We start from the raw sequence: 72,089 nt of genomic DNA, 5'->3' as shown, positions 1-72,089 counted from the left end.
TTATCCACTTTCTCCACATCACTCATGATTTTATATACCTGTATCATATACCCCCTTAGTCTCCTCTTTTCCAAGCTGAAGAGGCCTAGCCTCTTTAATCTTTCCTCATATGGGACCCTCTCCAAACCCCTAATCATTTTAGTTGCCCTTTTCTGAACCTTTTCTAGTGCTAGAATATCTTTTTTGAGGTGAGGAGACCACATCCGTACACAGTATTCGAGATGTGCGTGTACCATGGATTTATATAAGGGCAATAATATATTCTCAGTCTTATTCTCTATCCTCTCTTTAATGATTCCTAACATCCTGTTTGCTTTTTTGACCACCTCTGCGCACTGCGTGGACATCTTCAGAGAACAATCCATGATGACACCAAGATCATTTTCCTGACTCGTTGTAGCTAAATTAGCCCCCATCATATTGTATGTATAGTTGGGGTTATTTTTTCCAATGTGCATTACTTTACATTTATCCACATTAAATTTCATTTGCCATTTGGTTGCCCAATCACTTAGCTTTGTGAGATCTTTTTGAAGTTCTTCACAATCTGCTTTGGTCTTAACTATCTTGAGTAGTTTTAGTATCATCTGCAAACTTTGCCACCTCACTGTTTACCCCTTTCTCCAGATCATTTATGAATAAATTGAATAGAATTGGTCCTAGGACTGACCCTTGGGGAACACCACTAGTTACCCCTCTCCATTCTGAGAATTTACCATTAATTCCTACCCTTTGTTCCCTGTCTTTTAACCAGTTCTCAGTCCATGAAAGGACCTTCCCTTTTATCCCATGACAGCTTAATTTACATAAGAGCCTTTGGTGAGGGACCTTGTCAAAGGCTTTCTGGAAATCTAAGTACACTATGTCCACCGGATCCCCCTTGTCCACACGTTTGTTGACCCCTTCAAAGAACTCTAATAGATTAGTAAGACACAATTTCCCTTTACAGAAACCATGTTGACTATTGCTCAACAATTTATGTTTGTCTATGTGTCTGACAATTTTATTCTTAACTATTGTTTCGACTATGACTTTGATGAAGTTAATCCTGATTCTCAGTCTGGTTACTGAGAGGAGATTTAGGCCCCCTGGAATTTCTCACTCTATCCAGAATATATACAGAGAGCGAGGTGGCATGGGCTTGCTGTACAAGTCTTTTTTCGGATATGAACATGGGATGGCTGCATCACTGCCAGCAGGGAGTTATTCAGAGTTTCCCAAACAAGTGGCAATACAAAATTTAAAGCATGACATCCTCTTTATGTAACTTACTGGGTTTGGTGTTTGTCCCTCTCTTTATGGTCTCCGTCCACTCTTCTCCTGGGCATTATGTTGATTACCGTTGACATAATGATGTGGTTGCTATGGGCAAAGCTTAGAGATGGCCACAAATGCTGGGATTCACTTTGTAAGGCACTGGCTCCACTCTGAGGGAAACTCTTTGATCCTACACAGGTGTTGTAAGCTGGTATCTAATAAAAACTCCTAGTATTTCTCTAGCCCTCTTCATCTGAGGATCTCAAAGGGCCTGCAGACCCCAAGAATATGGGCAGAAGTAACATGATCTTCATTTTACAGCTGGGGAAACAGACATGCAGAGAGATTAAGACCCAGATCCTCAAAGGTTTTTAAGCACCTAACTCCCACTGGTTTCAATTGACACATATTTTGTGCATATATGTGTGTGTGTGTATGTATGGGAGAGTCATGCTTTGTGTGGTCATGACTTTATATGCAAACCCTCAAAAGTCTTAGGCCCCAGTACTGCAAGTTACTTCAGGCAGGCAGAGCCCTGTGCTCTTACAGAGCCCAGCTGAGTTCAGAGGGGAGCTGCACAGGAATATACCCACGCAGTGTAGCTGGCAGGATCAGGGCGTTATAAAAATCACATCTGTGACAAATCTGTGGCCTGATGTATGCATGTAGTTGAAGAGGCTCTTTGTGATGAAGGTGCAGCATCAAAGCACTGATTGCTTTTATTGCTATCGACTTCTCGGCTGCAAAAAGAGCAATGAAACCAAATGAAAGGCTTGGAAAGAAGCATGGGGTGGACAATAAATGTGGCAGGACTGTTCTCCATTTGGCTTTGGAGGGAACCCAAACAATCCATATGAAATGTACATGTGGACAGCTATGTACCAGCTGCATTGGGGCACACCCAAGCATGTTCAGGAAAGATAGGCTGTCACAGAATCAGGCTTAGCCCAAGGCTGTGCCACTCAACCATGTTGTGATGTTCCTCGCCAAACCTTTGTTTCAAGAGTGCAGCAGATGACAGTTCTGTCCAAGTTTTTTAAAACAAATTGTGAATTCGCTGCTCATGACATGGAGAGGCTAGCAGCACTAGGCTGCATCAGCAAGTGTTGTGCTGATTTCACCCACATTCACACGGGCATCTCTGAGTGGGCCAGAGCTTGTGACAGTTTCATGATGAGGATAAATGGCTACTGGGGGCTAAGACAAGTCGTACCAGACTCCCTGTAATATGAGAGCTAAGTCAGACTCTGAACACAGGCCTCCAAAGATAAAAGTCCTGTACATAAATTACTGAGCCCACTAACCAATATCAACAAGTACTTCTGAAACTGAATCAAATTCGGTGTTGCCTGTTCTCCTGTTTTCATTGTGAGTCTCCTGATATTTGGTGTGTTTTCTTAAAACACCATGACATGACATGGAGAGGCTAGCAGCACTAGGCTGCATCAGCAAGACCCCTGGTCTTCGAGTCACGTGAATATATGAGACTCTAGCTTATTTTTTTAAGCAAGGATTCTTCTAGCCCTCATCGATGAAGCTAAAAGCTTCACTTGAGTTACGTTAGAGCCTCAAAAAACAGATGGTAAATAAAAAACCCAAATATTTATTATTTTTTAAAAATCTCATGACTTTGGGGGTCATGAATCATGAATTTTGAATTCTTGGCATTGGTGACACTGCAAACATTAGAGGCAAATACACTTCTTCTTACTGGGGTATGGATGAAGTGTAAGCAGCAAATTTGGTATCTTAATCAGGCCAGCTGAAATCCAAGGTAATGCTAACTGCAGAATTAATTACAAGTAGAAGAGTGTGATTGGAATGGTAAGTGTCTGAGAGGGAAGGTAAAGCCAAAACTCCAACTGGAAACAAGGCAGACCAGCCTTTCTGCCTGAAAGTTATACATGCACTGCTGCGCCAGACAGATGAACCCCTGGGAACTGTCCCATCTAGCAGATGATTATTGTGTCCTGCAGGACTCATACTGAATAGCACGCCTTGCCCATGTGCTCTGTTAGCAGTGTCTCGGTCAGTCAGATGTTGTCAGTGGGGCTTATGCAGAATCTGTTGGACCTTGTCATTCCAAAGCCAACATCTTCCACGATCTCTGTCGCAACTACAGGAGCCTGCAGGACTCTCTGTACCAACCAGCTGTCTTCAGAGAAACTTCAGCAATCAGTTTGTTCAATGTCTGTACATCAGGAAAAGTCTTTGGGCCACCAATGCCTGTAATATCAATAGACGTAACCAAAGGTATGTCTCCACTGCAAATCAAGGTGTAACTGCAGGCAGCACGGGTAGGTGTACCCTCGTTAGCGTTCATCTAGCTAGTGTGGGTAACAGTAACAGTGAAGAAGCCCTGACACAGGTTTCAGTGTGGGTAGCTGCCCCAGGACTAGGCCACCAGGGACCTGGGTACCTACTTGGGTTCCTTGCCAACACTGAAGCCTTTGCTGCCATTTCTACACCAATATTGTAAAGCATGCTAGCTAGAAGAAAGCTAGTCCAGGTCTGCCTATCCATGCTGCAATCGGACCTTAATACCCAAAAACTAAGGAAAGGGCAAACCATTTGGTGAAAATTAGAACCCAAGCTTAGTCCAAACCACATTTAGAAGCACAAGAAAGCTTGGTTCAGGTTAGTCCCCTGCCCCATTCTCTGCAGATAGTGCTGGTTAGAATTTTTTTGAATTTCAAAATGTTGACAACATTTCCAAATTTGGCCAAAAAGAAAGGGGGAGTGGGAATGTCATCAATACTTTCCCATTTTCCCTCCTGCTTTTTAGCCAACTGTAGGACTGGTCAAAATGTGTTCCATTTTGAATTTCATTGATCTTTTAAATAAAAAAAATGTCAGGGTAAATGCTTATCTTTGCATTTACTGGTGCGAAGGGAGCTGCAGAACTACTGTTACATGAAACAGGCTTACTGGAGGTGAACCATCCAAGGTCCTCACACCACCCAGCCTAATCTCTGTGAATTCTCTCCTTCCCAACCTTGTTCCTTTAGGGGCTTATGTTGCTGAATCATTTTCTTGGAAGCAACCCAGTTTGACAGATTTAGATGTTACCAGTGGCTGATGGTTTGTGTTGTGCAGTTGCATGCTCTCTCTCTTTGGGGGGAGCACAGTGCTTGATACACTAAAAGTTTCTAGTCTCCCGACCATAGAGCTATTTTAGTGTCAGGTCATGGAGCAATTTGCTTCTCTGTTCAGCCGTGCAATCCATTATTCTTGGCTTTTGGCTAAGGGATTCTTCCAAGAAAGAAAGGAGAGAGCAAAGCACAATAATTACAAAGGCTATTAAGGAAGGGTGGACTGAATACTAAATCTATTAATAGCAGAAACATTGGTGTTATTTGGCCAGTAAAATATTGCCTGAGAGTCATCTTGGGTGAGTGACGGGACTTCCCTATTGCAGTGCAGTCTGATGTATCGCTCAGGCCCCAGAGCCAGTCAGCCAGGAGAAGAAGTGTAAGGAAAGGATGGGGCAGGTGACTTAAGGATCTGTAATGAGGCAAAAGAGATTCACCTGCCCTGCTTTCAGACACATAGAATCATAGAACTATAGGACTGGAAGGGACCTCGAGAAGTCATCTAGTGCAGTCCCCAGCACTCATGGCTGGACCATCCCTGACAGGTGTTTGTCTAACCTGCTTTTAAAAATTTCTAATGATGAGGATTCCACAACCTCCCCAGGCAATTTATTCCAGTGCTTAACCACCCTAACAGTTAGGAAGTTTTTCCTAATGTCCAGCCTAAACCTCTCTTGCTGCAATTTAAGCCCATTGCTTCTTGTCCTATCCTTCGAGGTTAACGAGACCAATATTTCTCCTTCCTCCTTGTAACAACCTTTTATGTATTTAAAACTGTTATGATGTCCCTTCTCAGTCTTCTCTTCTCCAGACTAAACAAACCCAGTTTTTTTCAGTCTTCCCTCACAGATCATGTTTTCTAGACCTTTTATCATTTTTGTTGCTTTCCTCTGGATTTTCTCCAATTTGTCCACATCTTTTCTGAAATGTGGCACCACGAGCTAGACACGATACTCTAGCTGAGGTCTAAGCAGCACAGAATAGAGCTGCAGAATTACTTTTTGTGTCTTGCTTACAACACTTGGGGCATGGGAGGAGGGTGTGAACTTGAAGCAGACTCAATATGTTTTGGGACTCAAGACAAAGCTCAGCAGAAGAAGGGGATTAAAGGAGAGAGATATAGAAAAGGAACTTGGCCCATGAGGAGGCAGAGAGAGTTACTGTTGGGATTCCCTCCGAGACCTTTTCTACTCAGCTTATCCAGAATACCTTGTCCAGTTCTGGGAGAATACTTCATCCAGTTCACTGGGATCCAAAACACTCAGTTCAACTCCAGATTTCATCAGTCAGGTTCCTTTATTTGGCATACAGCAAAGCTATGCGAGTTGATTAGACTCAAGTTTAGGGGGTGGGAATAGGACATACCAAAATCCAAAATTACACAGACAACTTCTTCCTTTATATACATTTACACTTTACATTGTATTAGTGCTAATCATACAATTTTTAACTGGCTTGGTTACTTTGCAGGAACCAGTCTCTCTCTGACTGCTCTGTCCATGTGATGTTCACACGAAATATGATCTTTACATTCCACATTTATCTTGTCAGTAGTCTCAAGCATCAAGGTGTTGCTGCTCATTTTAGCGAGCACAAAGATCTTGACTCCGGCATACTGTTTGTCAAGCCCCTATTTACAACGTAGCCTTCCATTCACCTTCCCAGTTATGCCCACTAAGAAAAGAGGCCTGTTATTTATGTCAAGCCAGGCCTGCAGATACAGTGCAGGGAGGTAGCATGACGGAGTGCAAAAGCTAGGGACTGTCTAGCCTCACCCACCAGCCATCTCTGTTAGTTTTCCCACATCTTCTTCCTTGGCAAATCACATCAGTCATTGCCAATTTCCACATGCCCCATCTCTCTCCTGTGATAACCCGCAGGGAGAGAGCCCTGAGATGTGTTTTCCATTTGAATGGAGACTAAATTATGGCAGGATCTTAAGAAATAATGGAGACGCCACGGTTCCCAACAGACCTGCTCCTTTTTACTTTAACATAATACATCCTTCACTGCTAGACCCCTCATCCCTCCTCTGCTCAAGAACAAACTGAAGTATGCAGGAAACTAACGTACACGCTTTGCTCCCCGGTGACTTTATTACTCGTTGCTTTGTTCCTGCACCTGCTTCCTTGCGATATGAACTAGCTCTGCCCGAGATCACTAGTTAATGCTAGTTTTCTAGGTTCCAAAACTTATCTCTTAGCTTTTTAACCCTTTCATCCATGTAAATAAAAATCACTTTCTGCAATTGCTCCAGCCCATTCAGATTTTAAAAGAATCCGTTAGGGCTTTAATATAAAACTTTTGTTGGATTATTATATTTTGCACTTCTGGAGCGTCTTCTATCTCAAGATCTCAGACCACTTTCCCTGTGAGGCACAGTCTGGCCCCATATTATTTCCCCAGCATTACACAAGAGGTCTTGGAACCTTGAGGTGAAATTCTGGCCCTGCTGAAACCTACAACAGAATTCCTTTTGACTCCAGTGGAGCCAAGATTTCACACCAGATCTTTCAACTCCTGGTCCTGAGCTACAATGACAAGACCAACCTTCTTCCCCTTTCTTTCCTTTCCTTCTCCCTCCCCATTCTTGGGTCTGCATCTGCCCCTTTCAGATTGTCCCCCCTCCCCTTTTATTTACATCTTAAGAAACAAATAATTAATGTAATGAACTAAAATAAAGAAAATAATATATTAATTAATTACAGTAACTCCTCACTTAACATTGTAGTTATGTTCCTGAAAAATGCTACTTTAAGCAAAACGGTGTTAAGTGAATCCAATTTCCCCATAAGAATTAATGTAAGTGGCAGGGTTAGGTTCCACAGAATTTTTTTTCGTCAGACATAAGAATATATATATATATACACACATATACACAGTCTAAGTTTTAAACAATTTAATATTGTACACAGCAATGATGACTGTGAAGCTTTGGTTAAGGTGGTGAAGTCGGAGGGTGGAAGAGGGTGGGATATTTCCCAGGAAATGCCTTACTGCTAAATGATAAACTAGCATTTGGCTGAGCCCTCGAGGGTTAACACACTGTTGTTAATGTAGCCTCACACACTACAAGGCAGCACAAATGGAGGGAGGAGAGACAGCATGGCAGAGAGAGACAGAGACGCACACTGTGTGTGAGAAAGAGAGAGAGAGAGATGTGCATTGCCCCTTTAAGTGCACTGACCCCCTCTAAGTACATTGTCTTTTTAAGTAGATCAGCAAGTTGAGGCAGCAGCTGCTGCCAGCAAGCTCCCTCCATCCTGAGCCCTGTTGTGTCCCCCTCTCCTCTGTGGAGATGGCCCAATGTGGTAAAAGAGCGGGGGGAGGGGAGAACACCCTGACATTAGGACCCCTCTCCCCCCCATTTCCTCCGCCTTGCCTAGCAAGCAGGAGGCTCCCAGGAGCAGCTCCAAGGCAGAGGGCAGGAGCAGCACATGGCAGTGAGGGGAGGAACAGCTGAACTGCCCGGCAGTTGATAACCTGCTGGTTGGCTGCTGCACAGGGGACTTAGGGGAGCTGATAAGGGGACTGCCAGTCCACCCCGGTTCCAAGCCCCTACCAGCTAGTTCCAACAGGCTGCTATTTCTGCAAGCAGTGGACAAAGCAGGCAGCTGCCAAACAGTATTATACGGGAGCATCGTGCAACTTTAATCGAGCATGTTCCCCAATTGATCAGCAACGTAACAACGAAACAATGTTAACCGGGACGACTTTAAGTGAGGAGTTACTGTACTAGATTTTCTTTTGAAAAAACCAAAAGCTTCCAGCAAGGATCTTTCCCACTACTGTTTCTACACTATGCTGAGTGGGCACTTTTGGAGCTCTGCCTGGGCACCTACTCACACACTATTTCAGAGTCCCAAGGGCCGGTCCTATAAACCATTGAGCACGTCTTGTTAATCACTGATCCCAATGCTCATTGACTTCAGTGGGAGCTGAGGGTGCTCAGGAATCACTTGCCACTTTGCAGGTTTGGGCTCCAGTCAAATGCATTTCAGTTTCAGGAAGGTCTCTTCCTATGAGGCTGTCTGTGCCTGTTCCATTACCTCCTGCTAAGTGTTTTGTTGGAATTAGATTGCTTCCCTATTCTATTCTCTTCCCATCTCCATGGAGCCAAACCACACTTCTCGCCCTACCAATTAGCCCTGTTACTACGAAATGGCTCCTAGGAAAAGACTAAAAGCGTTTCCTACATACTGCATCCAAAATTTCCTACTTGAAATTACATACCACTTATCCTTCCAATATGTTGCAACTTGAGGAAGAAAACAACCCACACATTGAAAAATCACTGTCAGATGCCTGCACTGTTACATCATTATTTTCTGTCAGCCAGACTAACTAGTCACTGTCATGTCTCTGGAGGATGTCCCTTGAAGATTTGATTTAATAGGAGTGCAATTTGTCTCATAGGTCAGCAAAATACATTCAGAGTGACCGACAATCTCATGTTCAGAGGGAGCTTCAGAACTTACACAGAATGTGCAATTTCACATTTAATAAAGAAGATAAATGCTCAGCCAAAGCCATCAGCAGAGTACCATGGTGATTCCTTTAAAGGGACAGTGTTATGGTAAAAATACTGGGTCCCTACTGCCTCCCACCACGAGTGATCATTTACACATGTGTTAAGTGGGTGTGGAACCGCTGCCCAGTCAGCATCCTGCACTGACTCACTCACACCGATGGTAGCATATTACATGCACTTTGTATAGGTGTCAGTGATGCGTTCATACACCAATCCCCTTCTTTACACACTAGTACAGTTTCCACACAGAGAGCAGTGATTCTTCAACCATATGTGCTAACGAAAGTCTGTCTGTGTGGGAACTGCTCTGCACTGAAAAGTTACATTGACATGCTATGTCAGGGGTGTGGGGAAAAACTCACACCCCTGACAGACATACCTGTGCTGACATAACCCACAGTGGAGACTCAGCCACAAGGGCTTCCACTGACACAGCTAACCTGGTTCGGGGAGGTGCTGTTCCTATACCTGACAGAATGGGTTTTTGGTTGTATAGGTGATTTTACTGCTAGCAGAACTATATCTTTTCTTGAAAACTTTCATGGACAGGTATTCTATATTAACTTGATGTCCTGTCTGACGCCTTCCCTGATAAACGATGTAGCAAGTGAGTAATGTTTATGCTGTATCTAGCTACAGACTTGACTATCAAAATAATAGCTAAGGACCTGATCCCATAAAGGCACTGTCACAGATCCACAGGGCATGCTAGGCCTCTGACCCTTATACAGTTTCTCTGGGTGTATACTAGGGTGACCATTTGTTACACTCACTTGTCTGAGAGTTTGGCAGCAATTAGGCGGAGAGCCATTCAGTCGCAGACGGTCTTCTGTGGTGTTTAGGTGGCAGGTAATAAACCTTGCCGCCAAAGACAGAAGCACCCACCGCCGAAATACCGCTGAAGACTGCGACTGAAGGATTCTCTGCTGAATTGCCGCTGAAGACCAGGAAACAAAATATCAGGACAAATGGTGTCCCGAACGTACTCTGGTCGGGATGCGGGACAAACTCTTCAAAATCTGGGCAGTCCCGATTTTATCGGGATGTCTGTTCACCCTAGTGTGTACCCCAGTAGTGCCTCCATTTGTTGCAGGAGGGAGCCACGTGACTCCACTACTCCAAGACAGGACCCTGGCTTCTGCACCTCTGTTTCTCACCATGGCTCCTTCAGTGAGCTCAAAAGAGCTTGAATTTCTGTTGGAAACTTTGTCCATGTGGGCACAGACCTTGACTTTTATTTTTCCAGATGGTGCTCCATCCTCACTCTGTCCCAAAGCCCTTCCCCCACTCCACTCCTACCCCTGAGGCCCCGCCCTCAGTCTGCCTCTTCTGACCCTGCTCTGCTCCCTCCCTTGGCCTGCTGCTCATTGCTGTCCACCCTTCCCCGAGCATCTCCCGCAGCCTGCCAAACAGCTACGGCTAGTGCATGCTGAGCACCCCCTATTTTTTCCCTGTAGGTGCTCAAGCCCTGGAGCACTCAGAGAGTTGGTGCCTATGCCTGTGGGAGTTCTGCAGCCAGCTGATGTGTGCGGAGACACAGGGCAACCTTTTAAAAACAAGACAGCAGTTATTGGTCAAGCGGAATACAGTATTTTGGGGTCCTTAGATTACAGAGGAACAGCAGAGTTTACAGCTATGCGGTGCTGACAGCCCACCCTGCGTCTGGTTCAAAACATCCAGGAGTCCATCTCTCCCTCTGCAATGTGCAGCAGTGCTTAGCACAATGTCCTGACACCTCATTCTTTGTGTCAAGCTCTAGTCAAGCTAGTGTCAAATACTCTGCCCCTTGATTACCTGTCATTAAAAGTTAATATCCAATCTTTGGTTTTCCATTGTATCTCCAAGGTAACACCATTCATGTGTTGTATGCCATGTTGGTCCCAGGATATTAGACATACTAAGTGGATGAGGTTTTATCTTTTATTGGACCAACTTCAGCTGGTGACAGAGATAAGCTTTCACGCTACACAGAGCTCTTCTTCTGGTCTGGGAAAGGAACTCCCAGTATCACAGCAAAATGCGAAGTGGAACAGATTGTTCAGCATGAGTAGTTAGCATGTACTGTAAGGGACAGTGACAGGGTGGACTAGGTCTGGAGGCCTTGCGGCCCTGCCACACCCTGCCCCAGAAAAGGATAGTAAAGAGGTCCCCCGAGCTGCCTAGAGTGGCTGTGTGGCAAACAGCCAGCTGGGGTCCAGCAGGCTAGTATAAGAAGAGTTGCTGGGCCAGAGTGAGTTCAGTTCCTTGCTGGAGCTGGAAGAACGTGGATGGTATGCCTGGCTGGCTGAGGGAGCTACAGGAGCCTGCACAGAGCAGTGCTGGCCTAGGCCAGGAGAAACACAACTGAGTTCCAGGCTGACTGCTGGGACTCAACCAGGACAAGGCACCAAGGTAAGGGCAAATAATGAACTGGGGCTATGGGGAAGGGTCCCAGGGAGTTGTAGCAGCAACACCAATTATTTTAAAGTGCTGTGGTGGATGGCTGCTATCTATAGGGTCCCAGGGATGGGACCCAGAGTAGAGGGCGGGCCTGGGTGCCCCCACCAACCACTGGGAAAGTGTTCCGGACTTTTATACACCCTGGAAGGGGAACAGAACTCTTTTAGTGGCCCAGCTGAAGAACTGGGTCCAGAAAGACCCAGAGAAGAAAAGAGTCTTCAGAGAGGGAGCCCTGGGGGATGTGCCCCACCAGGGCCAGGACTGCTTGAAAAGCGGGGACAATTTGAGAGATCCCAGAAGGGGCTGACACTGTTGAAACCAGGGTACTGTGATAGGCTCTGCTGGACTGACTGAGGAGAGAGTCCAGAGATAGGGCTGCAGATCAAGAGACATTACTGAGGGCTTTGAGATAGGCCTGGTTGAACTTATATCCCAGAAGGGGTTTGACTTTTATTTCACAAACAGACTATGTGAGATTTGGTCAGAGGGCTGGGTCAGCAAAGACTCACCACAAACTGAGCAAGAGAGTGCAGGCACATGCTCTGAGACAGGCGGCACTAGTGAGATGGTGGGTGTGCCCGATTACAGGGACCATTCAAAGTATAAGTGGCCTGTTAACCCCTCTGCAGTCAAAGGACCAAAAGAGGGGGTGATTAGTTTAAAAATTATTGTAACTATTGTCCCGCAAATAGTTTAATTTTAACAAATCGAAAATGTTCCGATGAAATAATTTTTCACTGGAAAATTCCTGACTGGTTCTAATCATAACTGTACTTATAGATAATTGATAAAACATCAGTTTTACTTCTGCAACCCTTGTGAACCTTGATTACACTTGTTTTTTGTTTGTTTGTGTGTTTTTTACAATTTGTATATGTGATATTAGTTACTATGCCAGACAATGAAGGGTAAGGTATTATCTCTGTGACATATTAATGTAACTGTGGAATGTACCATGTCACATTTGATATGCAGATTGCATGGTTTTGAGATTTCTGTATCATAATGCTTTATTTTCAACGACGTGTCTAATAAATGGAACAATATCAAGTAAAACCCCCACAAAACTGGATCAAATCAAAGAGATAGAGCAGTGCATGAAATTCTGTCCCCCATTTCCACTTCCAGTTTCCATTTGCATAGTCATCTCAGACCTAAAGACTACTCTGTGCATAAGAGAGTTACGCTGGTCATTTTATGTAGCATAGTGACAACTAAACAAAATTGGCTAAATATAAAATTAGCAAAAAATAACACACCAGCATCGGTTAGCAGCCCTGCAGTAAACACACACCGGCCCCACAAGCAGCCCCGCTATAACGTGTGCGCAACAGAAGAAATAAACTAAGGAAACAGATTTCAGTGCAAACTTTGAAGGCCTTTATTGTAAATAGCCAGTGAAACATTTATGTTAAAAATTATGAAAAAATACCTTGTCAGTATGCTCTTAAGTCAGCTAGAATATTTCTTCCCCTAGATAGCATAGTTATCCATTTTGTTATGGCTTTCCTACCCAAGATCCTATAAGAAATATCCCCAGCTGTTCAATAAATAATAATGTTATAGAATTTAAAATAAGAAACTGGATTATTAAAGTTACAAATCTTTGTGGTCTTTATATGTTTAATAAAACATTTATCTATTAATAATAGATACTGTTTCTACTCTACTCATGCTTTAAATGAAAAAAAAAATGACCAGTGGAAAGTCACCAATATTTCTTTATCCTCCCAAGCCAAGGCTGACAAAAATGCCGTTACGTTGACAAATGGTTCATCATTTACAAAGGTTTGAAATTTTTAACAGTTCTACGTAAATTGAAGACTCAGTGTTTAGCCTCGAAGGCGTGCAACAGGAAAAAGTAATCCGGAGCGTCCGTGGAGATAAATGTTATAACTCCATAGCCCTTTGCGCATAGTTAATGGAACAGTTTGGCTCGTACAAAACACAATGCACACATCAATACAACATTAAACTTTAATGTACATTATACCAGGAGACCTCCGTGCAGTTGTACCTTTAATGTTTGTTAGCTGAAGTGATCCTAATGGAATAATAATGTATTATGAAGAGGGTGACAATTTCTAAATGGCAGAATAAAAAAAAAATAGATGTAAAAAAAAACATCTCAGGAAAGTGATGAGAATGAAGCTGCCAGAAAAATTCACAGCATTATTCCTGCGAGATATGGAAAGCTTACAGATCCCTCCAAACTGTGGCAGCTCTTTGTTGATCTTTTGGGGCCAAATTTTCAGCAGGCCTCTGTTTTCACACATGCAGACTTGGCAAGAGCATTGTACTGAACACAGAAAATCCCATATTTCTGACCACAAATAAGCAATTGCATGTGCCACTTGGGCTAAGTCCTGATTGCCCCATTCTTAGTTTTTGCTCATTAGTTAATCAGGCAATACTCCTTTTGACTTCAATGAGAATTTTGCCTAAGAAGGACCTCAGCATTTGGCCAGTGTAAGTATCACCACAAAGAGGTATTTGGGGAACACTTGCTCACATTGCCTGTGCAAAAATGAGGTTTGGCATATTCATACTGATGCATTTGCAAATATGGAGTGTGCCATTAATAATAAATACTAGGGGTAGTCAATAGGCAGACCGGAGGGAAAACCAAACCGTCAGATGCTTTTGAATGGACCCACAAATCTTTTTATATACTTATTATTATTTACTTATTATTTTTTATTATTTTCTCTAGACTCTGGACATTCACTATACCTTGACCAAGAAATATGGACCTTGAAAAAAAAAACTGACTCCCTCATACTACCACTTAGCACTTATATACCATAGAACTCTTCATTCACAGAACTCACCATAAGCAGCTCCATTGCCCCCCATCAGTGGAATAACTTGAGGCACACACTTTCACAAGGCAATGGAATAAGTCAGTATGGGAGTTAGGAATTGGACCAAGATGTCCTGAGTCCCAGTCCAATGCCTTGTCCATTGGACCATGTTTAAGGCCCAGTGAAAATGTAGTGCATAGATTAAATTGTAAATTAATTATCACTTTACATGAATCTAACTGTAATAAGTATTAGTTTTAACTCAACGAATGCAGTGGTACTTTACAAAAGTCTGCTGTGCAAAGATCCAGTACTGTAGTGCAGTGGACTTACTGGGAAGATGCATTGCAGCTTCTGGTTCTTCAGCCATCATCCTGAAATCCCATTCTTTATGGGCATGTAGATGTGATGGTTAATGATCCATCTTCTGGGGCTTTCTTATGACAAAAGTCACCACCTACACAGACGTACTGAACAGGGACAGTTCATCATGCCAGCCAGCTTGGCTGGAGATATCAATGACATGAAGTCATGTTCTTCTAGATTTGTTCTGCTTCCCTTCTTCTAAGGATTATGATAAGAGTTGGTCAACATTTTTTTGACACAGACTAGCTTTGTGACCAAAACAAAAATGTTCACAGGAAATTTTCAGTGTGATCAACATTTTCTGTTTTTTTTTCCTTCAGCAAGAAAACAGAAATAAAAAATTTTTGATAACAATTTTCTTTAAAAAATTCAATTTGGGTTTTGTTGAAAACTGAATTTTTTACTGAAAACACTTTTCAAATCCTGAATTTATTTTCAGTTTTCCATTCTGTTTTTTTGTTTGTAAACCAGAAAAGTATTTTGGGAGATTTATTTATATATATAAACAAAAAAAACCCCTGAAAAATAATTTGGCATCTTCTTACCAGCTCTAGCGGGGATGTTTACAGGTTCTCTGGGTCGCTCCAGGCTGTGTTAGAAATGGAAAGCACAAGCTGACTTGTGGTAGGAACGGATATGCGTGGCCATATGAGTGATGCAAGCAGGACACTTTCTTCCTATTTGCTCTAGTTGCCTAGCAGTTCAGAGAGAATAAAAAGCAGAGATTCACAGAAAGGTGGATAAAAGGTACCCAGCATAGACACTGACTCCATGGATGCTCCAGGGCTGGAGCACCCATGGGAAAAAAATTAGCAGGTGCTTAGCACCCGCCAGCAGCCAGTTCTCCCCTACTCCACTAACTCCTGCTGATCCAGGAGAGGACAAAGTAAAGCTGGCCAACCTGGGGGCACCACCATCAACTGAAACAATGGAACCTCAAGAATGATTATATACAAGAAACCCACACATCACCACACATACCTCCACAGATCTAGCAACCTATCCAGACACACCAAATAAATGGCTGCACTTAAACCCTCTCTTTCGTTCTCTGCTTCCACAGCTGTTATCTACAGCCAGGCACTCAGCTACACAGAATTTGCTCTGAAGAGAAAGTCTGGAACACACATCTAAACACTCTTAAAACCACCTTCACTAAACAAGGACACTCCACCAAAGAAGTAGATCACATCAAGGAAAGGGCCTCCCAAATACCCTGGGAAAACCTGCTTCGATACAGGAGAAAGAAACCCACTGATCAAACACCTACCACGCTGCATTAGAACTTATTAAACTATTACAACCCAAACTCTATAGGACTATGTCCTGAAAGTTATTGTTCCTGTCTCCCCTCTTCTAGCCTTCAAACAACCCCCAAACCTCGCCAAGTTGATCATCAGAAGCAAGCTCCCTCACCAACTCAAAGCAGCACCAGACCCTGCCAGAACAACAGATGGAAAACCTGCAGATGCATCTCCACTGCTACAATGATCAATACCCCAACAACACACCGTTCAAGATTTGTGGGTCCTACACATACCTATCTCAACATGTGGTGTATCTCATGCAGTGCACTAAATGTCCCAGTAACAACAATGTAGGTGAAACCAGACAATCACTCTGCTCTCGAATGAACTCACCCACAGAAAAAAGATAAAAGACAAAGATCATTATCTCCCGTCAGCAAACACTTTTCACAAAGCGATCTCACTCCATATCTGATCTTTCAATACTTATTCTCAAGGAACCTCTCTTACAGGTACACATAGGGGCATGTTTCCAAGCACATTTTCTTGTGTTGCCTGTTACTTAGTAAAACTGGAGAAAGAGTTAAGTGGGTACATTATAGGTCATAAATGTTGTTGTATCAATAGATTCATCAATTTTAAGGCCAACTGGGAACACTGTGATTATCTAGTCTGACCTCCTGTGTAACAGAGGGCATAGAACTTCCCCGACATAATTCCTGTCCAAAGTAGAGCAGATCTTTTAGTAACACGTCCAGTCTTCATTTAAAAATTACCAGTGATAGAGAATCCACCAAGACCCTTAGTAAGTTGTCCCAGTGGATAATTACCCTCACTGTTGACTATTTACATCTTATTTCCAGTTTGAATTTGTTTAGCTTAAAGGACCCTGAACTTTTTAGAGACATGAGAGGGAGAGAGAGGTGCAGGCACGGAGATGATTCTTTTACTGTTTTGTTTATTGTTTCTCTACTGGTACCCAATGCCTCAGCAGGTTTTGTTGCAGCTGCTTGACAAAGACATCTATTTCTAGCCAAAATATTAGATCCATTCTTTTTGCTTTGAGTGGATAGAAAATAAATCTTTAATTTTGCTCTTAATTGATGGTTTTAGAGGAGATTGAGGTGATTAGAATGTACAGGAACAGCCCTTGTTTGCTGATATGGTGGCAGGGTGGCCCAGGTGTGGATATGGCAGGATAGACTATCCCTATAGATGCATTGCTGCTTATTCTTTACTTTCCAGGCCTCCTGGATCCCGAAGGGAGGAAGGGTCTCAGTGGATAATGAATGCAATGAGACAATGTTCTTGGCCTCTCAGGTTGGTATGCCAGTATGGACACATGAGGATGGAATTCGGGGTATGTCTACACTTCGAGATAGAGGTGTGATTCCCAGCTCAAGTAGACATACTTGCGCTTGCTCTAATCTAGCTAGCATGTTAAAAATAGAGTATTGTCATGGCATATGTACATAGGATCTTGAATGGGCAAATACTTGGTGTGGCTAGCCCCCTTTCTGAGCTCATGCTGGAGCAGCTACATTCTATTTTTGGCACAGTAACTCAGTGAAAGCTAGTGAAAGTATCTCTGCTCAAATGGGAATCACACCCCAGATGTACCCTCAGTTCTTTCCACTCCTCTAGGACTCTTATAACTGCTCTGGGAACCCTCTTGGTGGCGCCGTGTGTAACATGCCATATTTAAGCTAACCTGAGCCATTCCTGGCAGAGCATTAAAGGATCTTGTGATAAACACATTTGGTGTGTATGAGCAAGGTCTGTGACCAGTGCATATCTGGTCCAGAAATACAGGACATGGTGTCAGGAGTAAACTAAGAACAGAAGCAGAAGGAAAATTCCAAGAAAGTTTGCATACAGGAGGAATAAAACAACAAATGTTGCAGGATCTCCTCCTCACGCCACTTTTCAATATCCCAGAGATCTTCAGCATTGAGAAATACTCAGAATGGACAGACTGGAAACAAGATTTTGCATTGCCATCAAGTTCCACAAAGAAACTTGAGCTATACAGGTATCTTCTTTAATTTATGCTGCTGGGAAGCAAGCAGAGCACATCTTTAAATCCTTTGACTTTACTGAAGATAGTCACAAAGATGGCTAGGAAAGGGTTCTGCCTATGTTTGATGCATACTTCATACTTCAGAGAAATGTGGTTTATGAAAGAGCATGTTTTCACCAGAGAATCCAAGAACTAGAGGAAAATGTTGAATGTTTTATAAAAGCTCTGCATACATTGGCTGAAAATTATGATTTGAGGGAATGCAAAACATGAGAATATCAGAAACAGGCTGGTTATTGGTGGACAGATAAAACCTTTGCACAGCAGCTATCATTGAAGACAGATTCAGACTATGTCTGCACTGGCAATTGAACGACAAAACTTTTGCCTATCAGAGGTGTTAACCACCCCACCCCCCAAAAAAGACAAAATTTTTGCCGCGACAACTGCCGGTATGAACAGCGCGTTGTCAGCAGGAGCGCTCTCCTGCCGACATCACAAAAGCCACTCATTCGGGGTGGAAAATTTTGTCAGCAGGAGAGCTGACAAACAGCAGCTATACTGCGCGACTTTTAGCGGCACGGCTGTAGTGGCACAGCCAGGTCACTAAAAGCTGTGTAGTATAGATATAACCTTAATCTTAGCCACAGCTATACAGGAAGCAAAGCAGCCTGAGCTGGTGACTCAGCAAAACCTAGAGCAACTTGAAAAACCTGAAAGTAGCTTAGAAACTGTAAGCAGACACTTGAGTGTTACAAGTCATTATCGTTAAACCCCGGAGGCAAGGAGAGAGAACTCCCAGGCTAAGAGAGACAAATTCCAGCCTATATGCACAAGGAGTGGAAAAAGTCATAATCGAAGAGATGATATGTGTCCAGCCAGAGGCACACGATGTAATAAATGCATGAAATATGGACATTTTGCAACTGTTGACTGCACCAAAGCAGTCAGGGAATTGACTCGTGTTATAGAGCCATTGTTCCCGGGTTCTATCACTTGTGATGACCTAGAGCCTGCCTGGAGAGAGAAAGCGAAGATTCATGATCAGGCTAGAGACTTAGGAGCTGACATCACAGTCATCTCCGAAGGGACAATCACCATCAGCCCCTCCCACACCTGACACAGCTCTCACTAGCCCTGAAGAGATTCTGAACTGCACCAAAGAAACAATTTACAAAGGCAAAAGCTTTGGATTCAGAGCAGATGGGATCAAAAGATGGCCAACAACTTCTCAGTCACATTGTGTCAGTCATCATGAGCCTAGCGAGACTGGTGTAAGAACTCAATGGCGTACTTAATGTAAATATAGTACAGTACAAATCAACTTAAGAGATCACATTGAACCATACAGTGTAGAAACACGTCCACCAGGTAGACCTTGGAAGAGACTAGGTGCAGATTGATGCAAATTCACAAGACATCATTTCCTCATTGTCGTGGATTACTTTTTCAGGTTTATAGAAATAATGTACTTGAAAGACATAACATATCACAGTGTTACTGAGAAACCGAAGTGCACTTGTGCTTATTTCAGTGTTTCAGAACAACCAGTGACAGACAACAGGCCACAATTCATGGCAGCAGAATTTGTCATTCTGATGAAATAGCAGCTGACATTACCCACAAACGAATGGAGAGGCTGAGAGTGCTGTACAGACAGCCAAAAAAATCCTACACCAGGAAGATCCATTCGTTGCTTTTCTGAGTTACAGATCAACACCAACAGTAGGTGCTGGACTAAATCTAGCACCTACAACTCCTGATGGGAAGACAATTCAGAACTACTATTCCAACTTTAGAAAAGAACCAATTTCCAAAGTGGTCACACATTAAGAGAGTAGCCAAATCAGATAAAAAAGCTAAAAGAGCTTAGGAACGCATTTACCGTAGATGTCACTCAGCTAGAGAACTGCTGGGAATAGAACCTGGTGACCATGTTTGCATCAAACTGGATGGAGAAAAAGGATGGACACCTCCAGCTGTTGTAAAGAAATAGAATCAGTGCTCAGATCATATGTGTATATATGATCAAGACCAACAGTGGAGAGTTTAACAGAAGCTGTCAACATCTACACTTTGTTCCTCTGAAAGAACAATCAACGGAGCAGACTTTACAGATGGCAGATGCAGAATGAGAAAACTCAAGGGTTCTAAACCAACTGCAGCCAGTCATGCAATTAACGGACAGACGCATGACCAAGTCATTACATATTAGGGCCATGTAATTAGGAAACCAGTATAATTCCACATTTAACAGACTGATACCAACTGAACTTCATAGACAGTGTGAGAGTATAAATGTATTGAAAATGGTAGGAATATAGAACTTAAACAGGAGAAGGAACAGAATGTTAAACTGCATTATATTGTTCAGCCATAAGGTGGCACTGTGTGCAAAATACCTTATTTGAGCTAACCTCAGCCATACTTGCAGAGTATTAAAGAATCTTATGAGTAACCAAGCTGGTGTGTGTAAGCAAGCTGTGTGACCAGTCCAGCTCTGGTGCAGAAGTACATGCCAAAGAGTGAATGGGACTTACCTACTTTGTCTCCTGCACCCATCTGTAGCATTGCTGGCAGCAGGTCCAGAGCAAGGCGGAAACTATTACTAAATGCTGGGTGTTTGTTTTCCATTTACACCTAGTCAGCAAAGCTGGCTTGTCTAAAGGTACGTCGTCATTCTAGAGACTACACCGGCATAGCTATGTTGCCGTAACTATGTTGGCATAACCCCATAGAGTAGGTACAGCCTATGGTGATGGAAGGGCTTTTCTATCGGTGTAGGATCACCACCTCCCCAAGCGATGGTAGCATTCTTCCATTGGCACAGATGCTTCTACACGGGGCATTCGGTTGGCATAGCTAGGTCTGTACAGTGTGGATTTTTCACATCCCTGACTGACATAGCAACACCGACCTGACTTTAAAGTGTGTACTGGGCCTAAGGAGCACAGAGTCATTCAGAGAGAGCAGGAGTTGGTTTAGCAAACAGCCACTTCCCATCACTTGCAGCTGTTGTGCAGAAGCAAGCCAAGCTGGAAATCAGCAGCTACCAGGAGACTGATGTCACAAGCATGGGCCACATTTTAATAGAGAGACTGTCTCATGGACACTTACCCTGTCATTTACAATCAAACCAGGCCTGAGGTAGCAGATCCAGCAGATAAAGCCTTGAACTTGAAGGGTATGGTTGTGTTTATTTCAAATAAAAGGTGGTTTACAGGGTGCTTATACATAGGGAAGCATGCTGTGGCTCACCGGCCTAGCAACATTCTGGAGAAGGCCATGGGGAGGGGTGTGAGCTCAGCATGTGGACTGGAGCACAATGAGCATGTGATAAACAAACCCATATATGGGTTTGTTTAACTCTGATTGGTTAAAGGTTCATGTTATGTAAGTTGTTATATAACTTGTTATATAAGCACCATGTGCTATAAAGTAGCGAGGGGAGGGGCTCCTTGCTGGAGGGACTCTGCTTGATTCTTTGTACCAGGGGCTCTCTTTGTGCACATGTTGAATAAAGCTTTATTGAATTGAATTGAATCGCATTGGATCGAAGTCCCATGATTTCTACCCAGCATCAGACTCACTGGGAACCACCAAATTCCAACAGTTTCTTGGCGCAGCGAGCAGGGTTTGAAATATCCTTCAGGAGCACGACCTACAATCAAATTAGAGGGTGAGATTGTTCATTTTTTATTTGGTTGTGTGTCTCTGACCTGACTGGTGACTCTCATACCTTTTGTAGTAAGCAAGTCTAGGTGCTGGGGAATTCAGGGGGGTTATTGCAGTCTTAAGGCATTGCACTTAGTGTGGGGGCTGGCCAAGCTGTAAGTTCCTCTGACTAAGTGCTGTTGAAGAGGGAAATCATAGAGGCTATAAGGACCAACAGTTAGTGTAGGGGCAGGTATAGCCATAAGTACCTCTAGCTGATGTGTTGGCAGGCCCAGATCTCCTAATTGGAATTTGTTGCAATCTTAAGGCATTGTACTTAGTGTGAGGGCTGGCCAAGCTGTAAATTCCTCTGACTAAGTGCTGTTGAAGTGGGAAATCGTAGAGGCTATAAGGACCAACAGTTAGTGTAGGGGCAGGTATAGCCATAAGTACCTCTAGCTGATGTGTTGGCAGGCCCAGATCTCCTAATTGGAATTTGTTGCAATCTTAAGGCATTGTACTTAGTGTGAGGGCTGGCCAAGCTGTAAATTCCTCTGACTAAGTGCTGTTGAAGTGGGAAATCGTAGAGGCTATAAGGACCAACAGTTAGTGTAGGGGCAGGTGTAGCCATAAGTACCTCTAGCTGATGTGTTGGCAGGCCCAGATCTCCTAACTGGACATTGTAATTGTGCAGATCAAATAAATTGGAGAAAGTATTAATCTGCTGATTGAGCATTTCAGTCTGGTGTGTTTTATTGGAATAAATTGTTAGTCTGTAAACAGAATTGTAGTTATAAATTTGAAAAGATGAAGGGATATAATGATCCACAATATGAAGAGTATATGGTTAGTGCTTTTATAACTATTGTAGTTGTAAGTTTATTAGCTTTCTTGTGGAGATATTTTGGCTGTATGATTAAAATAAAGGATGACCGCCTCCCATTACAGGCGGGCAACATTGATTTTGTGCATAAACCACAATATTTATCTGAGGAAGATGATGTCCTCAGTGTAGATGTAAGGTTGCTGGCTGTGAAATCTGTCCTGTCTCAGTATGACAAGGCATTGAAACAAGGATATCCAACACATGATGATTATCCAACTAAACATCCCTATTATGTTGCTTGTTGGTGTACAAGGTTAAAAAACGGCAAAGAGAAGGATGAAATGGCTGGTATGTTTTTAATTGTTGATTATGAACAGCTGGTTAGAAAGAGTAATATGATAAAAGGAAGGGTAGAAGAGTTAGAAGCAGAGGTAGAAAGACTGCAAGGAGAAACAAAAAAGCACAGAGAAGCAGACTTGCAGGGAAAGAGATCTTGTCCCTCAGCACCTTTGGACCCTACATATGGAACATGGGGCTATCAGTCTAGTGTCATGGCTCCAGTGAGAGTGCATACTGTCCCTAATCCTAATCAAGGGGAAGGGAACCCTGCTATTGTTAGTCGTCTAGAGCATACTCCTATAAGCCCATCTGATTTGCGGAGCATATTAAAAGAATTGCCATCTTTGCAGCTTAATAACCCAAACCTACCCTTCTGGGGGAAGGTACAGGAGTGCATGGTAGTGGGAGGCTTATATGCTTTTAATGATCACGTAGTGTTTTCAGCCTTGAACATTAGCAATCGCTTTTGGTCTTATCCTGTGCGCAGTCAATTTTGGTTTGCATTCACCGTTAAAAGGAAGCAATATACCTTTACTCGCCTAAACCAGGGTTTTCATAACTCACCTAATTTGTTTCATAGAGTGTTAGCTGATGTTCTGGCAAAGCTGCCAGACATGACTTTTTGTGTTGTACAGTATGTTGATGATCTTCTTGTCTCCTCACCAGATGGCCAAACGCACATGAAAGACTTAGAAGTGATCCTGCAGCACTTGGCAGACAGTGGGGTAAAATGTAATGCTAAAAAGGCTCAGATCGCAAAGGAGGAAGTATCATACCTGGGGTATCTAATATCCAAAGGGGAAAAGTGTTTAACTGTTGACCTCATTGAGGCTATTAATGCATGCCCACAACCAATTACGTTCAGGGGAGTTAGGAAAGAGTTGGGGCTATTCAATTTCTGCCAAACTCAAATCCCAAGTTATTCAAGGATTGTCCAGCCCCTTAATAATCTCCTAAAGGGTGCTGGTGGACCACATAATGCAATTAAGTGGATATTTGAATGTGAACAGTCATTTACCACATTGAAACAGAGGCTAAGTACTGCCCCAGGGTTGGGACTTCCTAATACATTAATGCCTTTTACATTGTACACGCATGTCAGTGAGGGACATATGGCAGCAGTGTTAACACAAAAACATGGGGATAAACAGCACCCAGTAGCTTCTAAACTAGATGCTGTCGCTCAAGCAATGCCACCGTGCCTCCAGGCAGTGGAAGGAGCTTCTATGGCCCTAAATCAGGCCTTACCACTTATTGGTGCACAGGATGTAAATATTGTTGTGCCTCACGCTGTCCTTGCTATTTTATCAGGAAAGAAATCTTCGGCAGTCCATGTGGCAAGATGGACTCGATGGGAAATGAGTTTGCTAATGCCTTCAGTACATCTGCAACGAGCATCATCGCTAAACCCTGCCACCCTCATTCCTAGCCCAGATGAGGGACACCCGCATCATGGTTGCCTTAAGGTAGAGCCCATGGACCTTCCATTGGTAAAAGAAACTAAAATACCTCATGCCCCTTGCCTATACGTGGATGGTTCTTCCTTCTATGTCAACGGCAAGCGACACACAAGATGGGCTGTTTGTACTCAAGATGGGCAGCTGGTGGCGCATGGCAGTTTACCTGGAGCATCGGCCCAAGTAGCAGAACTACAAGCATTAATTGCAGCATGTGAAGCTGCGGAAGGTCATGCTATAAACATATATACTGATTCTAGATACGCGTTTGGGGTTGTACATGATTACCTTAACTTGTGGGTAAATCGAGGATTCCTGACAAGTACAGGATCCCCAATACAAAATGGAGGGATAGTGCAGAAACTTCATGCAGCCATGCAGAAACCTACTGAAGTAGCAGTAATAAAAGTAAAAGCCCACACAAAAGGGACAGATCCTCATAGCAAGGGGAACCGAAGGGCAGAAGAACGAGCTAAACAAGCAGCAGTGGAAAGTAAAGAGACCCAATTAATTGCTGCAACACAGCCTCTCATAAAAACCCCAAACTTTTTTGAATTACAGGACATTCATCACGCTGCACCGAGGGCAGAGAAGTGGTTAAGGGGGCAAACTGTGTGATGATAACACTTGGAGAGGTCCAGGGAACACATTAGTGTTACCAAATGTGCTAATGGGAACTATGATACTAGTGTATCACATGTTGGGACATGATGGAGCACGGAGGGTGATTCACCGTATGTCAAACACCTGGTGGCACCCTAAGCTTAATGCAAACGTGCATGATTATGTGAGAAGGTGTGTAACGTGTGCTCAGTGTAATTCTGCTCCCACAGTGAAAGTGAGAATGCGACATCAGCCAAGACCAACACAGCCCTTCGAGCAGTTACCAATAGATTTCATTGGTCCCCTGCCAAAGTGCAGAGGGAAAGAATATGTTCTGGTGATCATGGATCACTTTACTAAATGGGTAGAAGCTTTCCCAGTGGCCAAGGCCACTACAGCTGATGTAGCTAAAATATTAATGTAATTACCTGGGGAGGAGTCACTGGATCAGTTGTAAATGCCATCACTCAAATCTAATACTAGGGACTGGGTTAAAATTTGTTAGTAGCAGAAATGACAGTTTACTGTGGTAAGAGTGGGGTTCACATCTAATCAAGTTAGATATTACCTTAACTCAGCAACAGTTGGTCAGGTCCTCACTGCTGTACTCAGCCATCTATTAAGAACTTCTGAAATGTATGAGCAAGCATTGGTCTAGGCATGTGGAAAAATTGTGTTATCATCCTGGCATGGTAACATCCTGGTGTTCAACATGAAAGTTGCAGCCCTGCTAGGAGACTCACTCGTGCCACAAGTGCCATGTTGGGTGATAGCTGTGGTTCTTGAGAACTGAACGTCTTCACCTTGAATGGTGGCAGAGGAGTGGTCCCTATCGATAACAGGGGTATGTTGAGATGGTCATTGCATCCTTGAAGGGATGTTAATTCCTGAACTGGAGGCTCAGCCAGGGCACCCACTTCCTTTCGCATGTCACAGACACCTGTGTAACATAAGGGCCGGAGATAACTACATGGCTTTCCCACGGGACCAATGTTCCATCCTAGGAGGATGGGTTTTGTGTATGGGAAACCTGAAGTCAGGACAAGCCTTATCTCAAATGTTGGGACCTGACTTAATAATGCATGTAATGTAAGTTAATGGATGATATAGCAGTGAGGAAGGACTCCAATATTTGGTGTGAATGTAAGTGGTTAACTTTGGCAGGCAAGCCTTGCTTAAATATCTAGTTCTTCCTATTGTGTTAAGCCTTTTAAAACAAATATTGAAAGAAGTGGTAGGGCAGTTACACTGATTCAGTGAATAAAAGGGTTTGCCATAGTAAAAACAAAAACAAATGGAAATGGATTTGAGTTGTGTTCTCGCAATGGCATAAGGACTTATTATTTTATTGTAAATATTACGTATTAGTTTATTTGTTCCTAAAATTATAGTTAAGTGTTAATAAAGCTAATTATTGCTCTTAATAAATACAAGGAAGTGGTGTTAGTGGGGTCTAAGAATTGTTCTTAGCCCCAAAACCAAATGGGGGAGCTGAAGGGTATGGTTGTGTTTATTTCAAATAAAATGTGGTTTACAGGGTGCTTATGCATAGGGAAGCATGCTGTGGCTCACCGGCCTAGCAACATTCTGGAGAAGGCCATGGGGAGGGGTGTGAGCTCAGCATGTGGACTGGAGCACAATGAGCATGTGATAAACAAACCCATGTATGGGTTTGTTTAACTCTGATTGGTTAAAGGTTCATGTTATGTAAGTTGTTATATAACTTGTTATATAAGCACCATGTGCTATAAAGTAGCGAGGGGAGGGGCTCCTTGCTGGAGGGACTCTGCTTGATTCTTTGTACCAGGGGCTCTCTTTGTGCACATGTTGAATAAAGCTTTATTGAATTGAATTGAATCGCATTGTATCGAAGTCCCATGATTTCTACCCAGCATCAGACTCACTGGGAACCACCAAATCCCAACAAACTGGGAATCAGGAGAGCTGGGAATCAGTTCTGGCTCTGCCACTGGCTGGCTGGGTGACCTAGGGCCAGTCACTGCCCCTCTCTCTGCCTCTGATTCACCTTACACCCTTTATCCATCATCTCTATTTAGATTGTAATGTCAATTCTTTCACACACTGTGTGTATATGGCACTGAGCACTGCAGCGCCTTGGTTTCACCTGGGTCCTTTAGCCATTATGGGAATAAAAATGCAGATCATGATAATAACTACAGCCTGTGTTGCCATGGAGAAGTAATATTAGGTGAATATTCCTTGTATTATTAGCTGTCTTTTCATGCAATTTAGCAGCTGGGAATAAGGAGGAGGTGTCAGCACCACGTAACGAGCCAGTTCTCAGTAAGCGACCAGCAAGAAACTCTGCCCTAGAGGATCCAACTCACCATTCCTTACTGATGTAAAGAGAAGCATCAATAGTTACGATGGATGGCAGCCTTTGCCTTTGAATCTAGGAGGAGACTCAAATCAATTGGAGGGGGAGCATCACATTTTCCATGAAGGTGAGGTTTATGCAAATGTTTTCATTGGCCGTGCAGTTAGAACAAAACCCTCCGACATGGACACTTTCCAAAGACTTTGGCTAATTTCGGTTTAAGTTGACTAGCAACACTGATTCATTCCCGGTGTAATTCCATTGGAGTCAGTAGTGTGACACTGGAGACTAACCTGGCCCAACACATTTAAGCAGATCCTCTCTAAGCTTATTAAACTGTGCTAGAAGTGGAGATGGGCAAAGGAGGCAGTGTTGGGGTTTGGCCCTGCATTAAGGGTAGGCTAGGGCTGGTGGTGAGTTTGATCAGAGCAAGGGTTTACAGTTTAAATTCAAGAGCAGTGACATATTGTAAGCTGCTCCCACCAGCTTTCAGCTCCTAAGATTATACAATACCAGCTCTGGGTGAGGTGATTTATGCACAGGTGTGACAATGAGATCCCTATTTTGAAGAGCTCCCAGTCACATATTGATGTCAGTAAGGTTTTCTAAGCCCCTGGGAGCCAGGCATTGAGATGATCTATGCTGAGTGTGGTCTGTTTGATACATCAGAAGGGGAAAGGGTGGGATCCATGCCCCTGCAGCTGTCAGTCACGGAGCTGCCTAGGGGAGAGAGAACTTGTGTAACCCATTTTCGTTTTCCTAATGCGTCTTCTCACTCCTCTCTGCTGAGGCCATGGTGAGAGGGGTCATTCCCTCCCTCAGTCTGCAGTAAATCCCATGTAGCTCTAGCAGGGGCACGCAAGAGGCATGGGGGACAGTTTCCATAATGCTGATTCTGACTTGTGGGTCCTGCTGAGTGCTCTCTCCTCCCAATTGCCAGCTGCAGCTGCAGGGAGTCATCTTTAGCATGATTCTCCCTGGCCAGGCCTGTCAGGGGGAGGTGACACCATTTTCAGGCCACCTGACCCATTTAGCCTGCAAAGAGCCCCACTCCCCATGTGATGGTAAGGAAGACACTGCACATGTTCAGTTCCTCTCTTCCCCCATTGTCTTTCCCAGGCTTCTCTTGGTTTCATGTGGGTAACGGAGCTACTCCAGCCCTGGAAGGGGGTTTACTGTAGGACCTGCAGGTGCTTGCTCAGCATTCAGCACCTCTCAGAACCGGCTCTTCATATCCATATACTTAAGGGACCAAATCTCAAGGTCCATTTTTTACTCAGTCCTTTTTCAAGTCAAACTCCCAGTGAATTCTGAGAAAACGGAGAAAGGACCTCAGGACTTGATCTAAGATCAAGCCTGATCTAAATCAAAGACTGAATTCTGATCTGAGTCACCCATAACAACTGTGCTCCTCTGGGTCAATGCACCTGAGAGCTGGACACAAAGCATTCTTTGATCCGAACTTCCAGAGGAGATCAGGTGAACCCAGAATCTAGCTGTTCTAGGAAATGTGCCAAGATAGATTAGATGGATAGATTAGATAGATAGATTAGATAGACAGATATATTAGATTTCTGCTGAACTTCAGGTGGCTTCCATATAAAAAAAATGTATACTCAGCAATTCACAAGTGAAAAGCAGCTCACAAATGGAAAATCTATTTTTCTGTCCATCTATCCTCATATGTATCCCATCTATATATATCTATCTTTCTATCTATGGCATTAAATCTAAGGTACCATTCATCACAGTATCTAAGTGCTGCTTGTGCTTGTGCTATTGGTATTGCTCAAGTAATGGTATCTCCTAAGCAAAAGTTAGTGATAGCTCAGGAAAAGCCCAACTGGGATATGTATGTGTAGTTAACCAAAATCTGAGGCTTCCTCCCAGGCCAAAATTCTCTAGCACCATCCCCTACAATCTCACTCCATCCCTCCTTCAAGACGCTGCCTGTGGATTGGTAGGAAGCAGAGCCTTCTGGGTGGTAATAGACGGAGACACTGCAAGGTTATACGTCAAAGGGGAAATGAAGAGCTGGGTCTGGAGATGAGCCTGAGGAATGGTGGTGGTCATCTGTTTGTGTGGCTTTGGACTGTAAGGTCTCCAAGGCAGAGAGACTGTATCCAATTCTACGTTTGTGCAATACCTAGTACAATGGAATCATAACTTATGTTGGGGCTTTTAATTAATAATTGATATTAGACATGATCACATACAAAGGCAGTGCGTGACTCTTGTGTTTGGGGAGGCTGAGTGCGAGCACTGGAAGCTCCCTAGAAATGGTTGTGGGGCCCTGCCCCCGCTCAGCTTCCTTCCCCCGAGGCCCTGCCTGTGCTCCACTCCTGCTCTGCCCTGAGGCCCCAGTCCCACTCAGCCTCTTCCCCCAAGGCCCTGCCCCCATTCTGTCTTTTCCCTCCAGGTCCTCTTGGCCCACCACTTGCACCTCTCCACCCCCCCCCCGAGTCCCCACTGCTCACTCCTTTCTGCCCCCTCCTGCTTTAAGGGCAAGCAATGGGCAGAGTGAGAGCAGAGAGGGGCGAGTGGTGGGCTCAGGGGCTATGGGGAAGAGGAGCAGCACTGGCGGGACCACGAGGGAAGAGGCTGAGTGGGGGCAAGGCCTTAGGGCAGAGCAAGAGCAGAGCCACGGTCCAGGAGCCGGTGACCCTCCCTCCCCCACCGTGCTTATCGGGTGCTTTCAGCAGCAGCACTTCAAAGAGGGCCGGCTGGTGCGCCTCCAATGGAGGTGTGCCACATCCTGCATTTCTTGCCCCATTTGGGGAGGCTTAGCCTTCCCAGTCTCTTCTATCCCCCGCCCATGATCATGTACCCTCTTCCAGATGAGCTCAAATTGCCTCCCCTGGCCGTGGGAAGCTCCAGTTCAGAGCTGGTTTCGAGTATCTCCAGGCCTTGGGCCTATTCTCTAATCAACAGTAATGTGAAGAATATGGCTGGGTAATTCAGACTCAGTTGGGAGACCTTTAGCATGATAGCATGGTTTTCTAGATCAAAAGCCGAAGCAGCTCTCTAATCAGAGGCCACCTCACACAAGCTTTAAATAACTTAGTCCAAATGCTCAACATAATAAAGCTAAGCGGCTGCAACTCTCCTGGCCTCATGTTGAGAGGCAGCCGAGATGTGATTACACTGCTGAGCCTCCTGCTGTGGTAGGATCACAATGACAGCTGGGAAATGGCTCATGAAAAATTATATTTTTAATACATTAAAGCTGAAATTACCACAGCATCAGAAGACGACATGCGGAGTGGGGAGGGGGCTGGCTGGCTGGCTGATGGGCTGTTGCAGTGCACACAGGGATGAAAGGCTAGTGAAAATTAGTTCAAATCCTGCCCAGATCACAAATGAAATGAATTTGGCTAGCTCTGGACATACTGTAGGTGGATCCTTTAGCACCTTAATCATCCAGTGGCCCCACTGATTGTTTGGCAGGCTTCCTGCTTCTGATATATTTTAAAAAATGCTGTTAGTTGTTGTGTCTTTAGCTAGTTATTGTTCAAATTCTTTCTTGGTCTGCCTAGTTATGCTTTTACATTTGATTTGCCAGAGTTTGTTACTTTCTATTTTTCTCAGTAGGATTTGACTTCCATTTTTTAAAGGGTTCCTTTTTGCCTCCAATCACCCCTTTTACTCTGCTTTTTAGCCATGTGGCATTTGTTTTAGTTTTCTGTGTTTTTTTTTTTTTAAATTGGGGATATATTAAGTCTGAGCCTCTATCACGGTGTTTTTAAATAGTCTTCATGAGACTTGCGGGCATTTCACTCTTGTGACTGTTCCTTTTAATTTCCATTTAACTAGCTTCCTCATTTTTGTATAGTTCACCTTTTTGAAGTAAAATGCTACTGTGGTGCGTTTCCTTGGTATCGCCCCCACCCCCACACAAGGAGGTTAAATGTAATTACAATATGGTCACTATTACCAAGTGGTTCCATTATATTCACCTCTTGGACCAGATCCTGAGCACTACTTAGGACTAAATCAAGAATTGCTTCTCCCCTTGTGGGTTCCAGGACTTGCGCTCCAAGAAGCAGTCATTAATGGTGTCTAGAAATGTTATCTCTGCATCCTGTCCTGAGGTGACATGTACCCAGTCAACATGGGGATAGTTGAAATAGTTACATGCTCTTGCATAGCAAACCCCCTTCTGTTTCCACTGTCTTCAACAGCCATAGGAACAAGGGCGTGAACAGCTGGCCATTGTCTGGACTGCTCTGTTTCATTGCAGGGGAGAACCACGAGGGTACATACCCCAGAAATCTGGCTGCTGGCCACTTAGAACAGGTCAGGTAAAGCACCAATGCACCAGATGTTCCTGGATTTCTATGTCCAGCTGCTGATCCATCTGTGGAACATGCCATATGTCAGTTGTTTGCACAGAGTCATTACGCAAGGTGGAGCTCAGTTGAGGAAGTCCATAGCACAGTGAAGAAGCCTTCACATCCTCTGCCCTTGCCTCCTCTTGCTCTATCAAGCCCATCATTGGTGTGTCAATGTGGCTGAATGTAGATCAGAAAATCCACACTGTCCATAAAATCCTGGACTATCATTTTGAGGGCAATTATCTGAGTTTCCCATACAGGTCAGCTGCACTTCTCTTCATGCCGAATGGCTGCATTATACAGCCAGCTGTTAGGTAAATTGGTATTTCGGTCCTGGCCCATCATTAACTCAGAATTCTAGGAAGCAAACTATGCCCAACAATGGAATCAATAAGCTTCCCAGTGCATGTCCTTTGCTTTGTTAACAAAATCATCACATAAGCAATTGTTGAAATCTGTTCTCAGATATTGCTCCTACAAAATCAGTTGCGCATTGTTCAATGAAATTAGCACAATGTAGCCTGTCGTGTATTTCCAGCCATCCCCTTTCCACTCCCCTGAGCAGCCACAGGCCCTATGTTAAGTCATGCCTTTCACTGAGCTAGCAATGCCTGGGGGGAAACCTGAAAGGAGCAATGGGGAGCAGGTATGGGAAATGTATAGGGCAGTGGTTCTCAAACTTTAACAACTCAAGAACCTCCATTTTGATTTAAATTTTTTCACAGACTCCCAAGCTCCCCGCGCTTCCCAGTCCCTGCCCCCATTCCACCCCTTCCCCAAGGCCCTACCACTGCCCTGCTTCTTCCCGCCCGCACTCCACTCCTGCCCCTCCTCTTGCCTGCCTCTTTCCAACCCCTCCCCGAGCGTGCCCCATCCTCACTCCTCTCCCTCCTTCCCAGCACCTCCTGCATGCTGCTGAACAGCTGTTCCATGGTATGCAGGAGGCATTGGGAAGGAGGAGGAGGATTTGATGGAGGGAGAGGAAGAAGTTGATCAGCGGGGCTGAGGGATCCCCAGAGTACCATCAAGCAGGCTAGGCAGAGCTAACACCAACTAGTCTGGGAGGTCACCCAGAAGCACAGCATAAGTTTGAAGTACACACAGTAGTATAGAGCCAGTATTCATAACTTAAACTACAAAAATGGTACACACATATAGATACCATAATTATAACCAGCAAACCATAACCTTGTCTTAGACACCTCATTTGACCCCCTTTATACAAGATTTGGTGCCATCACAGGACTTCGGTCGCAACCATGTTCTATATGGTCCCAGATTATGTCAATAACGTCACACTGTATCTCGGGAGAGCTATTTCCTGCTTAGATAGAAAAGCTTCCTTTGTTTTCATTCTTTTTCTGAATGCTGCCCCAGAGGGGAGTTTTCTTCTTTCACTCATGACTGCTCTTCTGTGCCAGCTATAGTGACTCTCTACATTCAGCTGAAGGGGACAAATAAGCTGGCTGGTAGCAGGACCTGAGTGAGGGCAGATATCAGTATCTTAAGGGCCTAACTGGATCCTACTACTTCAGCTGACTGCCTGTTCTCCTCAAGTGGGTTCAGGGAAGCAGTAGGAAACAGGAAGCTCCCTGAGAAGCTGGTGTTAATCAGTCCAGGCTCCTGGAGGTGCTAGGAGGTACATAAGAGGCTCGTCCTCCTCTCTCTCCCTGCAGCTCCTGCTGCTTTTGCTTATTCCCTCTCACCTTTTCTCCTGCCTGCCTGTTATGTCTCTTGTGTCCTCATTCCTCCAGCACAGCACTCCATCATCTTTGTGCATCTAGAGCAGAGAGAATACATATGCACCAGCAGACACAATTTTCTACACTCTGGGTCCTAGTGGCGCTCCCCCCGCCCCCCAGTCTGGCACATAAGGTGCCCACCTCAGTTCACCTCATGGTAAGGCCAGCCCTGGACAGTGGCAGCTCCAGGCACCAGCACACCAAGCACATGCCTGGGGAGGTAAGCTACGGGGGGCGCCCTGCCGGTCCCTGTGAGGGCGGCAGTCAGGTTGCCTTCAGCGGCGCGCCTATGGGAGGTCCGCCAGTCCCATGGATTCGGCGGCAATTTGGTGGCAGGTACGCCGATGCCACGGGACTGGTGACCTCCTGCAAGCATGCCACCGAATCCATGGGACCAGGGACCTCCAACAGGCAAACCACTGAAGGCAGCCTGCCTGCTGTGCTTGGGGTGGCAACAAAGCTAGAGACGCCCGGCCCTGGATCCCTGCCACTGCAGGTTTGTCCCTTGCAGTGCAGCAAAACACACCCAGCACTCCTAGTGCAGTGAGCCAGGTGATGTAGGTCTGGCCTATGCACAGTTTTTGTATCAGGATATCTGTGCCAGTTAGGGGCGTGATTGTTTTTTGAAATACTTATACCAGTAGCACCCCTAATGTGGATGCAATAATCCTGGTATAAATGTGCCATACATTGGTAGAGCTTATTTCCTTCTTGTATGTAAATATGCTATACCTGTACAAGACCTTTCATACGAGTTTAACTGCGTCCACATTGGGGGGATTGTAAATGCTTTAACAGCACCAGTATCGACCAGTCCTCTGTAGGTCTTTTCCATCTCCAATTTCTAGGAGGCCAATCCTGAAGTCCTTACTCAGCGGAGAAACTCCCATTACCTGTAAAAGGGATTTTGAGGCTGTTTGGGATCTGAGCCTACGATTCTGGTTCACTCCCTGCTGCATTTGCTACCACTGATAAATACACATAAGGAACCTCTCATCAGCTATTAGAATAACTCAACAGGTGATGATTGCTGCTGGGATGGATTAAAAAGGCCAACCACAGTGAGACGCAATAAAACTACTGCTGCTCCCCACAAGCTGCTGACAGGACAGAGAGGGTACCTCCCTTTTTGTGCTTGAGCTGTGTTTCACTATTTTTCATCGCTTGGCTCCCCCCGGCCCACTGCCTGTCAACACATGTTAAAGGAGGAGGAAAATCAGACCAAAGTCAATTGCCATGTTTCCTCTCCTGCAATGCCAATTGGTTATACACACTTCCCCCCTGAGCCAAGCATCAGCCATCTCTCCTGGTGCTTGGTGAAGTGCTGACACATGGAAGCTGCAGTTAAAAATAAAGTTATGTTTTCTAATAGTGCAAATATATAGATAAAAGCCCACCAACTGGAGTTAAAATGACTTGGCAGGCTAGATCGGTGTTCGCGTGTCAGGTGATTTATTGGATACACTGGGTTTTCGTGCTGCACTGAGAGCTCAATACACTAACGTGTGCTATTTATCCACAGAACAGGTACAGCAAGAGCAACAGAGCTGCAGGTTTCTCCCATGCTGTCCACCGTCAGTGTGCCACAACACTGCTCTAGTGGGACCCTTCTTCAGGGAAATATTGTGCTGGGGTCTCCATGTCCATCTAGTCGCTGGTCTCATTGCTGAGACAGGTGGACAGCATTACTAATTACTGCCAATGATGTGTTGCGGACACTAGAAACTGGACTGAAACCACCAAGGTTTCATCTCACGAAGGTAAAAGGGGGCTGGTATAGCAAGTGGACATTGTATGGGCACTGGGTATATAGCAATTGCAAAAAAAATAAAAGGAATGTTCAGTTTGCAAGGGAAGCACTCAAAAGTTAGGAAACACCAGACTTAAGGTTGCCCTTGTGTGTATGCATTAGGATACAGTTTTTAATTACATGCTCACATACTATTTTTTTCCACAGGCCCCCTGCCTCATTTGCAGGGTGGCTGGGACTCGCCGATTGTGAGCAGCTATTCAGTATTGTTTTATTCTCAGTGTGTGGCCTAATTTACTGCACATTTGTCAAGACTATAAGCAGCTGAAAACGGGGTCTTTTGATGGAAAGTGTTAAACAACCTTAACATTAGGTGGTGCTTTCTGCTTCCCCTATGCTATATAAATATATATGAATATAAGAAAACTTTGTTTTCAGCCATTACCATTCTGGACTGGACTTAAAGGGTACCTCCCTTTTTCTGCTCAAACTGTGCATATCACTGTCTTTTATCACTTGGCTCTCACTGGCTCTCTCAGGAGACGAGAGGTTTTGTATCACATTACCATTTCTTGAAGCCAGCTAGTCCCCCTTCTTGCAGTGGTTGTGCCATCTTCTAAAACACTGCTGCAGAGAGCATTGCTGTGTTGGTGTTGAGATATTTTCTGGGAAGGGGCAAAACCAGCTGGTTTTGCATGATCAAACCTAGAAGTGGTTTGGGTCCATGTCCCATTCTAGTTAAAGCCCTAAAGTTTGGGGGCAGAGGTAAGGAAATTGGATGGAGTGAAATATTCACCCTAAACCCATCACAATGGAACTTTGGGTTCATTCATGAAATTCAATCCCTGCTCAAGAGTGTTTGGAGAGCATGTGCTGAGGTTTATCACAGCCAGCTCTTAAGCTGGTGACTCTCCATCTCCCAGGTGGCTTCCCTTAATCTTCTCCCATAGCTATTTCTTCCCCAGCAAACAAACCTCAAACCTCTCTGAAGATAAGGTAAGAGGGCATCTGAGTTAAGAGGATGTAGGTCCAGGCAGGTGCGGTGGAACTGGGGGAGCAGTGGGGGGCTAGCACACTTGCAATCAGAAAAGGGTCAGAGACTAGAGTGGGACCCTCAGGGGCTGCAGCAGCTTCTGTGTTACCAGAGATCAGATAGGAGCTACCGGGACCCCTCCTCCCAGCACAGAGATGGCTCCCCCACCCCACCTGAACTGGGTCTCAGTAGCTCCCATCACTCTCCCTTCTAGCCCTCTACTCCCCCATTCACAGCAAATTTCTACCCCCACCCCCCATGACTATGGGCTTAGTTTGGAAGAGGTGGCACTTGGAAAGGCTATCTATGGGGTTCCCCTTTAGAGTCAAGCTCAAACCTCCATATAAAACTGCAGGAGTGGGTACCAAACTGCAGGATTAAATTAATGAGCTCAGTCCTACAGGGTGGCACAGCCTGGTTCTGTTTAACATAGAGATGGGCATACCTGCCAATGGTTAGCTTAACAGAGCCTCAAAGTTTTTGTTTGAGCTGATTCATTCAAATCAGTCCTATTTAATTTGACCCATCTCTCCAGCATTCAGAGAAGTGAATCTCACTTTGTCTACACTTAAAATGTAGTATTGCTACAACCCTCAGAGGTGTGAACAATCCACACCTGTGATCACCACAGCTGTGCCAACCTAACGCCCAGAGTGGACACAGCTAGGTCAATGGAAGAATGCTTCTATCATCCCAGCTACCATCATTCAGGAGTTGGTGTTTCTACAGTGACAGAAAAACCCCTTCCAGCGGTGTAGGCTGTGTCTACACTACAGAGTTATACTGGTATAGCTATACCATTGTAGCTATGTTGCTATAGTCTCCATAGGGTAGATATGGCCTGTCTGTAGGAGGTGCTTGTTCCACTCCCTACAGAACAATGCCAGTGTCTCTGACAGTCTTTGAGTGCTAGATTTTCAAATGAGTCAGGCATATACGTGCATGTTCAAAATATAAATGCAACTGCATGGCTAGTTTGCATGAGTGATTAAGTCAAGTCAGATAGCGGCTAAAGCAAATAGACAACGAGGCTCATTTTCTCTAAGTAGCTCCTTGAATTGTGCACATAACTGGAGAAAGTGTGCATGCAAGTTAGGCAATTGTGTATGAGTTTTCATACCCTACTCATTTGAAAATCTAGCTTTGAGCCTTGACTTTTCATAGATCAGGACCTAAATGGCACCCAGAAAATATGCTCACTTATGCGCACAAACAAGGAACTACACATACATCCACATGCTTGTGAATGTGAATATGCAGATATTCATGTTATGTGTGTACAATTAACTATATGTATGCATGCACATAGTTTGCAGCTGCATCTTATTTTTTTAAATTAGCCTATTGCATTTACTGAATTTTCAGAGGCAGTACAGCACAAGGAAGGGAGAAGAAAGAAGTCATAACTGGTGAATAAAATACGTTCTCCTTATATTGACAGGAGTCTGCAAGCAAGAGGATGCATGTCCATAAAGAATCATCTGCATAAAGGCCCCTTGGTGTGCAAACTTTACAAGAGCTGACATGAATGTGTATCTGAGTTAGAGACCTGTCAGTCAAGCTTTCAGCTGCTACATAATGGGATGGACAGGCTGAGGCTTTCTTCCAGTTGAGCGAACTGGAATGCACATACTGGTGTGTTAACCATTAGTGGGATCTCTGTCTGAAGAAACCAGTGAAGACATCACCCAGGAGTATTGTGACAGGCTATTTAATCTGACAGAGAACAAGAAGCTCATCCTTGTGACAGGCGCTTACTCAAACTGCTCCAATTCAGGACATTTAGGGGCTTTTGCTAACAAAAGTCACTGCTCCCTTTGCATTTCCAATACTGTCATGACTGAGATGATGCTCCACGGGCATGAGGGACACTAACCAGCGCCTTTGGCTCTACTGCTGCCTAGAAGACTGTACAAAAGTTTTGAGGGTGGTAAACTGGTATGGAGGGAGTCCTTTCTATGGGTTAGGCTGGCAAACAGAGGACTAGAACTCCTGGGTTCTGTCCCTGGCTTTAACATTATTGCTCATTTTACTTTTGGCTGCCTGAGTTTCTCCATCTGTAGATTGGGGATGAGAACATTTAGATACCTCAGAAGGTCTTGTGAAACTTAATCAACGTTGATAACGTGCCTTGGATAAAAGGAGTTGGAAACAATCATTATTTTTTTTTATTTTATTTTTTTTATTACACCCTCTTCAACATACAAAAATATCACAGTGTATCTCCTCTCTTTGTCCAGCAGCATGCCCCAGGAAGGGGTGGTCTTTTTGCAGGCCATTCCTGGAGAAACCTTTGCCAGAGGCATGGTGATCAAGAATGCCCATTCCTATCAGTAGACCGGGCCCAACAGGAATGAAGGAAACTACGTCCATTCTGCATACCACTTGAGCTGACCATTATTGTTATTATTTATATTTCTTCTGGAGACCCGGAATAAGGATCAGAGCCCCATTGTGCTAGGCGCTGTACAAATGAGTACTCAAAAGATTGTTCCTACCCCAGAGAGCAAGAACAAGGGAGTGAGGGAGCTTTTACCAAGACAGACAAGTAGAAATATTTATGAGTAAGAACTCTTGATATCAGAGTGCTGCAGCAGTGAATTATTTTAGAACTCACTACCTCAAGGGGTTTGGACTTCCTTGCCTTGCAGTCAGCTAAAGATGCTGATGTGAATTTGGTAGGAATTAAACATATTCTCTCAACTACTGACATTTCACTTGAACTGCCTTAAGTAGGATTTCTTCTCCCCCACCCCGCCCCAACTTCCTCAGGCTGCATGGTTTGTGATGGAACAGGAAAAAAACCAACAGAAGGTTCCAATCAAACTTGCTAACGTAGCTGTCAGTTGGCTGTCGCCCTGGCAAAAGCTTTGTTGATGCATATTGAAATGTCTCCATGAGTGATCAAATGTTTTCCTGTATTGCCATGGAAATAAAAAGGAAGCTGGATTTCAACAAGACAGAATCTTGCATCTCTTTGTCTGATTGTCATCATCATGATGACACAGTATTAACATTCTCCACTGAAAATGAATGACACATTTCCAGCGCTATCCTGTCTAGCGCCTGAGGTAGAAAGGCATGAACTATTCCCTTAGCCCTGCACCTCTTCACTTGCATAAAGCTTGAATAATGAGCTTCGGTACCACAGTGTTGCCAGCTCTCACAAGTTTCCCAAGATATCTGGTGGTTTTCGTGCATCCTCACCTCTTGTAGTTACGTTATTTTGTGAGAATGACAATCTTCATTTAAAAATAAAATACATTTCCAGCCTTTTGTGGTTGCAGAGAAAAGCAAATAAAATAAAATGTAGGGTTGTTTTTTTTATTTTTAAATCTTACAAATTTTTTTGGAGATGGACTCATGGTGTTTGAATGTTTGAGGTTGGTATGACTGCAAATAGCAATTACTTCCTTCTTGCACTGAGCACTCCAATTAAATTCACCCTGGGCCAAGGGCCAGCACAAAGTCTGTGAACTCAAGATAGTATTCAAATAAGTGGTGCTTAAGTGTTGCATAGACCTCATGATGGCCCTCTGCACAGGGGTGAATTTCACCATCTGTAGACATTTTATTCTCTTGACCATTCTTACCCCACTCATGATATGTATTTTCCATCTGCTCTTGTTATTTGACTTTTCTGATCTACCTGTGCTGTTTAAGATTTTCTCCTTCTTATCACTTCAGCCTTCGCTTATCCTTGATGACAAACATTGAGTGATAATGCAGGAGTGGGGATTTCTTATGGGAGAATCTATTAGAAGACGCTGTTTTCAGCCGTATGGTTCCCCCAACAACGTCACACTCCAAGCAGACACTGCAGGGGTTTGTGCAGTAGCTACAGTCTATGACGTGGTTTACCTTGTATTCATCTCAAAAAAAGGAATCTGTAATATTGCCAACGGTTCCTCTTATCTGGCAAAAATACCAAAGCACAAAGAAAACAGAAAAGTCCTCTCCAAAGCCATCTTGCAATTGTTTATGGTTTCAGAGCAAATTACAGTGGTTAGATAAATAACCTGCACAGAACATGAATTCTTATAAATATTCCAAGTACAATCAGCTGCCTCTCAGCAAGGCTGTTTGTGCTATTTTACCCTTGGTATAAAGCTGCTGTTCTTTGAAACCTGGTTTCTTTTGAAGTCTATTATATCTACCACATAACCGCTCTTTCCCCTTTTTATCTTGCACCTGTGCTGTTTCATTCCAATTCTGTCTCGTCTGAGAATGCCTTTATGGGAGTAGGCATATTGCACTAACAATAGGGCGTGTGTATGTGTATGACGAAAAGCCATTGGCAGGAAGATGATACGGAATATGCTACAGAGAATGGTATTGCAAGTGTGTCACAATATATGCTTGTGGTAATACATTTCCTGTGATCTATACAGAGGCAGAATGCAGAGAGAGAGAGAGGAGTCAAGATGGCATTGAATACCCAAAGAGCTGGGATATGAATTCACAAGCTGCCTATTGTGCTCCTGTAAAATGTTTGCGTTCCTTGTTCGTTTAAAATCATGCAACCCAGCCTAAAATACAAAGATTTCATATACAGAACGAATGACAGCAGAACTTCACAACCAGGCCGGATTGTGACAGACCCTTGCATGGGGGAGAGTGCAAAGGACATTGTGATGGGGTGTTCATCCCACATCAGCAGGAGCGGCGCCAGGGTTTCTGACGCCCTAGGCGGTTGGCCATTTCGCCCCCCCCACAGGGCCCCGGTGGACCTACCACAGTAATGCCAGTGGATGGTCCGCTGCTGGAAAGGCTCTGGTGGAGCTGCCACAGTGATGCTGGCAGGTGGTCAGCTAGTCTAAAGGCTCCGGTGGACCTGCCGCAGGCATGCCTGCGGCAGGTCCACCGGAGCCTTTAGACCAGCGCACCGTCCGCTGAAATGACTGCGGCAGCTCCACCGGAGCCTTTCCAGCAGCGGACCTCCGCCGGCATAACTGCGTTAAGTCCACCGGACCCGCGTGCCGCCTCCCCCGGCAAAATAGCGCCCCCAAAAAATTCTGGCGCCCTAGGTCATTGCCTAGGTCGCCTAAATGGTAGCGCCGGCCCTGCACATCAGCCTGGAAAGGGTTAATGGGGCTGAGAAGGGGTGAATTAACCAGCTAGGCCACAGCTGAGGAGAATTAGGTGGCCTAAGTAATCCCCTGAATGATAACGTCACCCAGCTGAGAAGCAACAGGCAGGGCTAGGATAAAGCCAGGAGGCTGGCAACAGAAAGGGGCTGCAGGGAAGTAGGCTGTTGTCACTCCCTGGGAGTAAGGAGGGGTGTTTGAGGCTACAGGGTTTAGAAATCTGTAGTGACTTCTTGGGAGGAGGGAGTTTGAGTTGGTACGCCGTGGGGCAGAAGCTATATGAAGGAGTCCAGAGAAAGAGCAACAGGGTCCAAGGGAAAGCCCAGTTGCCATGTAGAGGGTCCTTGGACTGGAACCTGGAGTAGAGGGTGAATCTGGGTTCCCCTACCAGCCACTGGGGATGTGGCACCATTTGAGCAGTGCAGAAGAAGATTGCTTGAGATCGTTGGTATGGAAAGACTTTGATACCCTAGAAGGGGAAGACTATAGTGACCTGGCCAGAGGGCCAAGCCGCGAACACAGAGCATCCCGAGTTTCAGGGAGTGTTAAAGAGACAGCAAGGTGTGCAGCACACAGCAGAAGGGAGTGTCAGGCCTGAGTGGAGCTAATCCCCAAGCCTGGCCACAAGGATGAGCCCCTACCCATGAGTAAGGTATCCTGTGACAGACATGCACAAGCAGAGTCCCTGAGCTAGTGAAGTGTACAGAACTGCTCCCTCCATTCTCCTCAGTGGTCCATCACTAACAACTTTAAAATCAAAACTGGATGTTTGTTTCTAAAAAGATCTTCTCTATGAATTATTTTGGGGAAGTTCTCTGGCCTGTGTTATACAGGAGGTCAGACTAGTTAATCACAATGTTACCTTCTGGCCCTAGAATCTATGAATCTATAAATTTTCTCATATAACAATCTCAGGATTGAGGGTTATGTGCTGAGTTCCTACTAGAATGTTTAGTAGCATGATTCAGAGGTGGGTGAGTTCGAGTTTGATATCCTTATTCTTTGTCACTGCCAAAGGTGAGTAAAGAAACAAGCCATCAGATTAGGGAAGAACAAAGACATGCATTTGTTGACAGCCATATCAGAATTGTTGACAAAGTATTTCTAGTTCTAACAATTAATATGACACTTTGTCAACACAAGGCTCTAGGTACCTTACTGATTTAAGCTCAGTAAATCCAGATGCCGAATCTACTGAGTAGTCAATAATTAAACTACACTAATTATTAGAAAGAATTTACACTAGGACTTCTACCACATATCTATCTACTTAATGGAAATGAGGACTTATTATGTATATGAAATTCCACTAAGGAATGTCTATAGTGGTGCACAGGCCACCCTTTTAGTATAAAAGTATCTTGCAAATGATATATTTCATGTTTTCAGCCCCAGATTTGAAAGTTTGTCCCTGGCCACGCACTTGTTCAAAACACTTGACTGAGGAGCAAACATCTGACCTTTGCCTCTGGCCATATTTGTTTCCTGTGATGTCCCAGGGTATTCTAGCACACCGAATCAGTCATCTCTCCTTGGATACCATCGGCTTCCATGTGATCTTTTCACAATGCACAGTACTGCTGCTGATTTTTAACTTGAACTGCCTCTTTTTTCAGCAAGGTAATTGCTGTGCATTAGCTGCCACAGGCCACACAACCTGAACATGCTAATCTGTGCCTATTACCAAATCAGAGTGACATTTTAGTGGCCAGATGCAATTTTTAAATTAAAATATTTTCTACAGTGTGGAATTCCCAAGGCTTCTTTGACAAAGAAAATAATATGAATACAACCTCATTAATGACGAATGCACAATTCCAGGCATCAAAACACCTCCAACTAGCTCCTAGTAGGTCACAGGCAATAAGTTTATGGAGCACTATACAAGCTTTTTGAGTGACAAATTTGTCAATCTGATCTTTAACCAAGGAAGCAAATGGGAAGACCATCTGCATCAGAATGACATTCCTCATAGTCCTGCACCAGTGCTGTGTGTTTAAACTCTTCTTTTGGCACATGCCAAAAAGACATAAATATTTGTTTAATGTATAGTCATGCACTCGAGCCAAAATAACCATGTCTTCTGTGTTTCTTAGGGAGCAAGTAACATCTCTGTGCTCTTTATCAACAGTCAAAGAAGAGGAGAGTGACCCTTCTCTGGAATGGGTTACCGAGGAAGGTGGTGGAATCTCCTTCCTTAGAGGTTTTTAAGGTCAGGCTTGACAAAGCCCTGGCTGGGATGATTTAGTTGGGAATTGGTCCTTCTTTGACCAGAGGGTTGAACTAGATGACCTCCTGAGGTCCCCTCCAACCTGATATTCTATGATTTTATGATTCTCCTGTACCTCTGGCCATGTCCATTAGAAGAAAGCTTCAAGCAAGAGACTAGGAAGACACCCTTACCAACCTGGTCTCTTCTGTCTAGATTATTTATATGTCCCCTATTACCATAGCATCTGACGAGCTTGCCATCTTTAATGTATTTGTTCTCACAACTCCAATGTTGTGAAGTAGGACAGTGCAATTATCCCCATTGTACAGATGGGGAATTGAGGCACAGAAAGGCTATATGACTTGCCCAAGGTCAGATAGAAAGTCTGTAGCAGAGCAGGAAACTGAGTGCCAATCTCCCACATCTCAGGTTAGCACCCAAACCCCACCAGACCTTCCCTCTCTCTCTTCCTTCCTGTCCCTTTTCCTTTGTTTCTTTTTCTCCCTACCTTATCCAACAATTTTCACTCTTCCAAAGTTTGCTCAGCTCAAGCAAATTGTTCTGTTTTTGTTCTCACATGTTTATCATCTTAGTCCTAAACACAATTAGATATTGTTTAGACCTCTGTTCTTCAAAGCTAAGTTGAGATGTGATTCTTTTCTAGATTCCCTTATTTATGCATTGTGGGCCCAGTACAGCACAGCATTTAGCCTGTGCTTAAAGTTATGCATGCGCATGTGTGTTTTGCTAGATCGAAGGACAGAAAGCAAATTGCAGTTATGGCCAAAGTTCTTAATGAGGCTGGACCCCAATTATTAAAATACATTAGGTAGTTTAATACAGGAAGCACCATTAAATCATGTCTTGCTTCCAAGCTTCCCTGGTCATCCTCAGCCTCTTTGCAGAGGAGGCCAACAAGGCTGTCTATCCATGACAGTCATGGTGATGCTTTAAGGAGCTGGACCTTGATCGCTAGGACCGGCTTTAGACGAGCTATCTATTCCTTTCATGGGGTAATAAACTAATCTAGACACTGTGGAAATACAACCACTGTGGAGGGGCAAATGCCGAGTGTGCCTTGGCACCCACAATGTGTATGAGGAAATGGCTCCAGGGGGAAGGAGGTCCACTTCTCAGAATTGATTAAGAATAAACATGGCCCAGTTGAACAAAAATGTGAGACCCTCAATCCTGCAAAGTGGCAGCTAGAAATTTACAGGGGACTCTTCAGAGCACAGATCCCAGCTCGTCTGATCCGCCTTTAATCCAGCATGGAGCCTGGCTAGATTGAAGCATTGGCACCCTCAAGCAAACTGAATGAATGCAGATGGGTAGTGCTACAGCAGGACTCCCTGGACTCAGCCAGACTTGTTCCAGAGGAGATCCAGCAGCTTCACTGCCATGGAGAGGATACGGCATGAGCACCCACGGAACTTGGCCAGCTCTGCTGTCTGGTTTATGTGCGGCTGTAGAGCTGGGGTGGGCCTACCCTCCCCTCATCTCTTCCCTAGGCAGTTTGTGTCCATGTGGGGATTAGGAGGGAGCAGAGCCTCCTGTCCCCAGGCAAAACTTGATCTGTACATGTGCTGGGCCAGAAGCAGCTCCATGTGTTTCTACCACCCAGGAGTGCACCACCATATGGCCCTTCCCATTCCAGCCCTGAATTTGGTCCTGATCCAAGGCCCATTGCAGTCCATGGGAGCTGCTGCATTGATTGCAGTGGGCTGTGGATCTAGTCCTGAGAGCCTGTATCTCCACTCATTTTCATGGCAGTGGCTGCATAAGCATCCCTCCTTCCCAGACCCTGCTAATGGCAAATCGCACAATCTTGAAAGAGAGACCAAAAAAAAACAAAAAAAAAAAACCAGCCCAGTGCTCCTAAATGTAGATCTTTATCTTGTTGCTTTGCAAGGAGCTCTGAAATAAAAATAAAACAACTGGCTGATAATTAGCTCTAAAGACACACAAGCAATTGTGCTTTATCATGTACAAGCGCTTTGATAATAGGCCAGGCTGAGTGCCATGAATTGCTTATTCATTCTTTTTTAGTAAAATGTTTTGCTTAATTAAAGAGTGCACTGATTTATAAACACGCATCCCTAAATATTATTCACTGCATCTTCCAAGAGAAATGCAGGCTGTCTCCACGTTGCAGCATGGTCTTCACATTATTTCATTACTCCCAGCTACGCTCCTTCAGCGCTGATTGTGACAGATTCCGAAATTATGAAGTTGTAAATACAAAGGGAATAGCCGGCACCACACATCTAAGGGGAAACGGTCGTAAAATCCCCCAAAAATATTTTAAATGATGACAACAGGCGAAAGGGGGAGGGAGGCAAAAGGAAGTGTCAGCCTGATTCTCCTTCCGCACATGCCAGGAGCCAGGTCACAGAAAGCAATGTGGTTATAACTGGTGTAAAAACAGGGTGAATGAGGAGCAAATCAAGCTAATTTTCTTTCCAAAATAACTGCTACTGCTTCCTTTCCAAATTCTGTCATGGGGTGGCTTTTGCATTCAATGATTGGCCTTTTTTTCATTTGGACAACTGGTTTTTTAACTATTTTTTCTCAATGGCTGCTATTAAAGCCCCTTTCTCTTGCAAATGCCTTCTGAAAAGGCACCGTCAATGCTGCTGCATGGCTGGACTAGCAGAGAGCACTGGGTTGGTGGTGACTTTTGCCCTATTGCACTTTGCCTCCACTGAAGAGGGGGGAAGGGTTCTGCAGAAATGGAGTACCACGTACAAGTCCTGAGGCAGCATCCTCAGCACCTGTGACTGGTAACATTTTGCACACTTGTTACATGTCTAATAGTAAGGGGTTTTCTTAAACAATGTTCTGATTTTTAGGGGTGAAACTCTGGCCCAATTGAAATCAGTGCCAAAAACTCCCATTGACTTCAGTGGGGCCAGCATTTCACTCTATTTGACTTCTAAGCCAAATGCTTGTCTCAGTGCACAGCACAAGTGTGCTCAGGAAACCTCAGGGGATGGAGTAGGGGGAAAGAATCCTGAACCCCAGGCTGTTGAGTGGTAGCAGAAATGGTCTGGGGTAGCTACTACAACCTGAGGCCTGCAGCAACCTTTGTGGCTGTTATTCTGTCCCTCTTATCCACATCTGGGGGGGTGGCTGGTGGATCCACATAGCTGTTATGTTCACCACATGCAAACAGAGAAGTTAAATAAAAACATGAAGTACTTTTGCTGAAAGGTAGAAATGTAACATTACGTTATGTGTTAGAATTCAGAAAAACAGGGAGAAACAAAGCAGGCTGCTCCCTAAAACAAAAAGCCATCTTATTCTAGGCTGACTGGTTGCAAACTGCCACAGTTTCATATAGAGCCCCCACCCCACAACTCGTGAAATAATAGCTTGCAATTCCAACAGAGTCCTCAATACATCACAATAGTCAGGGACGGATACATTGGCGCTGCCACACTTTTTCTGCAGCCACCCTGCTCACTGCTTTGGAACACACAAGGATGATGGCGCTCCGGGCATGGGCTCCCTACATTCTGCCCTCCTCCTGGTCAGCAGACCCACCTCAGTTCTGCCAAAGCCAGAGAACCTCAATGGCAAGGGAGACTTTTTAATCCTCTGTTCTTTCCCTTTGCAAGTTCCAGCTGCAACAAGAGGAATTTCTGTGACTCTGTTTCCTCAGCAGCAATTATTAATTAGCTTTCAGTCCCATTTACTTTATATTTTGTGTTGGCTTTGGTCTTGCTGTATAAATACAATCATGAGGAGAATATGATCTAACATTCCACTCCAAAGCCTGGAAGGTATCTTTGTAAGCAACTGTAAGGTCTCCAGGGCTGCCCAAGGAGGTGGGGGGGAGGCAAGTGGGGCAATTTGCCCTAGGCTCTGGGCCCCACACCCCCATGAGACTATAGTATTCTATAGTATTGCATCTTTTTTTTATGGAAGAGGCCCCTGAAATTGCTTTGCCCCAGGCTCCCTGAATCCTCTGGGCAGCCCTGAAGGCCTCCAGGCTTAGATTGCAAATTCATTCTTTCCCATCATACAGATAACAGCCTAAATGCCTTTTTTTCCCTTGTCTCTTCCTTCAGCTTCATCATGGACATACCATGTGGTGCATTGCTTGATGCTAAGTCCCAGCTGTCAGTACTAGAGCTGTGTGAAATAATCACACCTGGACATAGGCTTAGGAGAAACTCAGTGGGTTTTAGGCTTCACTGAAAACTTGAAATTCTGACTCAGGTGATTGGAAGGCTCTGAACAAAACTTGGGCTTGGTTTTGGAAGAGCATGGACACTTTATGGGCTTGCACGGAAAACATGAAATTGGCTGATTGTAATAATTTTGATGTCAAGTGAGGCAAAATGTGATGGCTTTGACGAAGTTTCCCATTGAGGTTTTGAGTTTGATGTAACCTGAAATGGAAAGAGAAATTTGTGGGCTGTGAATCCAGGTGGATCTAAACCAAAAGAAGTATTCACCCAGACCCCAGTGAAGTGAATCTGTGGAGCTTAATCCAGCTGTTGTCACTATGTATTATATTTAATATTCTTATAGCTATTAAATTATAGCTATTAAAGTTAGAGGGGACCATTACAATAACCTAATCTAACCTCCTGTGTAGCACAGGCCAAAGGATGTCACCCAGTAATTCCTACTTCAAACCCAAAACTTCCAGGCTGAGCAAGAGTTTTAGAAGACATCCCATCTCAGTTTAAAGATCTCAAATACGAAGACTCCCGCACATCCTTAGCTAAGCTGTTTCAATGGTTAATTACCCTTGCTGTTAAAAATGCATGCCTTATTTCTAATCTGAATGTCTGTCTACTACACAGTCATTACGAATGCTGAGCATTGGATAACCAACACTTCTCTGAATGTATTTGCAGTTTGATAATATTTATCTGGTTACTTCATACACACAGCTAAATACAGAGGGAGTCAGATCCCCAGCTGGCATAAATCAAAGCTGCTCCATTGAAGTGAGTGGAACTGTTCCAATTTATATCAACTCTGGATCTGGCCCACCACTTAAAAAAACCGCAACTACCACACGCAGTCATTTAAAATGAGGGAATGAAAGGTTAAGCTGCTTCAGATATTCATATTTATTCTGCTCTGATTACAATATTAGACCACTTTTCAACATGGAGTCAAGGTTTCTCTCATGCAGACCTAAATATGACAGCATGAGACGCCAGCAGTGTTTTAGGGTGGGAATTTCAAAAGCATCTTAAGGGATTTAGGCACTAGCTTTTATCAGCTTTTGAAAAATGTCACCTTTAAACATTGTTGATATATGAAATGGCTGTTTCATTTTCACTGACATATTACAGATACTATTACTGGCTCCCATCTGCCAGGTCTAACACCTAACATTTGTAATCAAACATATATTAACAATTGCAGGAATCAAACACAGTGGTGATTTCACAGGAGGTCTTTTCAACGACTATGTAAGTAGGTTTAGAGAATCAGCCAGGGTGCTGGACTTGCTTTGAACAGATTTCTCATGCCCTCAGCATGAGCACAGAGTCTCTGGGCTGGCACTGGTGGTCTGTAGGAAGCACTCAGTCTGCTGTTACCATTGTACTTAGACTCCTGAAATGGTTTAACTATTCCTGAGCCACTGACTGCACTTCCCAGCTGTACTTGTCTGCCAGCACCTGGCTGGGAGAAAAGCAGGGCTCTCAGACGTGTTAGCTGTGCAGACATGTTCTAGAAGACCACTACGGTCACATTCAGAATAACCTGGTGGGAAGGCCAGGGAATGTGGGTGGTGGTAATGAGGTTGCTCATTGTTTGCTTTATATAGTAGGACATTTTCTTTTATTTTTTCACATTTTCCCCTATAAATGTCTCCCCCTAATGCCTTGCTTTAGAAGTTTTCACTGCATGTAACCTGGAGTCATTGACTCTTTACATCTCTGGGAATGTTGTGTATTGAAATTGTTCTGAGGCAGGGTGATACCTGCTGTGAGTATGTCTACAGCATGCAGTTAACCTGGGCTCTTGCCTCGATTTTAGCCTTAATCCCCTTGCCCCCAGTATCTGCACAGAAAAACCTCTGACCCAGGTTTGAAGGTGTTTTAAGCCTGGGCTAGCTGGCCCCATGGTTAGAATCCAGGCTTTGCTTATACTTAGGCTGGGACCCACCAACTTTGCAGTGAGGACACAGATGAATTGCACAAGTGCTGATAGGCCTCCAGTACCTTCCCACAATTCCCCTGAAGGCGAGACAAGTTCTCCCCCAAGCTGGCACAACTGAGTGGGAAAGAATCCTGGAGCATCTCAACACAAAGACCCACAGGATATGCCCCTAGACATGATTGTGTGCAGAAACGGTAAAGACATAGTAATGCTGATAGGGCTTTCCAGTGGTGAGGCTCACACCCAGGCCAGGCAATCCCAGGCTTTCAGACCTGGGTGCCAATCAACTGGGTTAACTGCGAAGTGTTGACATAGCATGTGTGTATAATCAGAGGTGAAAGTAAGCCCGTACACTCCAGACCAGCATACTGGCAAGAGCCGGCGTGCCGTACCGGGGCAGATCGGCTTCCCCTGGCAGCAATTTAAAGGGCCTGGGCCTCCCAGCTGGAGGGGCTTGGGCAGCGATTTAAAGGGCTCGGGGCGCCTACCGCAGCTACCAGGCCCTTTAAATCGTCCCCAGAGCCCTGGGGCAGTGGTGGTGGGGCTCCTGTGGCTATTTAAAGGATCCGGGGCTGTGGCAGCCGCTACTGCCCCAGCCCTTAAAATAGTCACAGGAGCCCCGCTACCACCTCCCTATGGCTCTGGCAGCAGGGTTCCAAGGATGATTTAAAGGGTCCAGGGCTCTGGTAGCTGCTGCCGCCCCAGGCCCTTTAAATCATCCCCAGAGCCCTGCTGCTGGAGCCCTGGGGAGGCGGCCACAGGGCTCTGACGGCTATTTTAAGGGCCAGGGTGGTAGCGGCTACTGCAGCCCTGGACCCTTTAAATAGCCGCTGGAGCACCACCGCTGCTACCCGGGGCTCCGGCAGGCTCCGGGGATTATTTAAAGGACCCAGGGCACAGCGGCTACCAGATCCCTGGACTCTTTAAATCACTTCCCGAGCCCCTGGCTGCTGCTGCTGCTACCCCGGGGCTCTGGCAGCATGAGTCAGGTGTCGATTTAAAGGGCTCAGGACTCCCACTGCTGCTACCTTTCCGGGCCCTTTAAATTGCCACCTGAGCCCTGCTGCGGGAGCCCTGGGGTAGCGGCGGCAGAGCTCTGACAGTGATTTAAAGGGCCAGGGGCTCCCAGTTGCTGCTACTGCAACAGAGCCCTGGGCCCTTTAAAGCTCTGCTAGAGGCCGGGGCCCCCTCCAATGGTGATTTAAAGGGCCCAGTGTTCCACTATGGTAGCAGGAAATGGAGCCCCGGGCAGGGGCGGCTCTAGACATTTCACCGCCCCAAGCACGGTGGCATGCCGCAGGGGTCGCTTTGCCAGTCGCCGGTTCCGCGGCTCTGGTGGACCTCCCGCAGGCGTGCCTGCGGAGGGTCCGCTGGTCCCGCAGCTTCGGTGGACCTCCCGCAGGGTCCACCGAAGCCGCGGGACCAGCGGACCCTCCGCAGGCATGCCGCCGAAGGCAGCCTGCCTGTCGCCCTCCCGGCGACTGGCAGAGCGCTCCCCATGGCTTGCCACCCCAACCACGTGCTTGGCGTGCTGGGGCCTGGAGCCGCCCCTGGCCCTTTAAATCACCCCCAGGACTCCCAGTGTCTGCAGCTGGTAGCTCCAGGAGCGATTTAAAGGGCCCAGGGCTCCCAGCTGCTGCTACCACAGTCCCACCCCCGGGCCCTTTAAATCCTGATTTAAAGTGCCTTGGGATTTCAAGGCCCCATCTCTTCCGATAGAGACACACCTCTTCTGGTTGAGCCACCCCCATCGCAAGGACTGCGGAGTACCAGTAAGTCCTTTAAATTACTTTCACCTCTGTGTGTAATCCACACACCTCCAGGGTGTGATGTTCTGTTTTATCTAGTGGCACCAAGACCACTTAGAGAGAGAAATTAATGAGCCTGCTCTACAGCCTTAGCTAAGAGCCAGTTGGCTTTTAGCTCATGCTGTAGAGGCTCATGCACTAAGCTCCAGAGGCCCCAGGTTTGATGACCACCAGGGTCTGTCAGCGTTACATGTGCACATCCTTATGAGAGCTCTAGGCACTGTTCGGACACTGCCCACATCCTCAAAGGTATGTAGGTGCCTAACTCCTATTGAAACAAATACCTTTGGATCTGGCCCCTTATACCTTGCCCTTGTTCCAGATGCTACTAAACAGGTGACACCATAGACTAGATCAACACTATGCTAGCTTAGAAACACTCACCATCATACCACTAGCACTGACTAGCTGATTAGGGGTTACATTGCAAACAATGCTACCATCATGAAAACTCACTAGGAAATACCCAGTGTGTATGTTTATGCCTTGCCTTTATTATACTTCCCTGGATCGTTACAGAGAGTCTCTCTTTCAGTTCTTAGTCATGTCTGGCGAAACTGCAGCACGTTTGAGATCAAGAAGGTGATGCTGGTCATGCAATCTCCTGGCTACATGAGTGGTTCTTACTGATGCAAGCAGTCCCTTTGATTTCAGTGGGACTAGTCAGGTGAGAAAAGGTTTGCAGAATTGGTGCCATAGTTTGTCGGAATACACACACTAGCTTTAGCCTCTCTCCTTGCTCCCTGGCGGATGGCAATGTACAATGCCGCAGATGGTGACAATGCTATAAATACAGTGGTTTGTTTTTTTTTCAGATGGCATAACTTTCCATTCTATGGCCTGGCTATTGATTTTAAGGAAGGGAGTTTTGAAAAATATTGAAACCCCAATTCAGCATCTTAGACACCTCTGTAGATTAACAGAATTAATTTATCTCCCAGGGCACTAATTGAAAAATGTGCTGAGGTTAAGGACAAAGTCAGCTCTTCCCGGTGTAATGTTTCCTATCTAATTCCCTTGCCAACCAGTAAGGCAATCTGTGCACTGTAAGAATGAAGGATGAAATCTTTCTGCTCCCAGAATTTGAGGGAACATAACCTTGTATTACAGATAACTGTAAGTGAAAGTTGTAGGAAGGTTCATGGTATGTGTTTTATTAGCTGAAAGGTTTAGAGCTATTTTATTCTACTTCAGATCTGGAGTCTAAATTAGGTCTTGGATGTGTCCATCTTTAAAATTTATGAAGGCTTCCATTTCTCTGAACTAGCAGACAGTGTTTGGTCCCTCTGACTCTCAACATAAACAGCACTTAGCAATGAGGCTATAGCATGATCTGCCTGGCAGTTCATGACCCAACAATTGCAGGAGCAGAAAGGGAAATAAACAGAAAAATATATAACAAAGGCCTTTAAAAATCACTAGAAACCAATCCTTGTATAGCAGCAGCACTTACTGGGCAGGAACCTCATTGCATTTCATCCATCATTCCTAACTTGTTGGTTTGTGGCCATAAAGACAGCCCACTCTCAGTATGCTAACCAGACGGGAAGCGGGGAGAGAGAGTGGGATGGAGACAGGCTGAGGGGAGGGGTGGAAAAGCAGAGCTGGGGAAGGGAAAGGGATATTTGTTGTGGTGGGTGAACAGTTCAATCATGTTTAAGTGATGCCATGCTGGGCAGTGCTTTATATGCCATTATCCTGCATTCAGAATGCTCTCATGCGTTCTTATTAGTGCAGTGAATGCAAAAGAAAAGAGGGAAAGATGCCGATATGTTGTTATATGCTGTACACAGTGCAAAACCTGCAGCCATCATTTCCAAAGGCCCATGCAATGGGTGAGCTGTGCAAAATGTGTACCCGCCCATTGCACTCACCCGTGTTCAGGTAAGGAGATTTTTATACATCTGACCCGTACAGATATGCTGCAGATGTTCATCCTTGGAAATAGAGTTAGCTGCATGGGTGGCTGCACATGCAATTGCTTAGGCACCTCTGTATGTGAACTAGTGAGGGATTTGACACCCGCAGGGGACACATGGTCTGTTTGCTCACCCGCTGCCTGGACGCTGGAAAATGTATCCCTATATGAGGAGGACAAATTTTCAACAGACCCATTGCAGGATACTTGGAGGCACTTCTTGCATTTCTATGCTGTAGATTGGTGACTGTACGAAGCCCTGTTCCCGCATGGAGACACAAGGCTAAAATTTAGCCTTGACAAGTTTCGTGCCTGCCCTCACAGCTTCCAGTGCTGACTGGGCTGTGCATGCAGCATCCCCACATAGCAATTGACCAGGTTCTCTTCAGCCCAGGACCACCGAAATGAAGCCAGACTTTCCTTATAATGACTGCTCCCAGCTGCTTCAGCCTGGGGTGGAGCTGAGCAGTGGAAAGAGAGCAGGAAGCTTGTCTCTCCTGTGCTCTCGATGCCCCTCCTCCCACTGCCGGACAGTGTGGATTCGATTGTGGAGGAGATAAAAGGAAGGCCAGGGCAAAGTAAAGAAGTAGATTTCCGTAAGGAGTCTGGTGAGACTGGGCCTGGGAGAGAAACTGTCAGTGACTGGGCAAGGAGACTGGGACGGGGATGAGAAGCCAGGGGAGTGGAGACTGGGACTGGCTAGTTGAGGTGAATGGATTTGGATGATGTAATGTATCTTACCCTAAATTACTCTCAATCTTACCTCCATACTGACATAGTTTTATCTGGAAATACTATTACCAGGTTATACTTTACACCCATTTTCTACCCCGCAGATGTATGTACAACCATAAAACAACTTGTTCGTATGCATAGTTTTAATAACAACTAAGCAATTAATGTGAGGAGGGGTAGGTGCTGAGGTGATAATATGTATTATTCTTCCTTTGTCCTGCACTTCATCTTAACTCTGTGCTGAAGTACAGGCCAGAGTTCTGGCTTTTCAGGAGTTTCCAGAAAACAGAGTTAAACCATAAGTTATTGTAGGTAAAATCCTACATTTTGGTGTTAATAAAAGCTCCCATCTAGCTTCAAAGGTGAACACTATTTAGCTTTTTAGTAAGTAAATATTATATATGCCCCAAAACCTTATAAATAGGATGTAGAATATTTATGAATAATTTCTCAAACAAAATCTACTAAGTAGTAAATCTCCTGTTTTTCCTTATATTGACATTCCCACTTTGTTGCTGTTTACATACATTTAGATGGAAGGTTCCAATGTAACATTTACATTTCTGCACTTTAGCACACACGTATATCAACATGTTCTCCTCGGACCTCCTGCCAGAGGAGATTTTTCAGTCTTTGTAGCGTGACCATAAGATGTGTGGGTCATCTGGATTCTTCAGAGCTTGAAAAGAATGGCAGCATCTCGGTTCCTTTTCAAACACCACAGAGCCTTCTCAGCAAACAAATGTCAGAGGATCCCTGCAGCTAGCAGCCTTCCAACCCTTGGATTAATAGTTGACTGTCTCCTCAGATGCTGCTAAGAAAGGAAATCTGCAGGCTGTGTCCAAAGTGGCATGGAGATTGAGATCAGCATATAAAACATCCATTCCCTGGATCTCTATAAGGTTTTCACGCTACAGGGCACTGTCTTCCCCCCGACAATCCCAGCTAAGTCAGGTAACAATTTAAAACCCTTGCCTCCCTCAGCTCTGCCCTAGTCTCTTTAACTGAGATAGAATCCCTGTGTAGAGCGGTTATCCGATAGTTCAATATAATTCCCACAGGCTGTGTAGCCTCGAGGAGTGACAAACACTCCCTCCCTCCCAGTCCTCCGTCTAGGTCCAGTATAGCAGTGGGCCAACTATTATCCTGATGGAGGACTTCCCCAGTATGTGAAGTTGGACAACACCACCTGTACCCAGACAGGGGTGCTGGAACAATTCATATGGGGAGGGGGTGCTGAGAACCATTAAACCAAACTGAAAACCCTGTAGATAATGGAAACCACTTCAAGCCAGGGGTGCAGCAGCACCCCCAGCACTCCTAGTTCCAGCACCTATGAACCCAGATCAGTATAGGGATTGGGACCCAGCCCTCACAGCAGACATATCATTCAGTTCTACACTGATCTGCTGCTGAGTCCACAGAGCTGCCTGTAACCCCTATATTTATAATTTGCTCACTCTCCCACCCCGGAGTTCTGAATGGCTCAGAAGGTAAAAGTGAGGAGCCTGCAAGACTTCCTGCCCTCCATGGAAACTGCTTACTCAGCCTACGAATCAGCTACTGAGCATGTCTAGCATAGGCACCAACTCCGTGGGGACTCAGGGGCTCAGTCCCCATGGAGAAAAAATAGGGGGTGCTCAACACCCACAGGGCTGTTTGGAGCTGCTGCTCCGGCAGCCCTGAGGATGATTACCAACCAGCTGTTCAGCGGCTGGCCCAGCGCCCCCATCAGCTCTTCAGTGGCTGTGCTACTGACCAGCTGTTAAGGAGGGCTGCCCCACCCATCAGCTGTTGAGCGGGACTGCCCCACCGTGCTCCTCTCTGCCCCCTCTCCCCCTCACTGCCCTTAAGGCAGGAGGGGGCAGAAAGGAGCAAGTGGTGGGCTGGAGGCACTCAGAGGAGTGGGTCTTGGAGGAGGGGGCAGAGCAGGGGTGGGAAGAGATGGAGTGGGGGCAAGGACCTGGGGTGCGGATTGGGGGCAGGGCCTTGGGGGTGGGGTGGAACCAGTGTGGGACACCCACCAGCAAAAACAAAAGTTAGCACCTGTGATATCTAGTAACTGCCACAGCCTGTTACCGGAAGGTTTGGGGTCCTTCTCGTGAAGTTGCCCTGTCCTGCTTGCTGTGTGTACAGAGACACAGAGGATTCAGACTAAAATCCCTGTCTCCTGCCGCTGCTTCTTTCTCTTTTTCTGCTGATTTACAAATAAAAAGCTGCATCATAAAGCCTGTGAGTTACATTCTCCCCTACTTACATGACCAATGTCCTGGCAATAGATCTGTGATTTGCAACAATATTTTGCCTACACCTTTCTGCACAGTAAAATAGGAAAGAAAGGGATGCACAATGAGACAGCATCACTTGGGAATCTCTGGTCTCTACAATAGTAGCAAAGTCAAGACATAGTCCCCAAATTTGACCAGTTGACTTCGAGGTTGACCTGTTCCTTGAGGTCCAATAGGTAGCTCTGCTGTCACCACTACAGCTGTTGTGGTGATTGGCAAATTCACCTCGGCTCCAGTGAAGAGCTCATCTCCTGAGGATCTCTGAGAACTCTGGTTTGGGTCAAATTCCTCTGCTAAAGGACTGAGTTCAGACTGCAGAGTTGAATCAAATGATGCATCCATTTCCTGTCTGCACACCTGCACAGCTACCTTCTGTTGGCTTCTGCCACTTACTGGAATTGCTTCCTGCAGTGCTACCTTCATTAGCTCTGGGGCATAAATGAATCCACAGGTGCAGAACATGTCTCTGTGAAAAGTTCAGATGGGGCCATCTCCCGTTTCTGCCAGTACCTTGTAGACACACGTGAAGCACCTTTAGTTGCTCTAGTATCATATGTACTTGTGTTTCCCATCTATCTGCAAGCTTTTGCTTTCCTCTGGAGCTAAGATGACATATCAAAGCCCTGTCTCCTGGTTCTATAGTACCAGCAAGCAGTGTTCCACATGCCAAATTTCATGTCCCTGCTCCAAAGCCTGGGGATGCCAATGCTTCTCAGAAAAGAATGCTAGGATTTTTATATACTCTATATAATACAAATGGCCGGGCTAAACAGAGCAGTAACTGGAGGAAATTCTCTGGCCTGTGATATACAGGAGGTCAGACTAGCTGATCTAATGGTCCCTTCTGGCTTTAAAATCTATGACTCTATGAATCCATAAGTGTAAAGCAGATCAATCTTATCTGCAAAGAACACAAAAAATCTGTCACAGAAACCAGCGGAGGGAATTTCTAATGAGAAGAAGCCTGTATAGATTAATCTAGCAGTCCGTCACCTGATAGATAGCTCCTCACAGCTTCTATGATTGATGACTATGAACATCTCTTGACCTCAGCCATAGCCTTTCTGTATGCCCATATAAGATCCTTGTGCAAAAAACCACACTGGGACTGGGAGGGAGCATGATTCTATCCACAATGGACATGCTCCAGCTCTGGGCTGAGCAGGTCTTGCCCTAGAATAGCAGCTCTGGGCTGCTGTGGGCCAGACTGAGCCAAAGCACTGGAACTCAGAGCAAGGAGCCTGTCTCTCCTGTGATCTCAATGACCCCCCTGCTGGAGCTCTGGCAGCATGGAGGAGGAAGCTGCCTGATTCATATGTGGAGAAGATAAAAGCCATACAGGGTGGGAGATGGTGGGAGTAGATATTGGCACAAGGAGCTTGGTGGGAGGAGATTGGGCCTAGAAGTGGGCTGGGGAGCAGGTGGGAGAAAGAAACTGGGACTTGGGCTGGGAGGAAACTGGGACTGAGAGCCAAGGAGGGAAAGAGGTGGAGTCTAGGAGCCAGTTGTGGGAAGACTGAGACTGGACGAGGAGGTGGGGAATACTGGGACTGACTGGTGCTGGGGACCAGTTGTGTGTGGGGAAAGGAGACCAGTCTGAGGAGGAGTGCTGGTACAGTGGGAGAACTGTGACTGAATGGCCAAGGAGACTGGGACAGGAGCCAGGCAGGGGGAACGCTGATATTGATGTAAGAGTTCAGGAAGGGATACTGGAACTGGGAGCCAGTAGTATAGAGAACATGGGTGAAGGGTGGTTGTGATGAGGACAACTGGAAGCCGATGGCGGAGAGGGACTGATCAGAGGAGGAAGCTGGATGAGGGGGACTGGGACTGGCTGGGAAGGGGACTAGGACTTGGATGAGTAGCTCGAGGAATGGACTGGGACAGGCTAGGTGAGGATCATGGGCCAACCTGCAGGGTGAGAATGGTGGATGCACAGGGTACTGTATCTCCCAGAAGGGTCCAGTCTGAGAGTCAGGGAATTGTGAAATTCCACCCCAGGAGAGGTGAAAGCACAAGGCCTGACTCCAGAGGGGGAGCACTCAGAGAGACCAGAAATGGGACAAGGGTGCCGCTCGCCCTGTAGCCCACGCTGGCATTTCCTATCTTTTGAATCCTTGACTTCACAAGCTGAATAACGTTCTTTTAATGTAATGTAATTGTATGAATGTAGTTATGGTGTCATAAGAACATAAGAACGGCCATATTGGGTCAGACCAAAGTTCCATCAAGCTCAGTATCCTGTCCTCTGACAGTGGCCAATAATAGGCGCCCCAAAGGGAATGAACAGACAGGTTATCATCAAGGGATCCATGCTCAGTCACTCAATCCCAGCTTCTGGCAAATAGAGACTAGGGACACCATTCCTGCCCACCCTGGCTAATAGCCATTGATGGACCTATCTTCCATAAATCAATCTAGCTCCCTTTAGAACCCTGTTATCAGGGGCGGCTCTAGGCATTTTGCCATCCCAAGCATGGCAGGCAGGCTGCCTTTGGCGGCTTGTCTGCGGAGGGTCCGCTGGTCCCGTGGAAGGTTCTCCAAAGCCGCTGGCCCAGTGGACCCTCCGAAGGCAGCCTGCCTGCTGCCCTCATGGCACCAACAGAGCACCTCCTACGGTTTGCCACCCCAAGCATGAGCTTGGCGTGCTGGGGCCTGAAGCCGCCCCTGCCTGTTATAATATTGGCTTTCATAACACCCTCTGGCAAGGAGTTCCAGAGATTGACAGTGCATTGCATGAAAAAATACTTTCTTGTGTTTGTTTTAAACCTGTTAACTATTTATTTTATTTGCTGGCCCCTTGTTCTTGTATTACAAGAAGGAGTAAATAACACTTCCTTAATTACTTTCTCTATACCGCTCATGATTTTATAGACCTCTATCATATCCCCCTTAGTTGACTCTTTTCCAAGCTGAAAAGTCCCAGTCTTATTAATCTCTCCTCATATAGGAGCCATTCTATACCCCTAATCATTTTTTTTTGCCTTTTTCTGAACCTTTTCCAATTCCAATATACCTTTTCTGAGATGGGGCGACCGCATCTGCATGCAGTATTCAAGGTGTGGGCATACCATGGATTTATATAGAGACAACATGATATTTTCTGTCTTATAGCTATCCCTTTCTTGATGATTCCCAATATTCTGTTTGCTTTTTTGACTGCTGCTTCACATTGAGTGGATGATTTCAGAGAACTGTCCACAATGACTCCAAGATCTCTTTCTTGAGTGGTAACTGCTAATTTAGACCCCATCATTGTATATGTATAGTTGGGATTATGTTTTCCAATGTGCATTTCTTTGCATTTATTAACACTAAATTTCATCTGCCATTTTGTTGCCCAGTCACGCAGTTTTGTGAGATCCTTTTGTAGCTCTTCGCAGTCTCCCTGGGACTTAACTATTTTACGTAGTTTTGTATCATCTGCAAATTTTGTCACCTCACTGTTTATCCCTTTTTCCAGAACGTTTATGAATATGTTGAATAGGACTGGGCCCAGTACAGATTCCTGGGGGACACCGCTATTTACCTCTCTCCATTCTGAAAACTGACCATTTATTCCTACCCTTTGTTTCCTATCTTTTAATCAATTACCAATCCATGAGAGAACCTTCCCTCTTATCTCATGACAGCTTATTTTGCTTAAGAGTCTTTGGTCAGGAACCTTGTTAAAGGCTTTCTGAAAATTTAAATACACTATATCCACTGGATCTCCTTTGTCCGCATGCTTGTTGATGCCCCTCCAGAATTCTAGTAGATTGATGAGGCATGATTTCCCTTTACAAAAACCATGTTGACTGTTTCCTAACAAATTATGTTAATCTATGTATCTGTGTAGCAGGGCAATTGCCTCACTTCTGAAAAAGGCTAGGTTGACTGGGGAAGCAGCCAGAGCTGGGGCCACACCCCAATCAGGCCACAGCTGGCCCCATAAAAGGCTGTGAGTCAGAGGCCGAGTCAGAGTCTCTCTCTTGCTGGAGAGAGAAGGACGGGGCTTCCTTGGAGCTGAGCAGGGCTGGGGAAGGGCAAAGGAGTTGGGGAGCTCCAGCCTGGCAACTCCCCAGACTGAGGCCTTAGTGAAGGCTCAAAGTGGGTACTGGGGTTGCAGAGGTGCAGCCCAGGGTTAGGCAAAGGCAGCAGGTCCAACCCCCCCTTGCCCATGATGAATGGCCATGACAGACTGCAGTTTGCCCCAGGAAGCAGGGGCTTGGTGATGACTGGCAGTAGCCACTGAGGCAAGGTGGGGAGAGAGGGTTGGGGGTTCCCCTAGGAGGGGAAACACAGAGACTGTGGGGGTACTGCAGAGGGCAGAACCCCTAGGGAAGGGCCACAGGGGTCTGGGAGGGACACAAGGGGCAGCGGCAAGAGGGACATCGGCCAGCAGAGGGCGCTCTGGAGCTGGAGAGCTAATTTCCAGGATGACCAGTAGGAAGTGCCATGCTGGTGAGTCATTGCACTGCTACAATCTCACAATTTTGTTCTTTATGATAGTTTCAAACAATTTATCTGGTACTGAAGTGAGGCTTACTGGCCTGTAGTTGCCAGGGTCACCAGTGGAGCCCTTTTAAAAAATTGGCATCACATTAGCTATCCTCCAGTCATTTGGTACAGAAGCTGATTTAAACGTTAGGTTACAGATGACAGTAGTCCTGCAATTTCATATTTGAGTTCCTTCAGAACTCTTGGGTGAATACCATCAGGTCATGGAGACTTATTACTGCTTAGTTTATCAATTTGTTCCAAAATCTCTTCTAACGACACCTCAATTTGGGAAAGTTCCTCAGATCTGTCATCCAAAAAGAATGGCTCAGGTTTGGGAATCTCCCTCACATCCTCAACAGTGAAGACCGATGCAAAGAATTCATTTAGTTTCTCTGCAATGACCTTATCATCTTTGAGTGCTCCTTTAACATCTCGATCGTCCAGTGGCGCCACGGGTTGTTTAGCAGGCTTCCTGCTTCTGATGTATTTAAAAAAAAATTGAAATTACTTTTGGAGTCTTTGGCTAGCTGTTCTTCAAATTCTTTTTTGGTCTTTCTAATTATATTTTTACACTTCATTTGCCAGAGTTTATGCTCTTTTCTGTTTTCCTCATTGGGATTTAACTTCCACTTTTTAAAGGATGCCTTTTTGCCTCTCACTGCTTCTTTTACTTTCTTTAACCACGGTGGCTCTCTTTTGGTTCTCTTACTATGTTTTTTTTTTTTTAAATTGGGATATACATTTCAGTTGAGCTTCTATTATAGTGTCTTTTAAAAGTTTCCATGCAGCTTTCAGGGATTTCACTTTTTGCACTGTACCTTTTAATTTCTGTTTCACTAACCTCCTCATTTTTGTGTAGTTCCTCTTTCTGAAATTCAATGCTACAGTGCTGGGCCACTGTGGAGTTTTCCCCACCACAGGGATGTTAAATTTAATTACATTACGGTCACTATTACCAAGCGTTCCAGCTATATTCACCTCTTGGACCTGATCCTGTGCTCCACTTAGGACTAAATCAAGAATTGCCTCTCCTCTTGTGGGTTCCAGGACCAGCTGCTCCAAGAAGCAGTCATTTAAGGTGTCAAACATTATCTTCACATCCCTTCCTGAGGTGATACGTACCCAGTCAATACAGGAATAGTTGAAATCCCCTATTATTATTGAGTTTTTTATTTTAATAGCCCCTCTAATCTCCCTGAGCATTTCAGAGTCACTAACACCATCCTGGTCAAGTGGTCAGTAATATAGCCTACTGCTATATTAGTCTTATTACTAGAGCATGGAATTACTCTCCATAGAGATTCTATAGTACAATTTAGTTCATTTAAGATTTTTACTTCATTTGATTCTACGCTTTCTTTCACATATAGTGCCACTCCCCCACCAGCACGACCTGTTCTGGCCTTCTGATATATTTTGTACCCTGATATTACTGTGTCCCATTCATTATCCTCATTCCACCAGGTTTCTGTGATGCCTAATGTATCAATATCTTCATTTAATATGACGCACTCTAGTTCACCCATCTTATTATTTAGACTTCTAGCATTGGTATATAAGCATTTTAAAAACTTGTCATTTTTTGCTGTCCCCTATTGCATGGCTATAATCCAGAGGCCTTTTTACATTTGACTGTTTCTCATCAGATCCTCCCTGTATTTTATCATTTTCCATCCTCTCCTCCTTATTAGGACATAGGGAATCTTCATTTATAGAGCCTCCCCTAAGGGATGTCTGAACCACATGCTCCTCTGCACGTGTCGGCTTTCCCCCAGCCCTTAGGTTAAAAACTGTTCTACAACCTTTTTAATTTTAAACTCCAGCAATCTGATTCTGTTTTGGTTTAGGTGGAGTCCATCCTTCCTGTATAGGCTCCTCTACTTCCCCAGTTCCTAATAAATCTAATCCCTCCTCCCTACACCATCATCTCATCTACACATTGAGATCCTGCAGTTCAGCCTGTCTAACTGTGCCTGCGAGTGGAACTGGAAACATTTCAGAAAATGCTACCATTGAGGTCCTGGACTTTAATCTCTTACCTAGCAGCCTAAATTTGGCCTCCAGGACCTGTCTTCTATCCTTCCTCATGTCATTGGTACCTATATGTACCACAACCACTGGCTCCTTCCCAGCACTAAACATAAGCCTATCTAGATGTCTTGAGAGATCCACAAGCTTCGAACCAGGCAGGCAAGTCACCATGCAGTCCTCCCAATCATCGCAAACCCAGCTCTTTATGTTTCTAATTATCGAATTGCCCATTACTAATACCAATCTCTTCCTAATAACTGGAGTTCCTTCCCCCAGAGAAGTATCCTCAGTGTGAGAGGATACCACAACATCATCTGGGAGCAGGGTCCCAACTATGGGATCGTTTCCCCCTGCTCCAGTTGGATGTTCTCCTTCCCTGACACTTTCATCCTCCTCAACAAAACAAAGAGCATTCCACTGTGTCCCAGAAAGACTCATCTATGTATCTCTCTGTCTCCCTTAGCTCCTCCAGCTCAGCCACCCTGGTCTCCAAAGTCCGTACACGGTCTCTGAGGTGCTCCTTGCATTGAGTGCACACATACGCCAGCAGCCCATAGGGTAGGTAATCATACATGCTGCATTAGGTGCAATACACTGGGTAGCTCCTACTCTGTTGCTGGACTTCGGCCTGCATTCTCTTTTTCCTCCCGAAGCTTGTTCCCTTGTTGGCGCTTTGTTTTTGTCAAGCAGTCTTTAAGTGCAAAGAATGTTAGGTGTATCTAGGCCCTGCTCACACTCCCCGTATAAACTCCCTCACCAAACTCCCCTGCTAGCCACTCCTGTTTGCTGCATCCTGTCATGGATGGACAGCAGCTGTGAGACCATCAGTTTTACCAAGTGGAAAATTCCATCCTTCTGTATGTTGCTGGGTCCAGCAGGGCATGACTGGGGATTCAAATTATGGACAAGCTCTTTCAGTATCATAGACATGTTAACAAACTGCATCTTGTGTAGGAGCCTCTGAGCTGGCCAGCGCACTTTACTGATTGATCCTGAACAGTCATTGATGGTCTGCCCTTAGGTTAAAACCCTACAGCACCTGGGTTGGATGCTGAGCAGATGCATGGGGGATATAGCGGGAATCCTCCTCCAGGCTGTAGAGCAGTTCCATGAAGGCAACTGCATCCCAATGGCTGGAGTAGCCTCTACAGTCTGCCCCCATGAAGAAAGGACTCCCTGATCCTCTGCTCTTGTCCCACTCCCAACCATCACAGGCATTGTGCACCTTCTGCCTGGCCCTGCAAACCCTGAAGTGCCTGCTTTCCGTGAAATATATTGATTATTTTCATCAAAAAACAAAAAACCCAAACCAATTTCCCCCAGTTTTTAGCAGTTTTCAAGTGAAATTTTTCTGTTGGTAAAACCTCCAAAAAATGGTATTTAAATTTTCAATGAAAAGTTGAGATTTTCAGAAGGGAATTTTTTTTCTGAGCAGTTCTACTCAGAGGGAGCATCTGCTCCCCTTTGGCCAGTGCTATGTGTCCCTTAGTTTCTCTTCCTTCCCCATCCCTCTGTTTCTCTTGCTCTTTTCCTCAGTCTCTGTTCTTCCTTCTGCGTTTCCTGTTCTTCAAAGGCTTCTCACTCCAACCCTGTCCTTTTCCATCTGCTAAAATGATCCGCAATGGGATAGTGAAAGTTGACATTAAAGTGTGATTACTGGGCATTGGAGCTGACTCTCCAACGAGATTAATGAGGGCATGGGACTCACCTCTGAGTTGTGTCAGGCTGTCTGCAGAATCGGGCAGATGTCGTGGCAGTGATGTACCCTTGACTCTTGTTCGAAAGGTTACTATTGGAGCCCTGAGGGCAAGGGCCAAAATGTGGCCTGGCATGCAGTGGAGACTTGACATGCTATGCTGATGCCTGTTTCAGGCACCCCATTCACTTGCCCTTGTAGGTGGCAGTGGCTTGGCAACAGCTGACATGACACTCAATCTAAGTAGAACTAAGGGAATGCATGTGTGATCTGCTGTTGTACTAAGTGATCTGGGTGCCTCTAGCCTTCTAAAAGTTGACATCACCTTCTGAGAATGAAAGGTTCAGCCAATCCATATACAATAAGAACCAACCCCAGCAGCTAGCCATAATGCCAAGTGACCTTCTTGGGAGGTTTGATAATATTGGGCTAACTTTGTAGAGCTCTTTTTTTCATTTTTGCTGCCACCTTTGCTCTTTCTAGTTCCAGGTGGTCCTGGAAACATAAACAATGTGATTCCACAATAACAAGAGCCTTGTGCTATTTCCAGCTCTATGCAGAAGCAGGAAGTATCAGAAATCTCATGGGATACTGTGTCCATATTAGATTTTCAGCCTGATTTCACAGAGCTAAGCGGTTTGGATAGATCTTATCACGCAGTGAGCAGCAGATGAACTTCTAGGTGTCTATCCGAATGGAATTCCCAAACCCTTTGAAGTTTGCCCACTGCTGCTCTAAGCAAGTGAACTTTCCTAGTTCTCCACAACCAGCCAGGCTGTCATGCTTGATTTGCAATAAATTAGAGCAAGGCGGAAAGCGAAGCTGGGGGCAGTGATACGGAAATATTCAGAACCAGCCTGAACGGCTGCTTTGTTTACCAGCCAAATCAACCGATTTACAGTTGTGCATCAAACTGGAAAAATAGGAGAAGTCACCTCCACTGCTGAGCCCTTCCCTGAGGTCTGCTTCAGCATCCCTGGCAGCTGGGTCTCCGGTCAAACATTGGCAGGAAGAACTGATTTAGGGTCTCCAGAATGTGCACTATCTTGGTAGCTGGATAGGAGGCATTGAAAGCGCTTGTTTCGAAAGCAGAGGCATTTGTGTGTGAGTGCAAATCAGGTGGTTTTCAGACACGTTGCCAAACAGGAGCCTAATGAACCTATCGGACACATTCCCAGGTGGCACCTGCAGGCATGGTATCTCCAGTCCAAGAATGCATGGAGCTCAGGCATCTCTTTTAGAAAACCAGGCCCGTAATACTTAAAGAGTGAAAGGACTGTGGTTGTCTCACAGGATTGGTAATAGGCCAAAAAACAAAACAAAACCCCAACCTTTTGTTGCTATAGCCGGTGTCTTACACTGCAGTGGCAGCCACTGTAGCACTTGTAGTGTAGAAATACCAACTCAGTCCCAGGCCAGAGCCCTGTGTCTCTGAATGCTCAACCCTTACCCCAGCCATCTGACACCTTTCCCCTTTTGTTTCTCCAGCTTGGGACCTTTGCTCTGCTTCTCTGCAGAGCAGTGTATGTGTGCATGGGGGGGGGGGTTCCTTCCTCTTGACTGGGGGATGCTAGGTGTGAATTTTCCAGCCATTGGGGTTTCCAGTCACAGGTATAGACTTTACTCAATTTCTTAATGTCTCTGGCCTCCAGCCAGGCTGCTACATGAATCAAACACTTCATCCCCTCCCTTGACACTCGGTGCCTAGCAAGGGAAACTGAGGTGTGCACAGGAATCCTCAAAATATTATCCAAATTCCCCCATTTGTCACCCAACTCTCATGATTTTCTCACGAGTCTTGTGATATTTAATGTTTTTCTTCAGTGCCCAGCTCCTGAAGTCAAGAGATGGCATGAAAACCTCAGCGTTCACTAAAAGAGTAAGTATTAGCCCTCATGATTGTGGAGAAAACCTTAAAAATATGACCTGAGTGCACCCAAAAAGCTCTGAAGGCAAATAAAAAGCACCCCCATAAGTATTATTTTTTTAAAAATCTCAGTTATTAATCCAACCTCCTGATGCTGGGGCCCTGGCGGATGATTTTCCAGTGCGTGGCGCTGGCACAATACTATCATTGGAGAAAAGAGAGGGAAGGATTATATAGGTGAGAAAGGAGAGGAGTTGGGCAGGGATCGGAAACCAGCCTGGACATTTCTGATGCAAATACCATCAAAGCCTCCACATATGGAATAGAGTCAGACTGTGCTTCGCAATGTGTCAGGAAAGTTTCAGACAGACTTTTGCCAATGGCAGATCTTATAATTAGAAGTTAGCAAGTGTCTGTGCTCACATTGTTTCTCCTCAGCTCTGACTGGCATTATCCTCACAGGCAGCTTTATTAACACTTTACTTCAAAAGAAAAAGATGTGCCTTATATTTTAACATCAATAAGACATTAACTGGTATCAACTGAAGAGTCAATCCTGGCCAGCAGTGGAACCCAGTTATTAATAATTTTCATCAGAGTTGTCTGTCTCTGTTTTGGTCTAAAATTAAGTGTAAGATGATTAAATTTTAGAGCGTCTCTACTGCTAGAAACAGAAGAGGAGTTGAAATGATTGCAAATCCATCTTCATCTCCTTCTTACACTCTCAGAGAGAAAGAACTGGATTTAATAAAAGGCATACAGCTGTGTTTAAACATGCAACTCTGCTCTGAAAAGGAACTGTATAAAATGGAACCTTTTTAGTCTGAAAGTGCCAGCTTCCAGAAGAGCTCGGCATGTTGGGTAGATGTTGGATGTTTGAGCTCTTGCGAAAATATGGTCATCAGCATCACAATGGGAGCTGCTGGGTGCTGAGCATTTTGGAAAAATTCAACCCCAGTTTTGGGTGCTGAGTACATGGACATGTGGTCCTCACCTCTTTTGCAAGCCATACAAGCCATCACAGTAGGACAAGTGAAAATCACAATTGAATTGACGTACTTAAATGATATTGGAAATTTTTCAGAGTTCTGCAGTCAAATTCATGAAAGTTTTAACAAATCTTGTCAACAAACATACCACAGTGTAGCTCAGCATTGTAGTGGTCATTTCCTGAGTGCTGATATCTTTCTGGTTAAATTGTAACTGTATATTTGCAATAAATAGAACATAATTCAGGTCAGTATTTGTCTTTTCCAGTTTCACTCACTGGCTAATCTTTTTTCCCTGCTAGATTGGGCAATCTGATAAAATATTGTCCGTTACATTAATCCAGCACAGGTATGAAAGTGAAATCATGAATCCAAAAGATACAGTAGATGTCACAAATCTGATAAATGTTTAATAACAAATTCATGATCCTGATCACAAATTCAGGTAAGTCTGAGAAGAAATTTAATGGTTCCTGAAAATTGACAGTATCGTTAGTTTCAATAAAACTATCAATTTGTTCACAGATTTTATAAAATGTTAATTTCACCCTTCTGGCATGTAATATATACTGGGTGTCTCAGAGGCCAACCAATTACGTTAGTGAAAGATTTGGGGGGGCTCTGGAAGCAGATAAAAGGAGGGACGCAAAGGAGACTATTTGCTTTAAACATATCCCTCACATTGTGAAAGCAATATGCAAGATTTTAGCTTTTTGACTGCATTGTGGGAAGATTACCTATGGGACTCCCCATCACAGGATATTATTGTGGTATATATTATAACCTAGAAAATTTTACATGAGGCTTAGACATTTTTCTGAGTAAGAATAGCATCTGTCACTAGGGTAGGGTTATTTAGTTATTCCTTCTTCTTCAGGTCAAAACAGGAGCAACAGCAGGGCTCAGGATGAAATATTCCTTCACTTTACCATATTGTGCTTTATGGAGGTTTTACACCTTCCTAGAACACATATGACCGTGGCCATTGTTGGAGATAATATATTGGACTAGCCAGATGTGGCATATAGGAATAGGATAGTATTTCTTTAAATAGTTTGAGCTTCCTACTGGTGCTAACGATGTTCTGTGTTGTAGAAGCCACGAGAAATCATCCTTACGTTTTGCATTTAGTTAGTAAAAAGGGTTAGATGGGATCCAGCTATGCCTGTGGGGTTTCTTCGTGTCAGTATTACTGTGTGCAAACAGCAAAAGCATACAATAATTAGTGATGTGCATGGGAGCCTAACCCAGGCATACATTGGAATGGAGAGTGATTGCAGAGGCCTAGTGCAAATGAAACTAAAAAGAAACTGCAGGCACTGGGACTGGGGTTACACTGATGCTTTAGAAAGGAAATAAAGGTTTAGAAATGTATTAGAAAAGGGATAAAAATTATTGATGCTGGCACAGAGCAAGAATTAGCTGAAATTTTGGACAAGGCAAGATGGCATCAGAACCTTAAAACCTATGAAAGCAACATTGTTCTTGAAGAGGGAGCAATTCCTACATTTTTCAAGGCTTGTCCAGTGCCTGGATTATAGCCGAGATTGACTCAAGTGAATAGGACACCCCTAGCGCACCAGTAATGAAAAGGAATGGATACAAGTATCTGAGGTGCTTTCAAGGTTACCATTAACCTAGCATAGCATGCAGCTCAGTGCACCTTCGCTGGTAATATTAGTTTGTGACACTTCCCTATACGGAGTAGCAACCATGATTATACCTGTGATGGAAGATTAGATTGAAAGGCCTCCGGCCTTTGCTTCTAGATCTCTTACCTTGGCAGAACAGAGCTATGCTCATATTGATAGAGGAGCTCCAATTTAGTTTGGGGAGTTAAAAAGTTTCAACACTATCTGTATGGGAAAGAATTAACTCCGGGCAATATTCTTGGGCTCTTGCTGTTATGACAGAGTACAAAGATATCAACCAGCATGTGAACACAAGTTGCTTGTCAAGCTTACCTTTGCAAGAGGCAGGCAAGGATACTGCTGTGTAGCCAGCGAACAGCGATATGTTCTACATGGCACAAATTGAACCCTTGCCAGTGGCAAATGCCAAACTAAAAATGATCCAGCACTGGCTAGCGAGCATGATGTTATGGTGAAAGGACAGACGCGTGCACACAAACAGCTGTTTCCAGTGTCTTTGCTCAAAAAGAACAGTCAAGTGTATATCCAGGTTCCCTAATGTGTGGCACGAGAATGGTTATTTTTATGCAGCTCACACATTGTTTGAGAACTGCATGAGGCTGTTTAGGAATTCTGAAAATGGACGTCCTGGCCGGGATTTGCCTGTGGCAGCCGGGGTGGATGCACAAATGGAGAAATGCAAAATACTGTCCAGAGTGTCAGCAAACACAACATAGGCCTAAACATGTTCCTTTGCACCATTTGGAGAGTCCAACTATCCCCGTGGCTGTGAATCCACATAGAATATGTGGGCCATTTATGGGATGTATGTTTTTTATTGCAGTAAATGCCCATTTTCAATGGTGCAAAATATTAATTCAAATACTTCCGTGCAGACAGTGGAAGTGTTAAGACACTTGTTTTTGAGGACAGGAGTTCAAGAACAGATTGCAAAGTGGAAGGGGAACTCAATTCACATCCAAAGCGTTTCGATTATCTCTCAAAACAAACTATCAAACATGTCACATCAGTTCCTTGACATCCTGCTACAAGTGGATTAGCAGAAAGATTTCCCTTGACGTTCAAGCAAGCAATTCGTGCTATGGCTCTGGAGAAAGTAGATTTTCTGCTGGCCTTAGGATGACAGGATATCCCAATTTTATAGGAACAGTCTCAATATTAAGGCTTTGACTTATATAGGCGCCTATTACCCACTATCTCCTGTCCTGATTTTTTTACACTTGCTACCTGGTCACCGTAGCTGGCCTGTGGGAATGCAGCTCATGCTACTACAAGTCAGACACCAGCAATGTTGTTTATAGGATGTAATTTTAAGTCTTACCTGGACTTTTTAAAGCCTGTTCTAGAGAGGGATGTTTTTAAAAAACAGTGTGATCAAATGACCACAGATAGTCACCCCCAACTGTGCAGTGTTCACATGGGAGAAAAAGTCTTAGTAAGAGGTGACTAAAATAATTTGTGAAAACCTTGGAGTGGTCCTCTGACTTATGAGGTGGATCTGACACTGAACATGTCATGGAGAAGACACATATACTAGCTCTTGAGCATAAGTTCAGCAGGATGGTCTACACCAGAGCTGCCTATTGAAAATAGCAAACCTGCAGTGCAGCCACAAAGAGTGACTTGTGATAGTGCCAGCGAGCCTCAAGGGCCTGCATCTACCACAAGTGACACCAGTTCAGGAAGGTGTTGCTGTAAAGTACAGGTAACTTGTAAAATACAGGTAACTTGTGATGCCTACGCAATGTTATTTAGAGAGTTGTCATAAACCACCTCTCAGACTTAACTTAACTGGGAATCGCACTTCACAGCTCAAATGGCTTCAGAAGAGGCAGTTAGATGTGTACCTGCTCAGATTTGTGCCAGCAAGTTACAGGGATGCAAAAAAAAAAAAAAAAGTGTTATCTTTTTGCAGGGGCAAATTGACTCCACAAAAGAGACCTGAATATTTACCCTTCAATGTAAACTTTTTTGGCCTGTGAAAATGAAGATTTTAATGAAAAGGGACTTAGGAATGTTGTAGTTGCCAGACAACCCTTAAAATATCTTCAGTAATAGAATACACAAATCAGGCAGAGGAGTAGATTTCATAACTGTGGTGCCTTTCAAAAGCTGAACAAGGAGAACAAACATGATATTTTGCCTGCCGGACCAGAGTAGCTGTTATATTATTGTTGCTTTGCAAGCATCCCCCTGGAAAGGGCCTCTCTTTGCTCCAGCTTTCCAGTAACAATACTCTAGTCATGCCATAATTACAGCCCTGCCAGGTGCAGAGAGGAAATGTGCAGATGGCAGGGAGAGTAAAAAGCACCACAAACACTGTCATCATGAGGTACCGTCTAAGCATGCAGGCCTGGTCTTCTCAATGGCTTATATGTCACTAGGGTAATGACTTACAATGGTTATGTGTAAAGGGACCATAATGCTGTACAGCACCTTGCAACCTGTAAGGCTTGAGGGTGTCTATCCATAAATGAAGGGTTCTAGTGGAACCACTCAATCAAATTCTATCCAGGCCTCCTGGCAAGTGGATTGGATCTACCTCCACTCTTTGTGGAAAAGCAATAGTCATTACATCTCTTGATGACTGAGCTGCAGATCTTGAAGTGATCAGTATCAGCTTCTTTGAGAGCAGACTTGCACCCATCCCTTAACCCTTAGCATCTCAACGACCACCTAAGCGGAAAGTGTGTGTCATAGGCTGGTAGCGCCCCCTATGGTTAAGATTGCCTGACACTTCCCATTGTACAATTCTGTTTTCAGTTGCTTATAGCTTTGCCAAACTTAATTTTCCATGCTGGATTTCTGCCTCAGGAGCAGCAATTACAGGGAAAGTCCTGCTCAGCCCCTGCATCCCAGGCCTGGAGCATGCTGAGTGTAGATGGAATTTTCAGTGAATTTAGCTGCCAAACTCTAACAAATCTCTGAGCGTGTGCAAATTGAGATTTTTCAAATATTTATAACTTGGCAAATATGGGAGGGTTTGCCGGGGAACAGCAAAAGCCACATCCCTGATACCAGGGTGAGCTGCTCCCAAATTTCAAGTCCCTGCTCCAAAACAGTTGTAAGATTTTTTTTAACATGAGGAAAACAATGTATTTTCCCTAGTCTCATTCTCAGAAACAGTTGGACATTGGTGAAAGTTCTCCAGAAATATTCAGTCTGTGGCAGACCTCCAGCATGGAAAATCCTCCCCTCCTCCTCCCCCTCTCCTCCCCATTAAAGTTTGGCAAGTTATAAGCAACTGAAATCAGGGTCTTATATTAGGAAGTGTAAATTGTGCTGCCAGCCCCCTCTCCCACCTGCAGCTCACAAACAGAGTATTGCAAGAGAACGTCTACTGCTCAGGTACTTCAGAGA

General features: G+C 44.8%; 1 long non-coding RNA gene across 7 annotated transcripts; it reads left to right on the top strand.

The window, feature by feature from the left end:
• The first annotated feature begins 17,485 nt into the window (after window positions 1-17,485).
• Window positions 17,486-39,105, top strand: LOC127030759 (uncharacterized). Of its 7 annotated transcripts, none has more exons than XR_007768462.1 (5): window positions 17,486-20,424; window positions 26,889-27,100; window positions 31,155-31,269; window positions 34,577-34,809; window positions 37,274-39,105. It is a non-coding gene; the product is annotated as an uncharacterized LOC127030759 (long non-coding RNA). The 7 variants fall into 7 exon arrangements; XR_007768459.1 differs by having other exon boundaries at window positions 34,572-34,809; XR_007768463.1 differs by having other exon boundaries at window positions 31,155-31,274; window positions 34,572-34,809.
• Window positions 39,106-72,089: the final 32,984 nt, after the last annotated feature.

Source organism: Gopherus flavomarginatus, chromosome 11 (genome assembly GCF_025201925.1).
Source record: "Gopherus flavomarginatus isolate rGopFla2 chromosome 11, rGopFla2.mat.asm, whole genome shotgun sequence".
Classification (NCBI taxonomy): Eukaryota; Metazoa; Chordata; order Testudines; family Testudinidae; genus Gopherus; species Gopherus flavomarginatus.
This window is presented reverse-complemented; position numbering and strand designations above follow the sequence as displayed.